General features: G+C 44.9%; 1 protein-coding gene and 1 long non-coding RNA gene across 10 annotated transcripts; one reads left to right on the top strand and one right to left on the bottom strand.

Moving 5' to 3' along the window:
- Positions 1 to 5,755: 5,755 nt before the first annotated feature.
- On the bottom strand, positions 5,756 to 9,046 carry LOC135458495 (uncharacterized). The gene is made up of 3 exons (XR_010442903.1): positions 7,781 to 9,046; positions 7,208 to 7,313; positions 5,756 to 6,803 (listed from the first exon to the last, which is right to left on the bottom strand). It is a non-coding gene; the product is annotated as an uncharacterized LOC135458495 (long non-coding RNA).
- A 389-nt stretch (positions 9,047 to 9,435) lies between these two features.
- On the top strand, positions 9,436 to 52,432 carry TLK2 (tousled like kinase 2). Of its 9 annotated transcripts, XM_064733578.1 has the most exons (24): positions 9,436 to 9,864; positions 11,216 to 11,293; positions 11,684 to 11,772; positions 13,510 to 13,575; positions 20,176 to 20,247; positions 22,634 to 22,703; positions 23,719 to 23,762; positions 24,841 to 24,936; positions 27,570 to 27,737; positions 28,298 to 28,393; positions 31,156 to 31,248; positions 32,807 to 32,917; positions 34,063 to 34,199; positions 35,574 to 35,726; positions 39,541 to 39,607; positions 41,467 to 41,564; positions 41,944 to 42,025; positions 43,691 to 43,782; positions 44,823 to 44,912; positions 45,389 to 45,558; positions 46,984 to 47,122; positions 48,192 to 48,303; positions 49,207 to 49,314; positions 49,786 to 52,432. In XM_064733578.1, the coding sequence occupies exons 3-24, from the start codon at positions 11,692 to 11,694 to the stop codon at positions 49,957 to 49,959; spliced, it is 2,319 nt and encodes a 772-aa protein (XP_064589648.1). In that variant the 5' UTR covers positions 9,436 to 9,864; positions 11,216 to 11,293; positions 11,684 to 11,691; the 3' UTR covers positions 49,960 to 52,432. The 9 variants fall into 9 exon arrangements, with proteins under 9 accessions (XP_064589648.1, XP_064589649.1, XP_064589647.1 ...); XM_064733579.1 differs by lacking the exon at positions 11,216 to 11,293 and having other exon boundaries at positions 11,687 to 11,772; XM_064733577.1 differs by lacking the exon at positions 11,216 to 11,293.
- Positions 52,433 to 59,340: the final 6,908 nt, after the last annotated feature.

The following is a 59,340-nucleotide window of genomic DNA, read 5'->3' as shown; positions in this document are numbered from 1 at the left end:
CAATGCCAGTGTGGCCTGATGAACCTCCCAAGCAGAAAAGATGATTTCATAGTTTGCACATGCGCTGCCCGAGCGATCTTGGAGCCAGGCATTGTTACACTTTGGAAAATCTGGTCCTCAGTCTTGCCAGAAGATGGTGAATTCCCTTGGAGATTCATAGAATGTTTTGACTGGAAGGGAACTTTATCATCACCTGTTGTGACACCTCACATAATCCTTTCATGTAGGGATAATGCTGTCAAGCCTGTGACTTTGATTTGGACTTGGAGCTAGTCCTTCAGAAAGGACTTTGATCCAGCTGTGGTGCTGAGGGCTCCCTTCACTGGCTCCAGTGAAGGGCAAAGAAGCTTTTGCCTCCCCAGGTACATCATTCTCAGAGCATTGTGGTTTCACAGACAGGCTATGAATTGGGAGGCAGGATGGAACAGGGGAGGTGATGTGAACAAGGGGCTGTGGGGTATTTCTGATGCTATCACTTCAAAACGGAGTAAAATCTAAATTCCACTGCAAATCAGAGCTTTCACCTTATCTTCCTGACAGCAACAGCAGTCATCCATAGTGATTTGGATTGTTATAACAATGGTCGTCAAAAAATTCTTTGACCAGGGGTATGTGAGATCAGACACAATTACCTTCTCTCCCAAATAATTCTGCTCTACCTTCTTTGAGTATGCCACCTCTATTTCTAATCTGCAGTGAGTTCTAGAGCTCTGGGATAAAACCTGATTATTTTCAATAGAAGTGTGAGCAGAGGAAACCTCCTTGAGCACACACCAGCAGCTTTTGGCACTGCATCATAACAAAAGCTGGAATAGCTTCTTGCTGTCATTGGCATTGGGATGAACTCTGGCTTGTCCCCACTGGATTCCCTACAGGAATTGCAGCCCCAAACTGAACTTTACTTATTTTCCTGATCACTGCTGAAAGATGCACAGATTTTACTGCCTAGAAGTGAGGATGGGGCTGCAGGGATCAAGTTATTACAGGATTTGGGGACCATCCTTCCATCTCTGTAAACACAGATGAAGGGAAACTGAGTCATGCAGTCTTTGTTCTGATCAGTCAGCAGGATCTGATGTCAGTCAGAGAAGTGCCACCATTTTTGGTTTATTGCCATATTGGAAAAAATAAATCCATGAGAGAGAATGCCACAATCAGGACCATTTTTGCTATTGTTACTATTTCTCTTCCTTGATGGGGGTGCCTGACATACATTCTTGTGTGTAGTGCCCCTAGACACTGACTTCAACAGAAGTTCTGATTATAACTGTGTTTCAGGGCAATTACCAGAAAATTGTTTCAGAAATTACCAGGAAAATGATGATTAGGTGGTATTTTTTTGAGGACCCTCCTGCAAAGTGAGGTGCTCTGGAGGAAAGGAGTTGTCAGCTCTGTGCTTAACCAGCAAAGCTCTGGAGTTTGTGCTTTTAGCTCTTGCTGAAGGCCATAAGTTCCTTTGTGTGGCTGCCTGGCTGAATGGGAGCTTGTGTTGCTTAAAAAGTGGGACACATTGCAGGAAATTACCTTTGTAGGCAGCCCTGAGTGCTAATCTGAACTAAATAGGATACAGCATGAGTCAGAAGAGCATGAGCCAGGCCTGGACACTTGGCTGGAACACAGGCAGGGAAGGGCAAGGGAATCTGAGCCATGTGTGCCTCTGCTTTTCCCTCCTGCCCAGGGATTGTATGGCATGGCAGTTTTCATGCCAGTGAAGGCTTTTATTCTTGGTCTTTGACCCACAGTGGGATGAGCAGGAAATGGCAGCAGTTGGAAAGCAGTGATGGCAAAGCTCACTGGCAAGTCTTACATGTCAGCACCTGCCAGCAGCTCCCAGCCTGTTGGCAGTTTCCAGGAAAGAAGAAAATCCTGGTGAGGTTTGAACCCTGCTGTTCTAAACTGTATTAAACCGAAAAAGCCTTCACTGCAAGTACAAACATAGCATGGGATCAGCATCTTGATTTTGGGGTGGAGCGTGACTGCTGTATTCAGGTTATCTTTGGTTAAGGACACTCGTAGCTCTTGTAATTTCATGTTATGTGGAAGTTAGGGAGTTCTGGGGGATTGCCACATCTTTGGAATATGAAACTTACTTTCAGTTCCTGGGAAGAGGGAAGCTGCTGTTGATAGTCCGTGGTTGCACGGGCCAGGCACACACCTCTGTGCTGTGTGTGGAACACGAGGGGATCTGCTCAGGTGTAACGAGAGAGGTGCCACCTTTCCCTGGGGTCACTGGATGTGGCTTTCCTCATTTGGAGATTAAATTGCCTGATCTCCCCTCAGACTCCTTGTTCATTCCTGGGACCAAGCTCAAGGCATGCTGCACATCCCCCTCACCTGGGGAGCAGTACCTGGGCAGGGCCACCTCACTGCACTCTGTAATTACACAGTCACATAGGTTTTTCCACATTCGTTGCCAATAGTGGATGTGAAGAGGTCAATGGAGGTTACACAGAAAATTAAATCTTGACTTTTCCACAATTGCAAGTGACTTCTTCCCTACTGAGATGAGCCTCGTTAGGAAGGTTGGAATGTATTTGCAGACATTCACAAAGAGGCTGAATATACTTAGAAAAAAGTGTGTGCACTAACTCTGGTTTTACAATAGGATGTTGTTTGGATTTTCCTCTTACACTCATCTTAGAGCAGTTTGTCTAAATAAGGCTTTCCAAAGCCCTGTAAGGTAGAATGTTATTATGTGTAACAGCTGAGGCATGGACTCAGACCAGCAAGGAATCAGAATCATTTATTCAAAGAAACAAGATGGTTTTATAGACTTCTTCAAGACACAGTATTTCCTTATACGGTAATTCTCACTAAGCAACCTATCAACCAACACCACGTCAGCAAAACGCTTTCTTAAAATCCTTCTGTGGAGTGGCCATGGCTGTTCACCCATCTGTCAGCTTCTGGCAGCTCCTCTCTGCAGGGCTCTGCCACGTGGCACCTCCTGCCCCAGGGTCAGGCAGAGACAAGCCTCTCTGTGCTGCCATGTGCTTCTTTGTGCTCCAGTGTACTCCTGCAGGTGCGTGCCATGGCCTGCAGCTCAACTCCATCCTGTCTCTGACCACAATTCCCTCTTTTTTGCTTTATACAAACAAGAATCACTAAACGAAACACTCCCAACATTAGAACATTCCAACATTGGCCCACAACCCAAACCAAACAAGCTCCATTCCTCTTGTTCTCTCAGCTTCCCCACAAGCTGATGATAAAGCCAGAACAACCAAGGCTGGTTGAATCACTCTTGCAGGTACCCATCATGGACTGGAATCTGTGAAAACACAAGCATAACTTTGTCCCCAGGTTATCAATGGAAAGGGTCCTTCCCATTTTCTACTTTCAAGATTCTTAGTAAGTCTGAGTGAGCTTGTGATTCACAAAAATGTTGTTAGACTGCAGTTAGGTCATTCTGAATGTGATTGTAAAAATTAAGAACATGTAAGGCCTTTGTGGGGAATATAGCCCATCCCCACACTCCCTCTTTTTTGTTTTAACAACTATAACATGAACATGTTTCAACCCAGTAAAACAGTGCATCTAAAAAACAACAAGCACTACTGAGCAAAAATAAGCCAGATAATACCTTTAACTGCCTAACTACTTTACCATCACCCACAGTCTGCCATCACTGGAGAGCCCTGTTGCTGTTGACCTCATTTCAGAGAGATAAGACACACTCTTTTAAGATGTGAAAAAATCTACCACTTTATTTTATATATCCCTTTATATAGTTTTATAAACCCTCCTATGTCTCTCCCCTATTGGTCAGTAATAAGCTGTTACTCCATAGTAATTGGTCAGTCTTGAACAAGGTGTCTACATCCAAGAAAGGGTTGTTTGTGAGATACTGTTTTATTCTTTTGCTGAGATGGTTGGGATTGTTGAAATGGGTGCAAGAAAACAGTCCTAATCTGTAGAATTATTTTGCAGGGAAACAAGTTGGTTTTTGCCATTACAGGTTTCTGTTTTCATGAAGAGATGTTAGCTTTCTCACAGCTATGTTAGACCAAGGTAGGATTCAGCCTGCAAGACCTTATACAGGCCTGCTGTTTGCTACCACAGAGACCCATTCCACAGTGAGGACCTGGAAAACTTTTCCTGGACAAGGTTTCTACGTTTGCCTCAAAAGGGGGTCCAGCTTTTATGAGACCAAATCAGCAAGTCAAAATGAATTGATTACATTTCTAGTGCAGAAACACTTGGGTCTGATGGTATATTTCCCTAACCAGCCACGGCCAGGGCTAGGCCAGGGCCCAAGCCTTGACTGGGAGGGTTTCCCCAAGATATGTACAAGCAAACCTTTATTAATGTAACCAAAAGAATGCATATAAGTAACATTAAATAATTATCTCACAACTAAAGGCCTTCCTAAAAACTCTGTGTATTAATGCTGTCTGGATCCAGAAATATACTACCATCACCCAGTTAACCTTTAATCTAATTAACAGTCACATTAAAACCTACAGCTTAGCGAAAATATAAAGTTAGTTTTTAACAAGAGCAAAAAAATACTTAAAAATACAGGAGCATCCATAACAAAAAGCAATTGGAACAATCCAAGGGGTCACAAGGTGGTGTGGTAAAAAAGCAGTCTTTGAGATAGGCTCCAGGATCGTGGCAACATTCTGAGAAACAAAACCAGGACAGTTTCACAGACCAGCAGCAGGAACTTTATCCCAACCTTGCAGCCACCCCTGCAGAAGGTGGCGGCCCAGTCCCCCTGGGCAACCCCTGCCTTGTGCAGGGAGCAGGGACGTGGCACTGCACCTGCCAGTGCCACCAGGCTCCTTGGGTCCCCTTCTTACTGCCCACATACAGAGAGCTGCTCCCGTCCCACCGGCTCTGCTCTGTCACCAGCGCAGCGTTTGCTGCCATCCCCTGGCTGTGCCATGTGCCCGCCAGCATGGCACAGCCCTGTCATGTGCCCGCCAGCATGGCACAGCCCTGCCGTGCCCGCCAGCATGGCACAGCCCTGTCATGTGCCCGCCAGCATGGCACAGCCCTGCCGTGTGCCCGCCACCATGTGCTTGGCGCCTTGCGCTCACCACCGCCGCTACAGCGCCGTGCCCCTGCAGCTGCCCACGCCCTGCGGCTGCTGCCGCTGCTGCCACACTCTTGCAGAGGGCACACAGAGAGGGAACAGGTACCATGAATGGCACACAGAGGGAACACGGTACCGTGAATGGCACACAGAGAGGGAACAGGTACCATGAATGGCCCACCTGGCTCCAGCTGCTCACCACAACATGGCTCCACCTGATGGCACAGGGCAGAGCAAGCACTTCTAGGATACCATCAGGGTCCCCTCCGGGATCAAATTTTCTGCATGAGTTTTCCTGCATGAGAATTCTTGGAGGTCCAAATAGTTTCTTCTCTTGCTGGACCAGAATGTGAAACACTTAGAAATTGCTCCCTAATTGTAATATGATGGGGAAAATCAAGTTGAGGTCAATAGAATCTTGATTTCTAAATTTACATTGTTTTAGTTTTGAGGCTTTATAAATTTTTAGAAGTAGTATCTTAGAAGTTGATATTAGAATTTTTAATTGAATCAGAAAATTTCCTGTACAAAATGATGAACTATTTACATATTCCAGCCACTTTGAAGAGCAAACCTTTCCCTATAAGAACAGAAATAAGCTGACCTTTTCTGACCAGAAGCACCTTCCGATAAGTTGGCTTTCCTTATTGAAAAAACAACAACAAAAAAAACCACCCAAAAAGCCAAACAAACAAACAAAAAAACCCCCACAAAACAAAAAAATCCACCAACATAAAACAAACAAAAATACTCCACCAATTCTCTGCTGAGTCCAAACCTGGGGGATCAGCTCCCAGGAGACAATATGTCATAAAAAGTAGTCCAAGTGTGATGTGTCAACACTGATAATTATATTTTTACCTGAGAGACCTTTGCTGTTCCAGTAAACACAATCTCACTGGAACATCACAGTTGGAAGTGTTGTACCAGGCTGGGCTGTGCAGTGCATCTCTGTTCAGAGCTGTGTCCTGATGAAGTGTAGGAGGAAAAAGTTCTGAGATCACTGGGAAGTTTATCCAGTAACTTCCTTCGTACTGTTATCTGACAAAGTTTTCTAAAAATCCTTTGTACCTCCCTGTACTCTGCTGACAGCAAGTGGGATCCTTAAAGGCTGCTCTGAAATTCCTGCTTACAGCCATAAATACAGTTACAACTTGTTGATTCCTTCCCTCTCTGTGCCACAAAGGGACCAGCTGCCATGTCTGGTGTGAGGTGCAATTTTGGCATCTTGGAAAAGAAATTGAAGCTGGAAGTGTTGCTCTGAGAAGCTCTTCAGAGGATGGAGGTGGAGAGGACCATAATTCAGTGTGCAGCAGAGGAGTGTCAGGAAGGATATGACTGCAGCGAGGGTGAGCTTCTGGACATGCAGGAGCAGAGCTGAGGGAGCAGAGCATTTTCACTGCAGAACACAAGGGCTGCCTTTACAGGACGTGCTGAAGGGAATGTGCCCCAGTCCCGAATTGGGGAGTGAGAAGAGAAACCCCAGTTATTTCAGAGGGGTGCAGGGCAGGAGAGGGGGAGTCACAGGAGGAGGACAGTGCAACCTGAGTTCATCTGTTCCTTATCAGATGTCACCACCTTCTGTTCTGGCCTGACCCAGCAGAGCCCAGGGCCATGGGCCCTCTGACAGGCCTGGAACTCAGTGGTGCATCAAGGGATGTCTACAAAAACATTCCTGGCTGTAGTGGATTCTTCAGGAGGCTCTCCCTGGGAATTTGGTCCTTCTGGAGGGAAGGAGAAGAGGGACATTGGTCTGTGATTTCTGTGAAAATGACAGTGAGAAAACGACCATCAGGGAATGACAGAGGTTGTGGCTGCTCCATCCCTGAAAGTGTAAAAGAACAGGTTGGATGGGGCTCAGAGCAACCTGGTCTGGTGGAAGATGTCCCTGTCTGTGGTAGAGCATGGGACAGGACCTTTGGGGACCTTTCCAACATAAACTATTCTGTGATTCTGTGACAAAAAGTGTCTTCTTCTGTGCAAAAGTTTCTTCTGGTGGCCTACATGGAAATACTGATGGCATTGTGATACCTGGCAATGCAGTCCCTAGCAATGTATGGATAAGGACGAGGAAGGGCCCCATCAAGCACTGTCAAAAAAGCACAGGAAAAATTAGCGCAAAATGATCCCCTATAACCCCTAAAACACAAAGGTGGGGGACAGTACCATAGATTGCTTGCTACTGGTGTCCAATTCTGGTGTCCACTCTGAGAAGGTGAACTGCTCCCTTTGGAGTTGGAGGTGTTTCTTAGGGCAGTGGAGTCCAGAAGAGCTAGAGGGTTCAGTAAGTCAATCCCTTTATTAGGTGTAACAGCTTCCACAACTCCTCCTCTCTCCACCCAAAATCAAACTGAAACGCACTAATGAAATTTAAACCTCCTTGAACAATGTTCACTGCAAGTGGTCCTAATTAACGTTCCCTAAATGGCTGTAATTAGCTACCAGCTGATGGAATATTTACTCCAGGATTTTTCCTTTAAAAACACAACCCAATACAGACACAAACAACTATTTATTTAATTATTTATTTTACAAATTCCTACCACTAATCATGCTGAAAATGTGACTTACAGAGCAGAAGCTGAAATTGGAGTGGCTCTTGTACTGAAAGAAAAGCAGATTAAAGCACAGGAAAAGCAGCTTGCACAAGCAGGCAGCACTCCCAGAGCCATTTGCTGCAGCATCTTAACAAAGTACAATAAATTAGCAATTTTAAAATAACACAATTTCCCCCATCACCTTGCAGGAGCAGTTTTTCCACGATGCTCTGCCGGCTCCTCTCCACGTCTCTTTTGCCAAACTAGTCGGCTCCAGTTCGGTCATAAATCGCTCGATGTCACGTAGCGAAGGGGAGAGGACAGAGCTCCCTCTGTGTTCCCAGCCCTGGCAAATCCTTTATCGAGCTCCAGGAACCTCCGCTCCCATTGCTAATCCGCGCCTGCCTCCCCTCGGACAGGCCTGGCCACTTCCTCTCCCAACAATCCTCTCCTGCTTGTTTGCTTTTAGGAAAGCTGATTCAGCCTTGGAGCGAGCGGGTGCAACACCCGCAGCGCTGTGGGTCCTGCTCCTGCTGCCTGCAATGAGCCGAACGAACTGCAGTGGAATTGCTTCATTCCAGCTGGAACAAGACCTATCTTTATTCATTTTGAGGCCTCTTTTCCCGACTGTGGTGGCAGTTTGGCCTTGGAAAGGCGAGAGTGTGTCTTGGGGGCTGCTGAGGCACCCGGCTTGTGTCTCACAGATGATATACCTGCTGGATCAGCCCTGAACCAGGGGCCCGGCCCATTCCAGGTGGTGTTCCCGGGGGGCAAGGATGGAGTGGGGATCAGCTGGGGGTGCTGAGGTGCCCTTGCACCCTTTACTCCGGGAGATGAGGGTGGTTTGGGGAGTGAGATTGCTCGTGGGTGTGTAAGATGGAGACTGGAGAGGAGGTGAAGAACTGGGGAGTGGGATGTCATACATGCACCCCCTCCCTGGGGCATCCTGGGACAGGGCGTAGGTCAACCTCTTCTACCCTGGTGGTGGCATGTCCCTAGGCCTGCCCTGCCCCACCCCCAGGCCCTGGCTGGATCTGACCCTCTCCTTGTGCCTATCATGCCCCAGCACCCTCTGCCCCCTGGCCCTTGCTGCCTCGCCATCTGTGATCACCCCCTGCCCCACCTTGCTGACCCTCAGCCCTGACCTCACCCCAAGGCTGGATCCAAGCCCTGCATTGTGCCTGCCCCCACATCCCTCCATGACCCCATAGTTCACCTTGACATTCTGTTGGCCCTCAGCCCTGTCTGACCACCTTCCATCCGTCCTGCGGCCCCCAGGCCTGCCCTGACCCTCAGGCCCTTCTGACCCCGCCTTGTGCCCAGCACCCCAGTCCCCCCGAGCCCACGGACTCTGAACCTCTGCTTCCTGCCCACATGTGTATTACTCCCCAGTGCTCCCCAGGCCTGTCCCCATCCCAAAGCTAGATCTGAACTGCCCTTGAGCCTGCTGCCCCTTCAGCCCCCCCGAATCCCGTAACCCCATGGTCCCTCCTGAGCCCTTGCTGCTCCCCCAGACCTGTGTGACACCTGCCATGCCCCCTGCCCCCTCAGCCCTGCCCTGAGCCGCAGGTCCAAATGAGGGCCAAGCCCCACCCCGGATCCCGTAGAACTCTGATCCCTGCTGCCCCCTGCCCTGTGTGACCCCCGTCCATTCCCCCTGCCCTGACCCCCCGGCCCCACTGACCCCCCCACCTGCCGCCCCCGCCCCTCCCTCCGCCCCCTCAGGCCCCACCCCATTCAAGCCACGCCCCCTCTGACCCCCCTCCCCCCTCCCGCCGCGCAAGTCTCGCGAGACGCGGCGCGGTTTCCCCAGCGCGTGTGCCCCCATCGGCCGGGCCGGGCCCAGCGCCGCGGGGCGGGAGGGACGAGGGGCCGCACCTGCCCCGGCCCCACCGCGCCCGCCGGCCCCGTGCACCCCCCGCCCCGCCCCACCTGGCCGCCGGGTCTTTCCGCGAGGCCTTTGTCCTGCCGCCGCCGGCCCGCGCGCGCTCCGGCCCGGCCAGGCCCCTCACGCGAGGCCGGGGATCCGCGGCCTACCCCCAGCCCGGAGCCTTCCCTCTCCACCCCTCGCCACCCTTCCCCTCCGCCCTTCTCAGCCTCAGTGCCCGCGGTTCAAGCCGCGGAGCCGCCCCCGGCCTCCTCTTCCCGCCCGTGCCGCCGCCGCCGCAGCAGGTTCCCTCCCTCCCTCCTCCTCCTGCTGCTGCTCCTGCCCCCGGCGGCGGCGGGATCCGCGAGGTGCCCGGGGAGCGCTGGGCCGGGCGGCGGCGGCAGGAGCGGCAGCGCCAGGTGAGACCCCCAGGGGCGGCGGGGGCAGCATGGGGACACCTCTCGCCTCGTCCCTGCCCGGCCCGAGAGTGGGTGGGGGCGGCCACGGGGAAGGCGGTGGCGGGGGCTGGTACCGCGGGCCGGGTCACGGTTACAGGGCCGCGGCCTGAGAGCCCGGGCGGCGGCAGCGCGGCCTGGGCCCCTCGCCGGGCACGGAGCAGCGCAGGCCCCGCGGCCCGGCCCGGCCCGGCCTGGCGGGCGGGGGTGAGAGCTGGGGGCGGCGGAGGGGCTTGGCCTGCGAAGCCTCGGGATGAGGGCTGAGGCGGTGCTGGAGGGGAGGAGGAAGAGGCCGAGGCGGTGCAGCAGCTGGCAGCGGGGCAAGGCTGCTTGCTTGGCGGCTGCTGCGTCTGCGTCCCGAGTGGGTAGGAGAGGGGTGTTGGAAATCCCCTCCCAGGAGGACAGGAGGGAATGCTAGCCCTGCCTGGAGGGATGCAACGGGTCCCGGAGCAGCCCCCGGCGGGAACTTGTGTCAGCCCCTTCCCCAGAGCAGCATCCCGGTGTGGGGATGCGATTCCCTGCGGATGGTCGCCCCATGATGGACGAGAACCCTGGGAGCGCTTGAACATCTTGGCGTTTGCGGCTTGTCTGTCATTTTCCTCGCTACTCAGATTTCCTGTTTTGAAAACTGGGCTGAGAGCTTTGTTGGGCTTTTAGAGCCCGTGGCAGAAATATGGTTGTTTAATAACCACTTTTAGGATCGCATTAGTTTTTGAAGGTTGGGACTGATTTGGGAGAGCAGTTGAGAATGCCCCCGGATGGATTCACTTTGCCCCTGTGATTTGGAGCCGCAGCGTTTGGAGGAAGCAGCAGGGACAAAATGGACAGTTCATAAAAGGAACAATTGTGCACTGCCTGTTCTAGAGGGCACTTGCTGCCCTTCAAGAACTTTCCTCATCGCATATGCTCTTTACACAGCAAATCTTTATCTTCTGTTTCTGGCCTTTTTATTTTTTTTCTACCTTAGTCCAGAAAATGGAACTGGAACAGACATTTCTGGAAATGAACTTGGTTGGTGCAGTTGGGAAGATGTGATTCACAGTTGTAATGAACGGTGAATTTTGTCCCATTTTTTTCTCAGTTCAGGATTTGAATTATGTATTTCCTGATTTTTAACCTGTTTACACAGTTATGCAGGGTAGATTTTTAACCCTTCAAATAAGGCCACCCATAGTGTTGGGTTGCCAGGAGGTACCCCAGGTACATCCCAGGTGTAAAAGCTGCTATTTTAGAAGTATCTGATGCTTTACCTTGTAAATTAAGAGGTTTAATTGTGTGTTATTTTCTTCTTATAATCCCATTCTGTGCTTAGAAGAAGCAAAGCTGTTATCAGTGAAATCTGGAGTTCATGGAGCTTGAGTATTTCCAGGATTGGCCAAAAATAAATTATGGGGTAAAGAATGTTGCTTTTTTTTCTTCTAGTCATGCAGCACAGATGAAAAGCTCTGAAGCTTTTAGTCATAACACTCTGGTCCCATGTTTTCATTTTAATAAAGCATCCAGTGGGAAAATGTGTCATAATTTGTTTCTTGGATTTAGAGATCTTGAAATGGCTGGTACAACAGGAGAGAGGAAACTCCAGCAGGGTTATGGTTTAAATACTATAATATGGTGGCAAAGTCATGTTGTTACTGCATGGTAATCTTACATTTCTCTTGCAAGAAAATGCTCTCTACATGGTTGTGCTGCAGAATAGGCACTTTTAAGTTTCGTCAGTGGCACGGAATACTAAATGTCTCTGTCTTTCCTTGCATTTCATAATCTGAGTGTTATTCTTCCATAGCAGCAGAAATGATGGAAGAATTGCATAGCCTGGACCCACGCAGGCAGGAGCTCCTGGAGGCCAGGTTCACCGGGGTTGGGGTTGCCAAGGTGAGTGTGAGTACCTGTGGTGACAGGTATGACTGCTTAGCCATCCTGCCTTGTGCTTGGATTGGGTTTTTTTGATTTCTACATGGATAATTTATCTTTGCAAACAAATTCTCTGTCACTTGTTGTGTTTTGAACTCTAATCTGTGAAGTATGTTAGAGAGGAATGAAAATGGGATCTCTGAGCAGATGTTTTGCTGTACAGAAAATTTTGGGCTCTAATTAAGTTCTTAGGAATTGTTCTACCTTAAGACATCTTGTGTGCCCAAAAAACTCCATGACAACATTGTAGAACTGGAAATCTCATCTGGCCCTTCCTTTCTCCAATAACACCTTTGAGAGCTGAATTTGGCTGCTGATGGGATACAGTTTCAAGTGTTGTGTGTTGGATACAACACATAACCAGACTGAAACATTGAGTCCTATTCTTTGGGGGTGCAGGAGCTAAAATTTTCTACCCCATCAGACGGAACATACAAAAAAATGTTTGCATGGCAGCTCTCCTGTGTCTGATCCACAACCTGCCAATAAAATCCCATCTTTATCCTCATGTACAGCTTCCACTTGGTCAGGCACTATCTAAAGCAAGGCACCTGAGTAACAACCTTGTGTCATTGCTTTGTGTCCTGGCATTAAGCTGCGAGTTCTCAAGGTGCTGGTAGTGTTAATGTCAGACTTTCTGAGCAATGAAATGGTGACAGAACTCATTTTAAACTAGGTCAGGGATAATGAGTTAATCTTTGAGGGAGATACTGAATTTTGAACATGAAGGTAAAGCAACACATTGTTAGATGATTTTCTAAAGTCATTTAAAATTGTTTTGAGATAAAACCTTGTAGATGCCGCATTTCTCTGAAAAACACAAAGTGATTCAAAACTTGAAAGAGTTTTGTTTGGATTTTCACTTTTCTTTCTGCTCTGCCTCTCAGACAGAGTTGAGTCTGGGAAGAGAGCAAAAGGAAGCCAAATGCTCAGCTGTAAGAAAGATTAACACTAGAAGTTAAGAGGTAACAATTTCAGTTGCTGAAGTAAGAGTGTGGGGATTTTTTATCTTTTCCCCTACTCTTAAGACTTTTAACGTATTAAGTTCTTTTTATTGCATGAAAATTGATGGCATTTACTGTACTGTGATCTTGTTTCAGTGTTACAAATTTTCATGTACTTTATCACCTGTTTCTTGCCTCCTGGCCCCCGTTTTGTCGCTTCAGACTCTTTAGCTGTACCAGTGCAGATAAACCCAAACATCTTACTAGAACAGCTAAAAGCATAGATACTGGTATAGCTTTAAAGCAGTACCAATGTACTTAGCTTTCACAAAGAATGTTAGGAACTCTTCCTTTTAAAGGAATAACCTTTGAGAGATACAGGAAAGCAAATCTTAATTATGTTTCCAATATGTTTGGAGCAGAAAGTACGTGCCCTTTTCTGTAGGGGTGAATATTGAAAACTTGTTTTTAAAGCAATCCAGGGAAAAAAGCCTCATTTGTTGGAGGCCTCACTTTGAGCAAAGCTGTTCTGTTACTGAGTTTTATTTTTACCTGTTGTTACAGGGTTTTACGTTGTACTAGCCAGTAAACTGTTAAAGTGCATTACACTTACTGCAAACAATATATTTATTTACTTGCATTCTTGCTAATTTGCAATAGATCAGCCAACCATTGATATAAATTAGCATGACTCTACTATGTTGCAGCAAATTTTGGTTGCAATATTAATTTCAGCTACTACATTCCCTCCCAGGTTGGTGCTTCAAATTCCCTCCCTACCCCCCCAAGCCTCCGTCCGTCATGCTCCGCACTGGCATTGGTAGGTCACTGTCTTCAAGGGAATATATTGGGAAAGCTGTGGTACAATTTTGTGTGATTCAGCTAAGACTTTTAGCTGGCTCCAATGAAATGTTTAACGAAAGAACCGTGTAGTAAGTGAGTGCCATCTAGTGGGACAGGGCCTGGCCCATCCTCCTGGGATGGAAGGTATCTGGTGCTGTTTATTGCATAAAAGGAAGAAGTGTCATCTCAGATGTGATTGGATGAAGGCAGCAGGCAGTTGCACTGAGCTTCCTGCCTTCCGCCCACTGGGTGTATCTTGCTGTGTATGGAGTCTTTCTTTAATGTTTAGCAGCATTTAATGTTTTTTAATATTTAGCAGCACAGAGTATATTTTGGACCTGTATAAAATGAAAGCATTCGTACATACCTTAATACAACTCCAGCTTCAAGCCCACAGTTCCTCTGTGTTGTTAAAGAGCAGCTGTAAGTGTTTGGATGTATGAATGAGAGCAAGCTGATCTAGAACAAGTTTTCAGGCTGGAAACTAGAAGAAAGCTTCTAGCCATCGGAGTAATGGGATTCTGGAAGAGCTTTCCAGTAACAGCAGTAGAGGATAGAAATCCTAAACTGTTTTGGAAACAACTGTGTGCTTGTCACCTCCTGTGGTAGCTGAAGGCACAACCCAATGACCAAGGTCATTTGCAGCTCCAAAAGCCTCAAAATTCTGTTGCAAGTCTGTGATGAAGTTTCTTACTTTAGTAGCTGAAGAATGTATCTCACTAGAAGCTTGGAGTTAATTCATTGAATCAAATTTATGAGCAAGGAATGTTTCTAGGCAACTGTTATACTCCTGTGCTTCACCCGTGTCACTAGATAGCTTCATAAAGCTGGTGATGCTTTAGATGTCTATTCTTGCCATATGGTGAAGTGCCATTCTTCACTAAATTCCCAGAGCAAGTCCCTGAATTAACACATGACACTAACATTGACTGTTCCTGCTTATTTAGCTCCTGTTTATATTTACATACTGGGAAAACCTAAGTGTATATTCCCATGAGGCATTATGCTGACTAGACATCTTCCTTAGGTCAAGAGGCCCAGGAGACAAAATGTGAGTTGTTTCTCTAGATAATATTGTTTAATTTAGTCTGTTCTCATCTTCCACTTCCCTTTCTCCTATTTGAGTGCTGCCTTTAAGATATCAGGCAGGTTAACTTGAAGGGGTTTGTGTCATTTCCACAGACTTTTCCTGGATAAGAATTTAAATCAGTAATTGTGATGGGTCAACCTTTATTTGTACACAGCCCGTCTCAGGTTTAACCAGGGTGGATCCTCACAGCAGCACATGTATCTTCTACAAGTTTGGTTTTCAAAAGGTCTGTGAACCAAGCTCTGTGTGCCACTTTTATAGTTAAACTAAAATGGCTGAAGTACTTCTAGGGAGTATAGCTGGGCTGTAGGAATCTTGTAGATCCATCTGACTGTGCCAGAATTTAAAAAGTCTTGGTCTTGGTAGCTAGTGCTCTTTTTCCTCTGCTTTGAGGTAATGATACAGAATATATGCTGCTAAAGAATTGTTCATAAAGAACAGTATTTGCTTGGATTAGTTTGGTTTTTACTTATTTTCTGTAACTTTTGAAGTCTTGATCACTTCAGTAACTCCACTGTGATGTACTCAGCAATAGTTTTAGCAGCAAGGTTACCATGTGGAGAATTTGTGTTTGAGGATCATCATATCATCCTTGGAGGGAAGTGGTGCTGCACAGTGGTGGTCCCCAACAGGTGTCATAGGCCATGAGAAGAACCAGAAAATAAGAGTTGTAAAACTTAGAATTGAGTTTTGCACCTTCTGCAGAGTGTGCCAGGACTTTATGCCAGATACTTGAAAATTGTTTGGATGCTTCTGTGTACAACATTACTTCAAATGTGTTGTCTGGCTGCTAGAGCCCAGAAATAGTTGTCAGATCTCAGTCCTATTTCTGCTCCTAAGCTGAGGGTTAAGATGAGTCGCGTGACCCTTCTGTCCAGTTTGCCATCAGTAAAGTAAAAATACCATCTTTCCAATCCTAGAGAACTCTCGAAGCATAATGGAAGCCAAGCAAATCCTGCTGCAAATCTACTTGCCCATTTGATAGAGTGGGGGTTACCTGTGAACATCTGAGAGTAGATTAACTTCTCTTGGCAAAAAGACCTCAGTGATTCGGGGATTTCATTATCAGCAGTAATACTGAGCTTTTCTAAACATCTAGTTAAGAAGTAGGTTGTAATTCTCATACTTACATGATGCTTGAAATAAGATAAGAATATGTTAATTAAACCTGACATAGTAGCACTACACCAGAGTAACTGTAGAGCCATTTGACCATTTCACTTTGGTGTAAACCTGTGTGGAGTCAGCACTAGTCTTTAGTGGAACGAAGGATTGACTCTTTGCCTTTGAAATCCATTGATCTGCTACAGAATTCAGAGGAACTTGGTTATCCTGGCTTGAGGTAATGAAGCATGTCTATCTCCATGTCTCCTTCATTTAGACAGCAAGAGAATTTTGCTGTGCATGTTGCTGTAAGCCTGTGTTGGAGACTCTGGCTAGGCAGCTGGAATTCCTAGAGCTCCTTTTCAGTACGAGGAATTGGAGAGCACAAAATGGAGACTGCCCACTTTGAGTTGTGGAGTGATGGATCATTTCTGGGAAGTTGGGGAGGCTGTGGAAATGTACAAGTCATGGGAGGCAGAAATGGTAAGGGGGGCTGAGTCTGCTTGGTGTTGTTCTAGATGATCTGGTGGGAGCTATTAGCAGGATAAGTTGTTTCTTTGGAAGTCTCAGCCATTGAAGCCTCACTGTGGGCTTTCCAGGGGCTCTGGCAAAGGGAGAAATGACTAAGCAGCTCCTGTGAGTGGCCAGATTTTATATTCTTGCCTCTTGAGTAGGAGTCTTCAAAGTGCCTGCTGCTGTTGCATCCAGTTCTCAACATGGAGGCTTTATTGTGCATAGGTAGGTCACAGACTTTGAAGCAGCAGTTGATAGGTGAATCACCAGGGAAAAAAGCTTGCCAGCTTATCTTGGAGAGAAATTTCTTGTGGAGGAGGAAGTGTGTGCTGTTCTTGTGCTTGTCATTTGGGTAAACACTATAGGTACTATTAGCTTGTTTCAGATGACCCACGTATTTTGAATTTTTGCTGAGTCCCATCACCAATTGCCCTGACAGGGCACAGTGATGAGCGGGCTGGAAGTGAGAGCAGTGAAGTGCAGTATTATCCCAAAGTGGTCTGTGCTAGAAAAATCAGATAACTTCTGGAATAAAATTCATGAGCCTTATCTGTATAAACTATTGTATGTATATTATGTGCTAATATGCACCCTACTACTTCCCTGGCAATATACTCATGTTAATGTTCTTTGTTTACTTCAGGGTTTTTTTTCAAAATTCATGTTCATTCCTTCAATTCCTTTTGTGTCATGTCCACTTAAAAATTGTATGCTAAATTAAATACTGAACATTTATCCCAAGTCAGTTGCTGAGTTAAATATAAACAGCCAGGAATGCTAAAATATAAATTTGAAGCATTTTTTATAGCTGCACTAACTGACTGTTAGCTGAAGGGACATACTCAGATATATGGTTTGTTGCATCTGTGCCTAAACTTGTTGCTATAACCAGCTGATACCTAATTTTACACATAACCCCATGTTATCTGGATAATCAGGAAAACTTGCTTTTCCTTTCTCTTGACTTATTACATGAGAAGAGGTGCAGCTGAGTACGAGGTCATGTTCCTGAAACATCCTAGGTATTGCATCTTTGTTGCTTTGAGTACAGCACATTCTGGTGAATAGTTTGGGTTTCCATAGCCAAAATACTTCAAAACAAGACTTTTTGCCAACTCTGCCAAGTTCAGCTCTTGTCTGTAAAGGTCTTATCCTTTAGACTAAGAAAAGTGTCAATGGAAGGTCCTCTTAAATGTAAGCAGGGGAAAAGCAAAGTGATGCATTAGCTCCATTGCATGGGTCAAAACATGTCTACAAAGAATTAATGATGCATTTGTTCATAAATCAATACACGTGACAGTGAAATTGCTGGATACCTGTAGACAATGACAAGCTGTTCTGTTCCATTTCCCTAATGAAGAAGTTGGTTCCTTTTCACACTTTCTGCTACTGCACTGAGTTGAATTTTACCACATCATCAGTGTAAATTCTAGAGGAAGATTTGAAATAAAGGAAAAAAAAAGCCGGGTGGGGGGTCAAGAATCTGACCAGCATCAAACTCCTCTTTTATTGATGTGAGATATGGTTTTGATTCCAGCTGGTAGAGCTAAAAATTTCCCATGCGGGGTAGTCAGTGCAGGTACTCATAGTACTGGAAGTAAGAAAAACATTGTGGATTTTGTATTAGGCATTTTTCCAGCTGCTTGCATCCCAGAACTTTACATTAAGGTGCAAACTGAGTGGATTTCTTGAACAAGATAAACTTGTGTTTCTGCAAAAAGTGTTAGTATAATTTTTAGCTGTAAGTGGCCCCATCAGTTTATTTTCCAGGTGATCCCAGAATACAGGGGCCTTGCAGAAGAGTTGTCCTTTGTATGCCACTGATATTCCACTTCAATCATAATGTTCATGGAAAGTTTAAATGTGGTGTTTTTGAAACAGCTGCTCCTGTCATTTGCTATCCATCTGCAAAATGGAGACAACAAGATTTAAGCAAATGTGGAAACAACTTTCACTTTCATCTTTATCATGTCAGAAGCCCAGTGTGAGCCCAGCAAACACTCATTTGGAGAGAAGCTCCTGTGTCTCACAAAGTTCTCACCCGGCACAGAAGGTTGATTGGTGCCTCGGATGTGGGGTTGGAGCTCCTGAGAGAACAGACAGATTTTGGAGAGCAGCATTTGTGCAGTTTATAAACAAGTTTTTTTTCATGAGTGAAAGGATTTACTTTCTGTTGCCACTTGCCATAAGATTTTACAATTTTTTTAGCAGTGAGACTTTCATGTGGATGTAGCGAAGGTTAATGTTGGCACTTCTGTTAAGTCCTGTTGGCCCAGGAGTAAATTCCTGGAATAACCAAGAGTTGTACCTATAACATTTGTGAGCCATCACATTGGGTGGTAAGGAGCTTGTTGTTTTGCTTAAAAGAAACTATTGCTGAAGAGTTGAAGTGAAGCATTTTTTCTGGTCCTGAGCTATTTGTGTGATCCCTTGAAGGGATAATAGTATGGCTTAAAGAATGTAAACCTGCAATTTTTCCTTAAAAGTTCAGCTTCCTGAGCTATTCAGGTGTTGGGGTTTCTTTTTTTTTTTTTTTTTTTTAAGCAGCTGAGCATGTTGTTTTAGGAGAACTGAATTTGATATTTAACACTCACAGTGAACACAGAAGGTAGAGTCTACTTTCAGCACATGCCTGCTTGGGAATTTAGGTTAGTAATAGCTAGATTATGTCACAATTTGATAGTGGTGTTTGGCCCTTAAACAGGGGAGAGAGAACTGATCCATTAAAAAATTATCTTGTGTGGGGTTTCTCTGTGGTCTTAAGGCTTCTCCCCCACTCCACCACTTGAGTCTTCTGCTCAAGTGTATAATGAGAAGTGGCTTTGCTTTGAGGAAAGATTGATTGGTGGGAAGTGGTTACTGCAGTTAAAAATGCTGAAATAGAATGCATCTTGGGAAAAGATGCTCACAAGTTATTAATTGAGAAGTGGCTTTATCATGTCATTCTTCCTGTTAATACATTCCATTGTTAATTGTGAATCTTGTTTTTACATCTTTGTCAAATTTGTCTTAATTTCTTAAGTTAGATCTGTAGGAGGATACTTTTGTGTCAGGATAAAACAGTGACTTTGCATGATTCACTTTTTCCTTTTAAAACCGGTTTTATTAGAGATCTTAAATAATTTTCAAACTACTTGGATATGTAAAAATGCAGATGTGTATCCAGCAGAGCCTGAAAAGATGCAGCAGACTCTTGAAGTACCTGGTTACAGTTTTGATAAATCTTTTTCTGGTCTCGTGAGTTTCTGCTTTGGCCTGGTGGGAGCAGCTGCTCTGCGGGCAGGTCACACATGGGTCCATAAAATAGCCAAGTGGGAAAGGTTATATTATGGGTACTAGTTGTACTGCTCTTAACACAAGTTTCACTTGTTCACTTTCCTAGTGTTGAAAAAAGCATAAAATGACACATTGAAATCAATGGTACTGCCAGCATCTGATAACAGTAATAGCTGGCTTGCCAGATGAGGATGCGTCTGAATGCTTAGCTCAGGGTCAAGCAGATGCTTGCCTGGAGAGCTGAGCTTGGAACTCCTGCTACTCAACAAATTTAGGTTTTCTTCCTCAAGCCTTAGGCTTCTAAAAATACCACCTTGGCTATTTTGTGGATGTGGGAAAATAGACCAGTTAGGAAATGAACTGATGCAGAAATACTCCAAAAGCTGGATCATTATCCTGAGAAAAAAAAATGTTGAACAATCCAACTGTCCTGCTGCAAATGTCTTCTGAAGCATCTTAGTGCCCCATCCCCTGTCTGGGAGTTTGACCCATGGTGCTGCTGTAACTGTAGTTAGCCCAGAGACTGAGTGGTTTTTAGGACGAGTCTGCCTTGTAGGAAGTTGTTTCTAACAGTCTTTGCTTGCTTCTCACTAGGGTCCGTTAAATAGTGAGTCTTCCAACCAGAGCTTGTGCAGCGTGGGCTCTCTGAGCGATAAAGAGTTGGAGGTAAGCAGGCACAACTGCTTGGGTAGTTGGGTTTAAGGTGAACATGATCCATCTCAAAGCATGGAAGAAATTGTGAGAATCAGTGACAGTCTTAGTTTGGAGAGTGAAAGGGACCAGGGAAGTATTTAGCCTGCCCCTGCAGGCTTTCAACTTCTCTGTGAAGCTCCTCCTCGAAGCTTCCCACCATTCCAGGAAGGTTTTACCTAATCCCAAACACAGCATTTGTAAAAGCTCCATTTGGGAAACTGTTTTCAGCTCATTGGGATACATTTTTGGATACACATAAAAAGCCAGAGAGCATTAATGGAAAAGTTTGCCATATCTATCCAAAAACGTGAGTTTGCCTAAGCCTGTACAAGGCAGAGCATTTTGTGCATTACTCTGTGGAAGTGTGGGGAGGTGAAAATTGATGCTTTGTCCATGGTTTGTCTCACTTCTTTAGGATTAACTATTTCAAAATGCTCATCAAAGCAGCAAAATGAATTGTCTTTGGATTTTTATTCTAAAATCTAAGTCTAATTTTGTTCTAAAATTCTGTGTTAGTAAACCAAAACCTCAAATGAAAGTGCATTTTCTTATGCATTTCTTATGAACTTCCCCCATAGTTACCAGGTAAGTTTTGGGTCATATTTCCCTCTATTATATGGCAGTACTAGTATGAGGGGATTTTAGGGATGCAGTATCTTAAACTCCATAAAGAGTAGTTAATAGTGGAAATCTGAGTATTCATTCTTTTAATTGTTTTTCTTTTTAATGTACTTCTGTGGAGAGATATAAATCAACCAAGCTGACGTATTCGAATCTCCCATTCCTTGCTTTTTCAGTCTGTAAGAGATAATGTTGTGTGTCATTTTTATTATGTAAGTACTTGAATGGAAAAACAACTTAAACTGATTCTCATTAATATGCTCACAGCTCCATGGAAGCTGTAATGGAGCCTGTGGTGTTACAGTCACGCCGACGCTGTTCAGGAGCTGCTCTTCACTAGACACTGAAGAGGCAATGTCTCTGACTTTTACACATAGAGGGGCTGCAGCAGCAAGTCTCTAGGTAGTTTTGGAGTTTTCAGTCCCCTCATTCTAAAAAAGTACCTTGCAGACACAATAACCAATTGTCTTAACAATCCCCTCCATCGTCTTACCAAAACAGCACTGTGTGTGAGTGCCCAGCTGGTAACGTGGGGCTGTAGATGTCCAGCACCCACTGGGAGCACACAGCCAGGTTTAGATTTGCCTTTTTCCTTTTTATCCTACTAAAGGAAGGAGATTGATTTCTGTGCTCAGTATGAGCAAGTCTTTTGGTAGAGATCTTTAAAGAGGGTACTTGAGATTTGGGTTTCCAAAGAGCATGAAACTTAGATTTACCACAGACACTCTGGCTATGGCTTTCCCTCCCCCAGAGCTGTGTTTTGCAGTGTTTTTCTCCCTGCCCCCAGGCTATAGTTCAGTGGTGGCTGCAGTGACTGGAAAACATACAGCTTGGGAATTATTTCAGCAATTTTAAAATGACATTGGTAATGAGAATGACGAGACATCTCTGTCCAGCAACCTCAGTGAGCTGCTTCCAGCAGTGCTTCCCAATGTCTTCAGCAGGTTTGGCCACAGATGTGATCCTGGTGATGTGGAAAGCCCCAGAGTCTCCTCCATTCTCATGTTTAGGCTCGTTAGCCTCATACAGACAGATAGGCATGACACTTCTGGAGCCCTCAGGCCTGTCAGCTGTGCTCTATGTTGTGCCTGTGCATAAATAAATTGATCATGCATAAATCCACTGATCAGCTGCCCATCAGGTCTCTGGGTGCTCACAGAAATGGCACATGCAACTGACCCATGACTTTAATGAGAGCTGGTGAGGAGCAAACAGAAGTCTAGGTGAATTGCTGCATCTGTAACAGCTTTGTCTTGCCTGCTGTCCTGGGATACTTCTGCAGCCATCTGCAGTGGGCTTTGAGAAGAAGCATTAGCTGCAGGCAAAGTGAATTGGCTTTAGAGACTGTGATTGGACTGCAGATTTGGATGTCAGTACTTGAAACTCTCATCATTATTCCCCTTGTACCAGTACTGTGATCACCTTGAAGGGGTTTACATAGGTTTTTATAAATGTTGAGCTTGCTCTGCTAGCCCTGTAAGGTCACTGGCTTGCAGCAGCTAAAATAGAAAAAATAAATTACCTTCTTGTTAACCACATTCTCTCCCTCTGCAGCACATCTATGAGAAGGTAGCAACTCTTTGAGAGCAGTTGTTTCTTTAGGTACCAGCAATAGAAAGAAATTAACCAGAGAAATGAAATGGCCACTGGGGATATGGAACAGGTCATTGTGTTTGGACATTTTCTTTAAATCTTGGAATAACTGCAGTAACGTTAATTTTGAAGTATTGTTTAACAGACTCCCGAGAAAAAGCAGAATGACCAGCGGAATAGGAAGAGGAAAGCAGACGCCTACGAGACCAGCCAAGGTAATCCATGCTGCCACCCTGCCATGGGATTGCTGCTTGCTTGGTAACTTGGGCACAATGTGCACAGGCAGTGTCCTAGGAAACTAATGGCTCTTCTCAAGGGTGTGTCAGGCAGCTTGTTATAAACTACTCCATGGTGGTGTGTTCTCTTCTGGGAGCCTTGTTACCCTTATTGGCAGGAAAATACTTGGTTTATTTGCACAAACTCTTGCATTTTTATGGGACAGGCTGCCCAGAGGTTTTCATATTCTGCTCCCAAGTGCTGTTTTGGTCCTGTGTCGCTACATATACAGCAGCCAGACTTCTGAATACTGTATTGCTTTCCAAGACACGTGCCTGCCTTGTTGGAGCAAGTTTTCACCATGACAAATCAGGAATAAGTTGTGCCTAAGCTGGCAGTGCTGTCCTGAGTGGAAAACCTGGTGTGTTCAATCCAAGTTCACATTTTCTAGCAAATGGGCAGAGGGGCGGATTTTGAGTTCTTTCATTCTTCAACAAGAAAGTAATGAGAATTGTGTTGACAGGACTGCTTTGATAATATGATAGTAAGAAAAAAGGACTAGGTTTTAATGAGCTGATGTTAAGCCACTGCTAATTATCTCTCAAAGTCTTACAGGAATGCTTGTGAGAGATCTAATATGCAGTAATTTAGCTGAAGGTGGAGGAGTAAAAGTACCCTTTGCTCTCTCCTTATCTTGAAGGAAATTTTGGAGAACCTATGCAACAGTCAAGACCTTCAGTGTTTTCTAAGTACTTCAGCAAGTGCAAATGCTGTTTGATTGCATCTGACATGTTTGGAATTGAGAGTTAATTGAATTGTCAACTGTAGGGCCTCCCAAAAACAGCACAAGGGCTGTCACCCTGGGGCGGGTTTTTGTTATGCGGAAGCTTTGTTGTGATAGGTGTTGCACTGAACAGGAAAAGGAGTGTCAAAATGTAGGAGGAGATTTTTAGGATGGCATGGTAACTTCTCTGAAGTACAACTCTTATTTTAGTCCTTTGCTTTCCTTTTTAGGGAAAGGCACTCCTAGAGGACATAAAATTAGTGATTATTTTGAGGTAAGAATCTTTTCATTGGCAAATCTGCCTTAATTCACATTTTGCAAAATCTGTGGATAGAAATTTGTGATGTGACATGTTACTGATCTGTCATTTGTATCATGGATTGGTGATGTCAACCTGATATGCTCAGATCTGATTAGGCAGAGGATATGAAGACATGTATTTTTAAATTAACAGTTAGTTGAACAGTTGATAGGGGATTTTTTTCATTTAAGTGTAGGTTTGAGGTTGATTTCGATTGGAACCTCTATCTCTGTTGAGGATATCTCTAGGTTTACAAACAATTTTGATAAGGATCCAGAGTTGCGAAAGAGCCCACCTGCACAAACCTGCTGATTGGAGGGGAAGTTGTTTACGGGGTTCCCTCTTAAGAAAAACATCTCATGGGAGGCTGGTGCCATAGGGGCCAAACCCCTCCCCAAAACAGTGATGCACATTCTAAAACCAGTATTCTTTTTGCACTGCGTAATATCTGAAACTTTTCTAGGTCTGCACAATCCAGAGCTGTAGCTTTTCTCTTAAGTTTGTTCTTTATTTTATGGAGTAACTTGAAGTCAGAAATTAAGTGCTTATTAGTGCTTACTTCTTTCCCAGGTAAATTTTTTTATGAGCAGTACACTGTAGGAGTTTCTGTACCAACTGGAGCAGTTCCCCAGCTCCTTACCTCTCCTGCCTCTTAACGCTGACTGGCACAGTGCTTCAGTGGAGATGAACATTACCTACCACTCCTGTGGTGCACATCAGACAGGTCTCCTCACAGGGAATGGGCTTCCTAATTCCAGAGAGTAAATAACTGATCTATGACTAAGCATTCAGGTTTATATCTTTTTGAGTTACGAAGGGAAATGCACTCAGTGAAAATACAAGTGTTTGTTTTAGGTACTTCAGTTATTTTGGAAGCTCTCTGAACTGTTAAGGTTTTCCTCTTAATTTATCTTCAGTTTATGTAAACTATTCCATGAAGCCTTTGCAGCTTCATTTTTAAGGTGAATGTGTTTCTTTTGTCTGTGTTAATTTTGGTTAAATGTAGTATCTCTGTGGAAATGCTGATGATGAAATCTGTTTGTGTGCCCAGTTTGCTGGGGGCAGTGGCCCAGGAACCAGTCCTGGTAGAAGTGTGCCGCCCGTCGCCAGATCCTCTCCGCAGCATTCCCTGTCCAACCCCTTGCCGGTGAGTGTTCTTGGGGACACACTTGGTGGCCTGGCATCGGTTAACTTGGTGGCCATGCTTCAGACAGGTAATACAAGGTTCTGTCTCTTGGTGAGTGAGTTGGCTTGTTCTCCATTTTAAATCTGAAACTGGGTTCTGAGAGCGAAGCCATGTCTAGGACCCTAGGACAGCAGCTAGTCCAGCCATAGCTGTCATGAATATCTGAGCTTAAATTGTACAGGATGAATGTTTCTAACGTGCTGCCTGAGTACAGAGGGATGTTGGTCCTTAATAAAGGTGGAACTGACCTGTTAGTTACCCTTTATTCTGTTGTAGCTCATGAACTCCATGGAGTCGGGAGTATGTTGTGTGTTTGTGCAGCACTATCAGGGCTATTCCGATTTTGATTGGACCCCTTGGGTATCTTGAACAATGTGCCCACCATAATTATTTTGGGAAGGCCTTTTACTTCTGTTCATTTGCACATGACTTGCAAGGGGCATTAGCAAAAGCTTCCAGAGACGTGTGTACGTGCCCAGCTGGTGCTGGTTTTTGGCATGTAATTCCACTTTACTTGCAGCATTTCTGTGAGGTCTGGATGTGAAGAAGTAATACGTGTTTTTAAACCATTTTAGGACAGAGCAGCTAAAAAAAATTGTTGCAACTAGCAAGGCAGTATTCAGAGGCTCTGTTGCCTGGGCTTTAGTGTTGACTGGGCCCCTCTTTAAAAAATGTTCAGCATTTATTGAGTGTCACAAAAGACTGGAGACATTGTGGGAAAGTTGAGATTCACAAAGCCAAATGCAAAGTCTTTAGTGGTTACATTATTCTGCAGAGACCTTTGCTGAATGTACTGAACTAAACCTCAACACTAAACACTGCTCAGAATTCCATGTGTTGATAGATTTCAGAAGGTTTGTAACGCTGCTTGAAGGGAGAGCTTCATGTACACTTCTAGATACTTTTTAGTGTTTCTAAAAATTAAAATAGATCTTATTAATTGAATGGACTTTCATGCTATCATTTATCAATTCACTAATACATCTCTTTAAAGAGAAGTTAATGAAAAAATAGCATCTCTGAATGTTGCAGATGTGTGAGGGATTAGGGACAATTCTTTATTCCAGCAGATTAGATAATCCACAGTGGAACAAGTGGATTCTTCCTGTGGTTTTCTTCTTCTATCTTGTATATGTTGAGTAGGTAAAAGTTGAACAGAGTGTTTCTGATGAATACTGATGTTGCAGTTAGTTTCAGCCAGGCCAGTGTGTCTCTCTCCTTACACAGGTGCTTATCTGCTGCTCTTTCCTCTTGCAGCTGAACCTGTGATGTTTGCTTATTCACAACAAACTGTTCTGGGCCTTTACAAGATCTGTCCTCTTCTTACAAACTGAATGTCAACGCTTTGATCTAATCCCCAAAAAAAGGAGGGGATGAGTGAAAATTGGAGGACACTGAGTCTTACCCATTACAGGTGTTAGTAATGATCTTGGAAGGAAGCAGAGTGTTAAAATGTCTTTCACATGATACAAACCTCCTCCAGATCTGAATTTATCTGTACTGTACTGGAAAATTTGTGCAATCAGAACTTGCAGAGGAATTGTAATGGCCTCAGGATGTAACTACTTCTCTTCAAATCTCTTGGCTGATTTGAATTGCCTCACTTCTCACTTGATTAGAATGATCTGCAGGTCTTGAGACTCCTGTGAGGCCACTCTCAGGCACAAGCATTCTTTTAGGGAAGGAAGCACACTCTTGGAATTGGTAATGTTAACCAGAAAACAGGTTGTAGTTTAGGTTTTTAAGAAAAACTGAAGTCTGACCTGACTCTTGGATTTCTCTGAGGCATTTGCCTGGCCTGGAGTTACAGCTTGGAAGGACTTGCATGATCATTACCCAGATTGCCAAGTTTTAGCAGTGATGGTGTGGCTTTGGAAGCCAGGGCATTGAGATGCTGTGATCAGTGTAGCTCAGATGATTCTTCTTGATAAACTCAGTTCCTCTACCACGGTTGGAAAACTAATCTACTACAGGACAAAGGAGCTAGCCCTTAAGAGATGTAATGGAACTTAAAGGATTTTGATAATGAATTGGTAGTTCACTTACCTTGCAGGAGATGGGCCCCAGCTGTAATGATAAAAGTGAGCATACCCTGATGTCTGGGTCCTAGACATGGTTAGGTTGCTGCCATTTAGCACTTCTGACTCAGTTTACTTTGCCAGAATAGCAACGTATCATGAAATTGGCTGTTTGAAAATGAGTCCTTAAGAAACATAAAAAATTATAATTGTGAATGCATTGACTGCAATCCCAAAGTAGATTTTTTGACCTGCAATCTATTTTGCTTCATTGACTCTGAAGCACATGTATTTGCAAAGGAGGAGGATGTGTTAACTGACAAGGAAGTCTGTCCTGTGTGTTCATTTGTTAGGGTTTTTTTCAATTGTTAACTTCATTTCCTTGTTGCTGTCTGCCATTGGATCAATGACTGCAGGAGTCCTGTGAGAGCTATCAGATCCTCACCATGCTGCCTGCTCATTCCTGAGCTGCTGCTTCGCTGACAACAGTTTTGGCAGAGTCAGAGAATCACTTCTTTTGATTTAAAAAAAAAAAAAAAAAAGTAGTTCATTGTGTGTTTTTTGACTGTGTTGCAGCGGCGAATGGAGCAGCCGCTGTATGGGGTAGACGGCAGCGCAGCCAAGGAGCCGCAGGAGGAACACTCTGCTCTGCCAACGCTGATGTCGGTGATGCTGGCGAAGCAGCGGCTAGAGAATGAGCAGCTGGCACAGAGGGGAGGTGGCCTCTGTTTTACTTTTGTCTCGGTGAGCAGCTCTGAAAAGATTTGAATCCTAAGGCATGTGTCTAGTTAAGGGATGGGGAATTTGAAGCTTTTCTGCCCAAGTCCAGCCTCATTTTTGCTGACCCCAGTCTGTCACCTTCTGGTAAGTTCATCTTCCTTGTGAAGAGTTCTAGGTCCCAGGCTTTGCTTATTTAATAAAATGGCACGAGTTTTAAGTTAACAGCTCAAAATCTTGCCTAGATCAAAATGATGTCATCCAAGGGGATAATGTGATAGATGCAGAAAAGCAAAAGATTGAAGTGTAGTCTTGTTGCGAGAAGTGTTTGGATTAGCCTTGCTTAATCTCAGCTACTGTGAGTTATATCAGGCTTTTGAAAGCTTTGTCTTCAGCAGGTTGGACCAGGCTTCTTGGAAGAAACTGACTCTGCTTTTATTGAGCTGTATCTCTAAAGCATCCTTAAACCTGAGCATGAAAGTGTGGTGCAGGCTGGACTGCAGCTCCAGTGTGGAGATGATTGTATCTGCACAGGCACTGGTGGTCATGCTGAGGGACATGTAACAATACACAACTTTCTTTTACAGGCCCAGCAAGGCAGCCCATCTTCTACCGGATCAGGGAACACTGAGCATTCCTGCACCTCCCAAAAACAGATTTCCATCCAGCACAAACAGTCACAGGTATAGCTCACTAGACAACATAGCTCTTGGATGTGAGGTTGAAGCTTGACGCAGCTTGTCTTCTGTGCTAGAGGGTGCTGCTGGTAGTGGGCATGATGTTTCCAGTGAGAAGAGCCAGTATTCCCAACTCCATCTGTAACTACTGAATGGAGTTAATTGCTCTGAGCTTTGTTCCTCATCCTGTAAAGAAGGTTTTCTGTTGCTGCTGCTGGAGTTTGTCCAATCTGCTACTGAGGCTTTTCTGTGTCAGTGCTGTGGGCAGTTTGTCAGCTGTGTGTGATTGTGCTTGGGAGAGGAACACCTCAGCTCTATCTGTTTCTGCTCTGTTGTATCCTCAATGTTCTTCCTCTCTTGGGAAGTGAAGGTGAGAAGGAAACCTGAGTGATAGTTGTGAATGTCTCTGTTCAGGCACTGAGTCATGGGTGCATCACTGTGCTTACAGTACAGATCGCCACAGTCTTGCTGGCAGCTCTTTGACCTCTGCAGAGTCCACTCATGGAATAGTTGTCCTGTCAAGTGTATTCCTGAAAGTGCTTCCCAGCAACTTCACTGATGTGGAGTTAAGAAGAGGAGTAGCTCTTCTGACTGCACTGCAACCTTTTTAGTACCTTTTAAATTACTGAGATTCTTTTAGCTGTGTTATCTTCTGTTGCTTACCAGGGTGCCCAGGTTTATCTGCAATGCACCTGGTTTATCTCTTCTCCAAGCCTGCTTTTAGTCTTTGGATTTTCATCTCAGATCTCTCTGTGTCTTCCCCTTTTAAACTATCATTTCCTCACACCAGTCTCTGTCAGAGGTTATTTTGTTGCTGGGAAGGTCCATTCTCCATTAACCCTGCAGGTGGTAGAAGTTCTCTGTTCAAGGACAGCCATCTCCCCTCTGTGGGAACTCACTTGCTCAAGTCTGGGCTCTATTTTGCTACTAGGGTCGCATTTGTTGTCTGTATTCTTAAAATGTTGGTTTGGGAAGATCCCTGTTTCCTGACAGTGCATGGAGAGGTCTGTGTGTGAGAATGATGCCACAACTCAAGAACCTGCTGGAGATTATGTCCATCTTTGCTGTTCCAAGACCCATGCTTAAAACAGTGGTCAAATAGTGGTGTCACCTGGAGGAAAAAAACAAAAAGTTTTTTTTTTCTTCTGTGCTTAACACACTCACAAGGTCCGTGCTCTTAGCAAGACATTGTCTGAACAAGCTTTCTGCCAGTGTTCAGCTTCATGATATTCCCCAGAGGTCTGGGTGGGGCATATATGTGCAGGAAAGAATCAGGGAAGATGTTTGGGGGTGTGATGAGGTCCTGTACACATTCTTGGTTTTTCCCTCCCAAGCCTGTTAGGAGTTGATAGAGTTAAAAAATAGATACACTTCGATGATTCCCAGATTGAATCACTTGGGGTAGTGCAAGAAACAAATCAGCATGATTTCCTTAGTGCTTTCAGTTAGTGCTAAGGCCTGAGTGCTCTGAGGTGGCTTGGGGTGAAGTCACATGTAAGGGTATGTATCCTGACTATCTGACATGGGACAAGTATGTCCCTGCCCTTGCCTAGGTGAAATAACAGTCAGTTACTAAAGAAACTTTCTGCTGTTTGGCCACCACAGATATCCTGCATGGTGCCTCCCATGGCAACGCCTTTCCTGCAGGCAAGGAAGCATGCACCAAGTTGAGTCAGAGTGAGGTGACCTGCCCAGGCTGCCTCTTTGTCTCTTGGGATTTTAGACCATCTTGCTTGATGTGCCATGTTGGCAGGAGCTCTGTTTGAGCTTTTCCATACTTGAGCATATGTTGGGAAGCCACAGTGAGCCAGGTTTGTCTCTTACTCCATGATGTTGGCTTCCAGGCAGGGTTGAAATTTGGAGAATATTTATATAACATCTCCACAGGTAAGCCTCTGCAATCTCTTCTCAGAAATGGAATAGGTGCCTGCCAACCACGACTGTGAAATCTGTGTGTACAATCCTGGAGAGTTTCCTCTGTGTTGACTTGACTGTTTTAGATTCTGTGTTCAGGTACATACTGACTCCTTTGCCTTCACCACCCTTTAATTGGAGTGCTGAATCTGAAATATTCAAAGCATATAGTGTGTGTCTTCTGTTCTTAGGTATAACTCTCACTTCACTGCTTCTCTGAAGGTATTTGAGATGTTTTGGATCTAAAAATTTCCAGATAGTTTTCACTGAAGAGCTATAAAGCTCCTGTCCCCAGTGGGTTTAGTTTATCAGAAACAAAAGCTTGTGCCCAATATTCTTGTTGTCAGTCTGTTACAATATTTTAAGATGAATACCTGTGTTTTCTGTCAGGACCACTTTAGAGCCTGCAGGTGTTGTCGTTGTCTGCTGGTGGCTGCGTGTGCTCATGAAAGGTCATAAAGTTGATAGTCCTCCTAAGGACTGGGATTTCGTGTGGGTTTTTTTCTTAAGCCTTTTTTCTGTGTAAGCTCTCCTACGTAGAGACCACCGAAGAGTATGCAAAACTCAGCTATAAATGTAAAATTCACAGGACACAGAGGATATTTTAGGCTGTTGAGAGTTACCAGGTTGTGCACTTCAGAGCTCTGTGCTGGCTGACTGCACCTCCTGTGCTGGAGGAGCCCACCATGCAACAACAAAATGAATAATGGAGACCATTCTTCCCCTGAATGTCAGGATGCAGGGGATCAGTTCTTCTGAGGCTCAGCAGGGGGTTACACTGGGACTTTAGTGCTGACTATTTGAAACATTATCCATTTGTCTTAAACATGGTTTATGGTGATTTTTCCCTACAGTCTGACCTCACAATGGAAAAAATATCTGCACTAGAAAACAGTAAGAACTCTGACTTGGAGAAGAAGGAGGGGAGGATAGATGACTTATTAAGAGTAAGTATTTAAAGTGGGACAACTTTTCTAAATGCTGCTATTTAATGATACTTAGAATGCTTGTGCCAGCCAGGCTGCAGAGCAGGGGCTTGTATGCCAGGTGTAGAACCAACGTTTGCAAGGTAAAACAAATCCAATGATCCCTTACCAGCAGGATAATTGTCTGGCCTGTGGACACTGTTTGGGCCTGATTGAACCTAAGCAGTACCTGGTTGTACAATGCAGAGTTGTTGTAGCTCTGGGGTTTTTGTCCTCAGCAGTGCTGTTCTCCCTTTGATCTGTTGCACACTTGTGTATTGTGCTGGTTAACATAACAGGTTTCTCTGCAGAATTCACAGAATCATGGAATCATTAAGGTTGGAAAAGACTTTGAAGATCATCACCAAGTCCAACCATCAGTGTAGTACCACCACCATGTTCTGACAAAACCATGTTCTGACAAAACCATGTCCTCAAGTGCTACATCTGCATTTTTTGAACACTTCCAGGGATGTGTTTTCCTTTTCCCTCCACCCAGTTATTCCCCTCTTCTAAGTCCTGAGGAGCTGACTCTGCCTTCTGTTTGGCAGCATGTTCACTAGCCTCTCAGTAGCCTGGGAAGCCGTGTTCTGAAATGCTCACTGAGAACAATCAGAGACATGTATAGAGATAAGAATATCCTTTGGCCAAACCAAAATAAAAAAGCTCTTAACCCATTAGTATTCTTCAGTAAAAGATAAATACCTTGAAATCAAGGATCTTGTTTTAATGGAGGAGTTCTTATTGACTTATCTTTCATCAGCTGGGAGAGGCAGCTCTTGTAAAGTGTTGGAAAGCATTAGAAAGCACATTAAAGGAAGTAGAGGGAAGACTTTGTGTATGTCTGGTCTCAGCACCTGAAAGAGCTCAGTCAAGCTCATTGGAGACATGGGGCACATGTGTGCTTGTGGGAAACAATCCATGAGGCAGGAAATAGTTGCCGTTTTTTAAAATTATTATTTTTGCTTTCACAAGACCATTAGTTGGAAGGGAAATGGTTACATTTAACTCTGTTAATGAAAGTGGTTACACATACAGTCATGCTGCATGCTGTGGTGGTGTGAACCAGCGGCTGCCACTGGGAGCAGTCTGTGTAGAAGGGGTGATGGAAAGTGACTCAAACAAGAATTTATCTGAAAATACAGAGTTTCACCATCCTTTTACTCTGCCAATATTGTGGCTAAAGTGGGAGGATAGTCCAGCAATGATTAAGCTATTTTGAGACTTTGTAGCTGTGGCAAGGTCTTAAATGCTTAACAAAAAAAAAAAGCCCAAAAACTTCTGCTTGTCTTCAATCTCTTTGTACTTTAATTCCTTACGTGTAAACCAGGATGACAGAACTTCCTTGTTCTAGAGGAATGTTAAGGTGTGAGTGAGTTAAAAACTTTAGAGTTTGTCTTGGATGTTTTGCTAAACAAAACCTGTTCTTTTATCTTGCTGGTTTGCTGACTTCAATCCCCATGGCTCTTCCTATGTGATGCTTAGTTTGGCTCTTCTGAGTGGTTTGAAGTCACAGGCTTTGTTCTCTGTTCACTTTTAGGCCAACTGTGATTTGAGACGGCAGATAGACGAGCAGCAAAAGATGCTGGAGAAGTACAAGGAGCGGTTGAATCGATGTGTAACGATGAGCAAGAAGCTTCTTATAGAAAAGGTTAGCAGAGGACATCTCTGCAGCCACAGTTCATGTCCTTGAAAATATCTCTGGCTCCTTAGCAGTAAAAACCTGCTCCTGTTGCTTCAGTGACAAAAGATAACTGGAATTCTGTCTTGAATTACTTCTTTGCAAACAGGAATGTAATCCAAAGGCTGAAGTGGTTCACAATGTTCAGATTTGGTCACTTTCCACAGTGGCAGAGTGATCTCTTGCTTAAATGAAAGAGCTCTAAAGGCAGCAGGCATTGCTTGATTTGGAAAGCCATACACTTGAAAAGCAATGTTGTGCAGCTCTGGGAATGTGGGAGCAGTGTCCCATTGTGCAGTGGAATTGCAGATATGCTCTGGGACATGGGCAGGCGATTTAGACCTTTCAAATGGCAAAGTTGGAGATTGTTGCTTTGTGTAACACTGAAAACAGCACACTGGGAACAGTGCCAGGTTCACCAACATGCAGCCTGGTTCATTATCGAAAGATTTCCAGCTTTCCTGATGGTTAAACAGTGTGAGGGTTTGTTTGTTCTTTCACCTGTTGGCCAGTTATACCTATTGTTTGTGGGTACTGGATGGGCAAAACTACTCGGGTGCTGGCTGGAACATGCCGTCTGTTTGAATTGATTTTGTCACAGAGTTGATTGTTCTTGGCTGAGCAGGGCTCCCCTCTCCAGAGTGGTGACCTAGCTAAGATTGTGTCACTTCTGGACATGTACAAGACAAGGACTGAGCTGGCTGATCACTGTATCTTAGTCTTAATAGTGATTCAAGGTACATTTTGTTTCTTCATCTCCTGAATAAGGGCCTGGCGAGAACTGGGCCTGTAGTCTGTTTTGGCTACTGATACAAAAAGACAATTTTAATCCTACTGCCAGGCTGATCTCAGCTGGTCATAGGATGGGTGAGCTGCCCAGGCAGTGATCAGGAGGGAAGAGTGAGGCTGAAATGCCATGATGGAGGTGAACAAATGCTTGCCAGACCAGTGTGAAGCACCAGCAATAATTTGGTCAGTGATACTCAGCTGGATTTCAGATAATCAGAACTGAAATAATAGAAAGTGGAAAGAATTGGTGGTTATTTAAAATGCAGCACAGCCCTTAGCTAGTCATTTATAGCTTGTATTTTTACATGGCTTTATTTTGCTTTCAGTCAAAGCAGGAGAAGATGGCATGCCGGGATAAGAGCATGCAGGATCGATTGAGGCTGGGGCACTTCACCACGGTGCGGCACGGTGCATCCTTCACCGAGCAGTGGACAGATGGCTACGCCTTCCAGAACCTCATCAAGTGAGGACAAACAGGATTGTCTTTAACTTCAGAGGCAGCAATGGAAAAAAACCCTAGCAGTTGTGTGTGATGTCTTGCATGTCAGAATGTGAGAATGGTGTGACTGATGCATGGAAGGACCAGATAGGAACTCCTGACAATGGGGAACTTTTTCACGCTGAAGTGAGAAATCCATTCCCACTGAAACTTCCAGAGACTTGAACTGGAGTGAAATGGTTTGAGTTGGCCTCTGGGCCAGCTGTTATTACCTGTCAGAAATCCTCGGTGCACCCACCTGGCTGTGTAGCGCTTGGGGTGGAGGGGTGGACCAAAATCTCGCATATATTGTGAGTCAGTCAATTTGATTTGCATCCTTGCATATATTAGTCAAAGAAGGCTAATTAGCTTGCACTATTTTTTTTTTTCCCTTAAGTAGAAAGTGTAGAAGCTTGAAAGAGAAAATCCATACAATTTAACTTGTTTTGCCTTCTGGTAACAGTGATCAAAGGGGCTGCAGAAACCTGGAAATGAAGATCAGAGACCCTTTATGCAGGATATTAATGGAAATATCCAGTCAATTCCCACCTGGCCTAGACCTTTAAGTAGGACTTGGCAAATTAATTGCATTAGAGAGTTATGTGCGATCCTTTAAAATCACACCATTTCTCTGTAGTCTGATAGGGAGGTGCAGCTCTTGTTAGGCACAGATTAAGGACTTTATAATTCTTCCTTTTTTTATGGAAATCATGGAAAAATACTTCTGGAATACTTACCTGCAGTCTCAGTCCCTTTTTAAAAGGAAGTAGGTATGCTTAGGTCATTTAGACTTGAAATTTCAAGAGTGCTTTTGTCACTATAAAATGTTTGAGATAGTCTTTTCATCTTGGAGGAGAGACAGTTCCTTAGTGAAATCAGGAAAGATGTTGGTTATATTCCAGAGAATTTAGGATAGCTTAACTGTACTTTTGAAGTGTAAGGATACTTTCTCAGACAGTGCCAGACTTCAGCAATAGTTTTAACAGGAAAATTTTGAGATTTTGAACAGAGGCTTTTAGGAAAAAGTGTGTGGAAAGTTAGTGACTTGCCATGGATCCTAGGTTTCCATAGGGTTAGCAAGTCCTTTGGATGTCCTCTGCATGAATTAAACCTTTCACTTACTGGAAGATTTCTGTGAGCCAGGAAAATAATCCTGTTTCACGCAAAAATACCTTTAAAACTCAGACTCATCATATTTGGCACATTTCCCTTTTCTGTACAAAAATATTTTGTTATAAATCTTACAAGCGCAACTGATTTGAAATTCATGGGTCCAATCTGGTAAGAACAGATGCTGAAGGACAACCAAGTGCACACCCATAGTTATCTGTCATGTTTTTTTTCCTCTCTGCTTTTCAGGCAACAGGAAAGGATAAATTCCCAGCGGGAAGAAATAGAAAGACAACGAAAAATGTTAGCAAAGAGAAAGCCACCTGCGATGGGCCAGACCCCGCCAGCGAGCACCGAGCAGAAGCAGCGCAAGAGCAAGACCAATGGAGCAGAAAATGAAACGTAGGTTCTGTGGCCTTCTTGGTGTATGGCAAAGCCACATGCTTTGATTAGAGCACAAAATATCTCCTGGGAATTGGAATCTTGCCCTTGCCTCCAGGCCTCACTCCATGAATGAATGTTGTGGAATTAGCCTGGCATTCAGCAACATCTTGCTCCAGTTTTAAGTAATTTTCATTGAAGTAATATAAGGATCATTGCTGAGTCCAGACTTTGTATGAGCTTAACTTTATTTTTTTATGAGTCCAGTAATTTTTTCAGTATTCTGTTGTGGTCAGGTTTGAAAAGTGGACCTTGACTTTAGTGTTGTATGTTCAGAATTGATATCAGTATCAGGGTATACATGGTGCTTTTTTTTAAGGAAAACAAAATTGTACACATTTGGAAGCCTCAACTTCTGTATATTTACTGTGGAGAATTCTGAGTTAAGAGTTTTGAAACAGTTTATTTGGGATGCTGAAGCAGTAAGATGCTCTTGATAGAGACAGTGCATTGAGCATTGGCCTGTTCTCAGAAACAGTTCTTCACACATAGGCAACTCAGGGAGATGGTGGAAATGCTACTCTTCTCATGTTTTGTTTTTGGTTCTTTTTCCTCTGCCTCTTTTGAAGTTACTGATGCTCTAAAAGACTTGATAGTCTTCTAGAGTAAGGCTGGGACTTGAAAGAACTTTAGAACATTATTTTTTGAGAAGCTTTTGGAAATACGTTTAGTCATAGACTTAGCCCTGCCTTCTCCTAGTTCCCTTTATAGACTTAATTTTATTGCTGTAGGCTAATACCATAACCCTCATTGACACTTTTCATTTTTCATTATTAAATCTCCTGGGCTTGACTTGACCTCAAAGTTCCATAAGCCCTTTGAATTCTTGGTCTTAATCTTTAAAAGGACATGTGGAGCAAAAGCTCCCACTGCCTTCACAGTCTCAGCAGAGATGGCACAAGAATGTGTGAATCGTGATGGTCAGGGTGCCCTCAGCTCCAGGGCTGTGACCCCAGAGTGGGATACAGGTGCCTGCAGATCAGGGGGTTGTGTTGGAAAGCACTGTGTGTTTCTGCAAATAACTAAGTTGGTTGGAGACATTTCCCTGTCATTCTAGCCAAGGGACCCTGAAAAGAACTAAATAAAACTTTAAAGTCATCCTTTTTATTGCCAGGTTTGAGCTGGGAGGAGCAAATGGAATGTCTGTACATGGATATTTTGAAATATTGCTATTCACTGTGGTAACCTTTCCCTTCCAAAGGGCAGGATGAGCTTTCCCCATTTTTGTGGCCTTCTTTTTCTCCAGCAGTCTGTTGCAGCTGTAGCATAGCTTATTCTGGAGACATGGCAGCACAGCTCCTGGTGAATCCTGGTCATGTCTGTGATGCTTCTGCTTGTGCTGTGAGCCTGCCTTGGCATAGTCCAGCTTTACCATGCACTGCTAGGAAGCCTCTTGGGCTCCCAAGGCTTTTTCTCTGTTTCTTACTGGTTTATCATTCTTCACTGATATGTTTTAGGGTGATATTTTTGTGGTTTAGAAAAGCTTCTTGTCACGTACTTGATTAAAAACTGCTTGCCAGGGTATGGATATGGTTCGTGTGGAGTGTTGTAGCTTATGTGAAAACAGTGGTGGTTTTGCAAGTTAGCTGTAGCAACTGGACTGACTGACTACTTGCTTAATCATTAGTTATCCAGTGAGTGCATTTGTTGGACCATGGTGTATCAGGAACAAAATTTTATGACCTCTGGAGGGAGGCTTTTCCCTTCGGTTTTTGGAACTCTTACAGAGGCTGATTTTTAGGCAATTCAAATATAAATGTTTCTAAAAGTTGAATGAGAAGCAGACAGCCAAGTTCCTTTTTGGTTTTTGGTTCCTCTGTGGTTTATGGTTGCTGCTGTGTCTTAAAAAGGAGAAGAAGGTCCTGTGATGCAAATTTAAACACAATCTCTTCCAAAATGAGTTTTCTAGCCTGTGAATGAGAAAACAGTTTTCATTCAGGAAGGTTATTGAGCTGGGGCTGGTTGAGATTCATTAGGGCAGCCTTCAGCTGTGCTAGAGGTAGGTGTAGGGTGTTTCTAGCATGTTTCTGTGAAACAGGGCCGGGTTTGTCTCAGACCCCGCCTTGGTTTTTGTTATGGTTGCTGTGACAAACAGCTGTTTTGGGCATTGTTAGCCTGGTGGTGCTTGTTACATCTGCCCTAATGAGTAGACTGATGGTGTTTGTTATTTGTGCACAAACATGTGCAAACCTTTTTGCTGGTTTATTCAGTTTACTCTTTATTCCTTGCACAGCAACAGCAACCAAAGAATCACAGAATCACAAAGACCTAAACTCTTGGGACGGTCTTTTAGATTATCTAATCTAAATAAAATTCATGCTGTGTGTGTGAATTAGAATCATAGAATCACAGAATAACCTGAGTTGGAGAGGACTCCCAAGGATCCTTAAGTCCAGCTCAGGGCCATCAGCAGTTTTATAGGAAATGAGACATGACCATTTTTGGTACCGGCTTTGTTTTTTATGTATCTTTAATTTGTAATAAGCAGTTCCTTCTGCTCAAGATTCTTTCATAGGGAAATTGGCTTATGAGTTTTTCATTAAATTTATCAGGTAACAACTGCTTTAGGCCTTGTTTCAAGTACCTGGACTCTGTGCCTTATCAACAGAGGGAAGTTGGGACATTTCAAGATGAGCGCTGGATGAGCTGAATGCTCTCACCTCTCAATTTACTGAGTGAGGTCTCCCTGCACAGCCATAGGACTCAGTCCCTCCTTTTTCAAGTTGAGGTTGTTGATGCTCTGGAGGCCTCCTGCACTAACCTTGTGTGAAAGTACTGTGTAGAGCATAATTGGTGTTGCAGAAATCCTCCTGAGGTATGCTTTGAACTCAATTTAGGTTTAGAAGAAGATATTTGTATGCTGTCACATGCAGGTCTTGTTTACAGAGTGAACAGATGCAATTGATAACCATGTCATAGCTTTGTGTTCACATATGATGCTTTTACCAAATTCCTTGTTGGTAGTAATGAGATGGTTAATATAGTGATAAATTTTCTAGTCTTAAAGACTTAAGTGTGTCATTGCATTTCACTAGTGATGGGCTCTGTCACTCTTTTAGTGTAAGGCTTTGCTCTGTCCTACGTAGCATGCTTGGCATGGAAAAGAGGTTGAAAACAATATGAAACTTCTTTTGACCTCCCACCTAGAGCAGAAATTTTGCACATAATTTACTATCAATAAAATAGGGATTATTTTTCTGATCCCATTGCTTCTCCTAACTACATGTGAGGTTGCAAATATGATAAAGTAAATTTCCAAAGGTTTCCCTGGAAGCCACTTGACAGAACCTGAAACAGGAGAAAGTTCTGAATCTCGGGTCATTGCTCTGTTCACTGGCTGTGTGGCCAGGTGTGCTTCTAGTCTCAGAGTGAATAGCTGGATTGAATTATCCAGCATTTATTTTAAAGAAAAATTTGAAAGTGAGTCAGTAAAGTGAACTTTACACAGAAAAATAAGATGTGGAATATTTGGGCTTCACTTTTCTATATTTAGATTATGGTTTAGCTGTCTTCTTTAAAAGTCAGTCAGTAGCCTATATAGATGTTATTAGGAACTTGAATTTGAAATTAATGGATATTGTTGAGGTTTAAGGTTTTGTTCTCCTTTAGACTGATTATTAAAAAATATAGGTTGCAGAGTTTATCTAAAAATTTTTGTGCTGGCTGTTGATCTACTCTGTGGAGTTGTTACTTCCACTGGCAATGTGCATACTTTAGATTGTTCACTTTATGATGTTTGGAAACCTAATGTGTTGAGTCTTCCTTTTTCCTGCAGGTTAACATTAGCAGAATACCATGAACAGGAGGAAATCTTCAAACTCCGGCTAGGTCATCTTAAAAAGGTAAGAACTAGTTGCAGCAAAGGCTTTTTGTGCAGTATTCTGTGAACAAGAACATTTCTCTGTAGAGGTCACTACTCGTTTGATAATCAAGAGGGTTTTGCAGTTGTAAGGATTAGCCAGAATTTTGTAATAATTTTTTGGGGGCAGTGATATTCACAGAAGATGGTCTTTGCTTCAATAAATAGCTTTCTCTGTTCTTACAGTTAGGTTGTCGTGCAGAAATTCTACTTTTTTGATACATCTTCTGTCACTGTGACCTGTCTAGTGGTGAACTCTGAATGTGTATAACATGAGGGAACAGTAAGGAATGGACCAAGGGAAGAAAATTATAAAAACACAACAAAAAAATGCAAGTCATTGACTTGTTCAGTTCTTTGCAATATTGAGTAATCAGTGTTATCACTCCAATAAAATCTCTTGGGCTGTTGCAAGCCAGTCCTGTTCAGGCAGCAGCACTGCACGTTTGTTCTCAAATACCTTGGCCTCAGTAGAAACTGTACCTGCAGGTGAGGTTATATTTAAATAAGCTGTTGGTTACCTTGAAAGTGATTGCAATGACCTATAAATAAGTTTTCTGGAACACTTCAAGAGATGAAATATTGGGAAAAAATGTAGATGTCTTCTGCCATTTCCTGGTTAGGTGTGATCTTTGCTAAGGTCAAGGAGTTTTCTTTTGGAAATGAACCAAAGAAGAAGTAAATGTCTTGCTGGAGTGCCTCTTCCTTTCTCAGGTGGTGCTCGAGCTCTGCATTTAGTTTTTTTCCTGTAACCTTGACACACAAGCTGAATGCAAGGCCTCATTAATGTGTCTGTACTCCTTGTTATTTTCTGTGGAAGGGAAAGGTTACTGCACGCCCAGAATCTGCTGACAGTCTGCCCATTATGCTTTATTGACCTGTGAACAAAGAGAAGTGACACAGGCAAGAGAATGCTGCTGGCATGGTGGCTCTACAGGTCCCATATTGCTCCAGGGGATTAACTGCAGGTCCATCTATCCTGGCATAACATTGCCACCCTAGAATGGAGGAATCCATTTGGAAATGGACCTTAATAGAAAACGAAGTAATGTGTTGGGATCGTGGCATTGTCTGAAGCTGTGCTTACACTTCTCCACTTTTGGAAGCTGGCTCATTCTTTATGTCTAAAAATAGAACTAGTTGGAAAGGAAAGGAGCAGAGTCACAAGACAGATGGGTAACAGTGTCCCCTGAGTCACATACACAAATTGTACTGCTCAGGGAGCATGTTTGAATTGAGATTTGCAGCCCTGGCCACAGTGATGTGAATTCTCATGTAATTTTTGAGGGCACCAAAACTTCCAGCTAGACAAACACTATGTCAGAACTCCCATGTGGCATTGAGGAACACTCTGACCTTTTTGAGTAGTTACCACTAGTAGAATATAATGTCATTCTCTCACACTTCCCATCCTGTCCAGATGCTGCCCCATCCCACATGTCATCTTGACATCCCTGCACTAACTGCTGAGGGTTGTCTTCTTTCTCTTGTCCCACCAGAACTGAAATTCCTTCAAAAACAGCTGCATGGCACTTCTGTGGGGAAAGAGCAAGACCAGAGCAACAAGACTTCTTAATTACAGAAACTATTATAAGCAAGGAGGTGTAAAGATATGTCTCCTCCTGTAGGTGTGAATAGAACTGCCCAGTCAGTTTCCATTCCTGTTACTCGCCACATGACTGCAAATTGACTCTGACCATCTCTCTGATCTCCCAGACACGTTTTATGCCAACAACCTCTTCAAAAGTGGAATTCCATTTGTGTTTCCATAAGTCAGGTGGAAACACTAGCTGCAGTACCTTACAGAGTGTTGTGTTTTCCTTTTGGTTTTTCCTTGTGCAGGAAGAAGCTGAGATCCAGGCAGAACTGGAACGACTAGAGAGGGTTAGAAATCTGCACATCAGGGAATTGAAAAGGATACACAATGAAGATAATTCACAGTAAGCACATAGGATTCAGGGATAAGAACTTAAAGTAATTTTTTATTTGTTCTTTTCATAACGAGAAACAATCTTTTCATAATCTCTTACGTAATCCTTTTAAAACTGATTTTATAACTCAATAGTCGCTTCATTGTGGGGTGGTACAGGTGTAGCTTTAAGTTCATGTAAGACAGGCTTCCACATTCATCAAGGTACCCTTAAATAGCCTTTCATTAGTGCAGAGTGATCAAATAGCATCAAATTTGTCAGTCATTAACACAATTATATTTCTCTGTCTGAAAGTGAAAATGTAATTTCTTAGCTGTGCAGTAGCTGTAATTTATTGTGCAGAGGAGGTCATTGTTTCTGTCTTCTTACACTGTGTCTTTCTTACCAGATTTAAAGACCATCCAACGCTAAATGATAGATATTTGTTGCTACATCTTCTGGGTAGAGGTGGCTTCAGTGAAGTATATAAGGTAACTTGGAAATGGCAATCTCGTGTAATCTGGATCTGCAGGAAGCAGACTTTTTACTCTTGTTTTCTCAGTGCTGTACAAGTTATGGAGGGAAGAAAGGAGTACAAAACTCATGGTGCATCTGGCTTGTATTAGACATCAGAGTTGAGATTTTCAGGTGCTCACCTTGTCCTCAGGGGTCAAATTTCCTTGAAATGAGTGTCAAAAAGTGTTGCACCAAGTCTTCAATTTTTGTTAGGACAGAGAAGCAAACCATTTGTTTCTTCAAATGCTGTGCACAAGTACCTGCAGTGGCTAAGCCTTACTGAGATGGCACATCAAGTCTGAACATCTCTGTAAGTAAGTGAAAATAGCTCCAATAATAAGAGCAAAGCCTGTACTTCCTGAGGCTATAAGGCTCTTGTGCCTCTTTTTCTTGTGCCTTCATTTCACCCTCTGAAATAGCAGACTGGGGGCAATGTGTGTGTGTTTGTGTAGTTTTGGGAATTCCTTAGAGCTGAGAATTCCTGGTGTCAACACTCTTTAACAGCCAAGACCTGGGGTACTTTGGTTCTTGTTATTTGACTATTACACTTAGAGCTATTCCACTTCTCAGTATACCCCATTTGTACTCAGAAGTTTGGAATTCATGTTGCATTTGGCTAGAATGGAAATAATTGTGCCAGTGCAAATATTGGAAACTTCATGTGCTTTATTGTTTTGATGCAGCACTAAAATAAGAACCTAAACTAAGGGGACTAGACTGCTCAGATGGAGGGGAAAAGTGTGAGCTGTGTCTGAGTACTTTGAACTGCTTTGCTGACTAAGCAGAAAGTTTGGGTTCCACAGATGAAAGCAAGAGGGCATGAGTGTTTCCTACCTGCCTGCTCTTAAGAGTTGTAACTGTTATTAAAACAAAGAAGTCGTAGCCCTTCCTCTTGGCCAATCTATTAAGCATTAGGAATTAAGTGACAACTTTTGAGATGAACACACATTATGCCTGTTTGCTTACCACAGCATTTTGTCCTGGCCTGGAAATCATTATATTATTGTTGCTGCTCTCAGGCAAGGTAGAAGATTTTCTGCATTGCTTCGTGAGTGCATTTTCAGAGGTCCATTCTTTAAGGACTGTTTAAATAATAAAGAAGTGGAGGGAAGGATAAAGCACAGGATCACACAGCTCTGCTGAATTCTTGAATTCTCCAGTTTTTACATATGCTGAAACATGATGTTTTAAGTTGGAGAGCTGAGCTACCAGTGTGAAACAAAGCATTGAAAAATCTTCTGTATTTTGAGGGTTCTTTTTTATTAACTCAGGTGTAGAAAATGAATTTTGGACTTGGGGGAGTAATAGCAGGGTCTTTCCCAGTATAAAAACTGTCTATGTTTTGGTAATTTAGTCTTCCTGGTCCTTTTGCAACTCTGATTGTAAAATGCCAAAATCAATGCAGTGTGAGTTAGATCCCATGGGGAAGGTCAGATCAAAGTGCAGAATATTCAGTTGTTTTCAAAGTTGCTTGAATTCATTAGGGCAACTTATCAAATGAAAATGTGGGTTTGCTTTTCCCTCACTGTTTTAATGCTGATTTCCTGGGTGGGGATGTTGGTTTGTTAGAGCTTGTCTGCTTTTGCAGTATTAGACTTCAGGCTGTGATTCCTACTGATTTTCAGCTCTTCTCTCTGCAGGCATTTGATTTAACAGAACAGAGATATGTAGCTGTGAAAATACACCAGTTAAATAAGAACTGGAGGGATGAGAAGAAAGAAAACTATCACAAGTAAGTGAGTTTGTAAAGCAGCCAGCAACGTTCCCAATTCCTCCTGCATTTGGTTATCCAGTGCCTGTGAAGAGGCTGCCAATTTTTTTCCTATCTTTGCTGCATTTCAAAAGCCACTTTCTATCCCAGTAGCTACTTGCAAAAGTTCTGGTCGATTAGAAATATTTTAAATATGTGCATATGCACGCAAAGTTTTGTATAAGCCCTGTGCCTCTGCATTTTAAAGCATCAGTGCTCTGTGAGAAAAGTGCTGAAGTGGCTTCTCTCTGAAATCTTCAAGCAGTTCCATGGGAAATAGTTTTTCCTCCCCATCTTTCAGGTACACACCTGCATTGTGCTCTCTGGAAGCCTCCCCCTTCTCTTTGTTTCCTAGAATAAGTGGTCGTAATTGTGACTTTCCACTACCTGAAGGGAGCCTGCAAGAAAGATGAAAATAAACTTATTTACAAGGGCCTGGAGTAGCAGGACAAAGGAGGAATGGCTTCAGCCTGAAAGACAGCAGGGTTAAAATAAAGTAATTTCTTCATGGGAAGAAATTCTTTACTGAAAGCTTTTTGCTGTTGGTAACTCTTGCTCCCTAATGCCATGGGTTAGATAACTCTGTATAGTAACAGCCAAGCCTTATCCAAGATAAAGCTATGTTCTTAATTCCCCAACAAGTCACTGGGACAAATTAAGCTGAATTTGAAGCCTGGAAATCAGGCTGCTAAGCATCATGGAATTCTAGAACTTGCTGATTTTTGTATTGAGCTTTCTTGAATCTCTTAAGGATTTATGAGGCTATTCTATTTTGGCACAGTACCATTAATCAAGATGAGTTATTTTGTAGCATTGCCAGGGTTGGAGCTGCACTGGGGTTTTGTGGTTCCTAAGAGCTGTTCTGTGCAGTTCCTCCTTCACTTGATTTGTCTGAAGCTGTCTGAGGAACGTGCATGGGTTTGATTGAAGCTGGATGCTGTGTGGTGTGTCTAGATTCACTATCTGGAGAAATTAGAATTAAGTTACTTGTATGACTAATGCTCAGACTTTGCTGTTTTCAGACATGCATGTAGAGAGTACAGAATTCACAAAGAACTGGATCACCCTCGAATAGTTAAACTATATGACTACTTCTCACTGGATACTGACTCGTAAGTTGTGTTGCTCTGTCCTTTCCCATCGTTTGACCAATTCACTAAAGACAAAGTATTTAAAACTTTTTCAGGAAAGTCCAGAAGGTGTCCACACCAATGTTAGACTTCACTGCTGAGATAACCAAGGTGTACTTACAGCATACACTGGTTTTCTGGAGACTTCAGCTCACAAACTAATGTGGTGTATTTTGTCAGATGTGGTGCTTTACTGGTAAATCCTGCTCTTGACCCTGGGCAAATGCCACAGCTGGTTCTGCTTTCAGCCTCTGGGTCTTCTATGGGGAATCTTGGACCTTTGTACTGTTGAGCATTGAGGCCTGTGCTCCTGGTAGCTTAGTTTTAGAAAGGGATTCATAGGCTGAAGGACTCTTAATGTAATATATTGGCCAAATGGGTGAGTTACAGACAAGCAGTAACAGTGTTCTGGTTTATATCAGGGGCCTTAATTGCAACAACTCCTGTTTTTCTTTCAGGTTTTGTACAGTGTTAGAATACTGTGAGGGGAATGATCTGGACTTCTACCTGAAACAGCACAAGCTAATGTCGGAGAAAGAGGCACGATCCATTATCATGCAGATTGTGAATGCTTTAAAATACTTAAATGAAATCAAACCTCCCATCATACACTATGACCTTAAACCAGGTATGCGGTGCTGGCATGCTTAAGGATGCTAAGGAAATGTAATGGGTTACAGATAATATGAGGCAGTTTCCTTTGTTCAAACAGCAGAAAGAAGACAGGGCTGTCTGGGAAAGCTAACTTGCAGCAAGAAAAAAAAAAATGTAAAATGCATAGAACCTTTGGAAAGCGTGTAAAGGATGTTTTCTGCCAGAATTGCAACATAAAACAGAGGAGTAACATGTAAAACAAGGAGATGTAACATTTTCAAGAATGAGACCTTGAACCACCAAGTGGCTCTGTTAGTTTTCTTAATGTCCTGCTTGTATTCCGCTTCAAGAGCTTGTTATTGCTTCATAAAGTCTCCCACAATTACTTCATGTTCCCATTCTTCTGGCTTATTCTTTCTGTAATCATCTGGCTGAGAATTTGATGGCAGAAGCTAATTTTGAAATGTTTGTTTTTTCATATTGTGTGTCAGCTCCCAAAGCTGAGGACGCACAATCAGACAGCTCAGGTTTGCCTTTGAGTTAATTCAGTTACATCTGCCAGGGTGAAGATCCTCCCCAGATGGTGTTGTACATTTTCCTTTTACTGCTGGGGCAGAGCCACAAGGGAGAAAATGGAAATGCTTCATTTTGCAATGATGCATATTGGCTACATAGCTTTTTTCCTAATCCAGTAAACTGCCCAAAGAGATGGATGAATTATCCCTAGCTGGTCTCCCTGTACTGGTGGCACCTCATCAGCATTGTGTAACTGGTTTGTGATGTGGTTTGTTGCATCAGCTTGAGGAATGTGTACAGGAGGTGGTGCTGTTGCACTGGTTGTAGTGACCCCGTTTCCTCCCCGGCTGTTCCCAAGTTGTGTGGGTTCTGCCTGCAGCTGCCTAGAGCTGTGATTGATCTGCTGCCATCACACACAGTTTTGCTACTTTATTGTAGGCTTGGAGAAAAGCAGTGATGATCTGACTTCTTGATGGGTTTATAAAAGACTCTTGCCTAAGCAGTAATTGTCCTTTTTGAGCTTAGAAAGTCACTGTAAGGAAGGAGAAAATTTCTGGCATGTTGAGAAGACACAGGGCAAGTCAAAACTTACGGGCAGAATGAGTCATAACTGTGTATGTGTACTTCTCTCCTTAATCCTCCTTTTTGACCTGCCCTTCCAACAAGATCTTTGGGAGGGGTCAAAGCCTGGGCTTGAAGTTCATTTGGCTAACAGGGCTCAGGATCTGGAGGCTCCAAGCAATATGAGATCACTTAGGTCATTCAAGACAAGCAGATCAGCTCTAGCACTTGGTAGTCCCCGAGTTGTCTCTGAAGTTCAGGATTTTGAGAGTTAAAGCATCTGGTGCAGCTCACTGTAGGTCCCTTGTCCTTGTGCAGGGCTCAATGCAATTTTATTCTTGATAAATCTGTATCCTAAGGGCTGTTTTCTTCCTCTCTCTAGGTAACATTCTTTTAGTCAATGGTACTGCATGTGGAGAGATAAAAATCACAGATTTTGGACTTTCCAAAATCATGGACGATGACAGCTACAACTCAGTTGATGGCATGGAGCTGACATCGCAGGGGGCTGGTACTTACTGGTAAGCAATTTCTGGGGCACTTGCAAGTTAAGATCAAGAGCAGTTTATAAACAGCTTTGGAAGTGTGTCAGCTCTGTGTGTGCTGCTATTAACTGGACACACTTGAGGTTTGAGACCCTGGCAACTGTTTTTGTTGTCACACAGCTCTTTTTGAGGCTGGCAGATTTTTACTGTTCAACAGGTCAGTGTTTGAAAACCAGCTCATATTCAAAAGGCTGGTGAAAAGCTGCCTATGCTGCTGAGATAGCGAGCTCTGAAGTGAGGCTTGGCTGCTCTTTCACAATCCAGAGTGGCTCCGTCTCGCATCTTAAGCAAGAACAAGGGAAATACTGTATCTATTTGAAAATTCAGGTGGATCAGGGAGATAAAGAGTATTCTTCTGAAATTAGGAGGTAATGATCCCTAGCTAGCTCTCGAAAAATACGTAAATCTCATGGTGTTGTCTATTCACTTGAAAGTCATGTTTTCAGCAATTCTTTGTCTTCTGTGCCAAGTGTCACTGTATCGCCCTTGGCTGAGAGCAGACACTTGGTGAGTGCCACCGAGTGTGACTCTTAGATGTCACCCAAGCTGCAAACTGTCACCATGGGCAACAGAAAATTTGTTCGGCCATTCTGTGTTGTACAGCTTTGTTTTGTTCCTAAAAATTAAACTAGCTGTACCCTGAGTGAAGCTGAGTGTCTTTAACTGGGGCATGGCATATGGGGTTGTGTTTCTAGAAATATGTATTTTGGCTGTGTGCTTGTCATTGTGGAATTATTGGCCAAGCCCTTTCAACAGCAAATACAAGTTGTGAAGGTAAAAGAGAATGGGGCTTGTTTTACGTGCTCTGGTGAAAAGAAACTGACTGTGCTGACTAGCTCAGAACACAAGCGTCTGGAGAGTCCTTGGGATCACTGTTCCCAGAAGGAGTAGGCATTGGTGATCTTGGCCCAGAGATGCACAGGAATGAAATGGGACCCTTGAGTCCCAAGCCAGTATCTGATCATAGAATTTTCTGTTCCAAAGGAAATCATAGATAATACTTGAAGCTGCTGCTCATAACTTCTTAACACTTCCTTCTAATCAGGTATTTACCACCAGAATGTTTTGTGGTTGGGAAAGAACCTCCAAAGATTTCAAATAAAGTTGATGTCTGGTCAGTGGGAGTCATCTTCTATCAGTGTCTATATGGCAGAAAGGTAAGAAGGTGTTTAATTTCTTAGTGGTGTTTCCCAAACTTTTTGGGAGGCAACCCAGGCTTCTGCTTCCTTCTCCACAGACTTAGAATGTGCTCCCTTGTCTGCTTGCCATCAGTTCCAGGGCAGAGTGCATGCTAATGGAAGTGGGGAGCATAGACTAGGCTGTGTTGTGCTCTACCTTTAGCATTTCCTTCAGAAAAGACATTCTGCAGAACATCTCTTTCCACTGGGCATTTTCCCACTGAGGCTGCTTTGGGCAGGACAGGTGTGTCATTTGTCATGTGAGGTTTTTGGTCTGGTCTTGTCTGTGACACTTTCCATGCCCTGAGTCTTTGTTGGTCTTGATGGCTGCAAGTGCTATGGGGGGGGGGGGAAGTAGACCCACTTTAGGAGTTTTTAGGATGACTTTTTTGGAAGGGAAAAGCGTGGATCAGGAAAAGGTCATTTGTCAGCTTTATGACAACAAGAAAGATAGGATGGAGAAGGGAAAGGAGTCGATGGGCTCTTGTTTTCAGGAGTCCCTGGTAACTAAATGTTGTGAAAGCTGGGGCTGACACACGTGCTGCTCAGTGCTGTCAGTCAGACACATGGGACCTACCCAGCAGAGATGAGTGGGTGAATCTCTGCTAGCTCAGGTGGATGGCAATGGTCTAACAGACCCACAAGGTCTGGAAGCAGGTGGAGATCCCTGCTGGGCAAGCCAGGCATGTTCCAGCTTGATCCCTTTTGTTCATTGGAGCATGGGAGCAATGTGTCCTGGTTCTCTGGTATCCGCAGCACCTTCCCAGCAGTTGTGGGCTGCTTGGCTGGAAAAATGCTGATGTCAGGTGATGATAAACAGTAGAGCTATGGGATTTTTATGCCTGTCACCAACCTTTAACGACATTTTGTTTCTTTTGGTAGCCCTTCGGTCACAACCAGTCACAACAGGACATCTTGCAGGAGAACACAATCCTGAAAGCTACTGAGGTGCAGTTCCCTCCAAAACCAGTAGTCACACCAGAAGCAAAGGTAACTAAATCTGCTTGAGGTTCAGGCAGCACAGGCAGTTCCAGCCTCCTGATTTTCATAAAGCCAGCAGGAGTTCTGTGTTTAATGCTCACCTATCACACAGTCATCAGTGGCTTTGCATGTCCCATCCTTGGAGGTGGTCAAGGCCAGGCTGGATGGAGCTCTGAGCAGCCTGGTGTAGTGAAAGGTGTCCCTGCCCATGGCAGGGAGGTTGGAATGACATGAGCTATAAGAATCCAAACCGTTCTGTGATTCCATGATTACTGCAGCTGTCAGGCTGAGCACTGAACACTGGGTGACTCTGCCCATGCTTCTCCTGGTCCAAATTGAAATTTAGTGCGGGAGCTGGGCTGTGTCTAGGGAAGGAATTTTGGCACTGAGGTTGTCACACTGGCCCCACTCCCAAAGAATCAAAAGCTTCCTGTTTCTGTCATAGAAACTAATTCTTGCTTTGGCTTTGGGGTGCTGCAGGCATTCATCAGGCGGTGTCTGGCCTATCGGAAGGAGGACAGGATAGATGTCCAGCAGCTGGCCTGTGACCCCTACTTGCTGCCTCACATCCGCAAATCTGTATCCACAAGCAGCCCAGCTGGAGCTGCAATTGCATCAACCTCTGGATCATCCAATAACAGCTCTTCAAACTGAGACAGAATAATAGGCCAAAAACTGCTTGAGAAACCGGCAAAAAGACTTTCAGAAACACCTTTGGAACAGAGGAATCCACAAGGGTCTCAAGAAACCTGTACCAGGTGCTTTTTTCTCTTGCTTTTTTCCATCCATAGAGCATGACAACATCAACTCTCATCAAGAAAGCCTTCAGCATCTAGGCCGAGCCATGTGGATAGGAGATGGCTTGAGGTTTATCCAGTTCAGTGACCACAAAAGGGTGGCTGCTCTGAGCAAGGAGGGGAAACTGAAGAAAAAATAAACAAAAAGACATGGTTCCATGTACTGTGAACTTCTGAACGTGCAGCCTTGGGGAATCCAGGACGCCGTGTGTGCTTCATATGAAGAATGTGGACTTTGGAAAAAAGACTGGGCTAGTCCAGTGTTGATATTTAAACATTGTTCTTTTTCTTTTAATAAAGTTTAGGTAACATCTCCTTGAAAAGCTCGAAGCACCAAGGTTCAGCTGGGGATGGTATATGACTCTTTGCCCTTTGGAGGGGAAAAAAGTTGATCCTGCCTGTTCATGGCACTAGAGTTAGTGTTTTACCCCTAATTAATTTCAATTTTTTTAAAATAACAATTTTTTGGAAGAAAACAGTTTTCTGGTCTTAGTGAAACCCGTATTAGCAGGTATGTGGCAGTGTCCATTCTGCAACTGGTGCAGCTTTCTGCTCCTTTGGGACAGCCTCTTAGGAATGATTCACCTTCTCAAGAGGGTGGTGAAGCCCTAGGAGGACAGGCCTGCGTCACTCTGTGATCAGAGTGGATCACAGCTCAGGCTGCCACAAGGTCTCAGCTGCTGCTTCATTGCTCTCCCAACGGTTGCACTGTTTTAATGTGTTGAAGTGCTGCTGGTTTTGCAGACCCAGCCCATCATGCTCACATTGCTTTCCACACTTGTGAGCCTGATCTTGGCTGGCAGGCAGAGAGCAAGTGGGGATTGAAGCATGGCTCAGGTGTCACAGGTCTGATCTGTGCCCACACAGCTCTCTATTGCTCTTGTTCATGTTAGAGTGTTCTGAAGCTGAAGCTTTGTCTGCTCCTCTCTGTTGGCTGACTTGGCAGCAAAGCTTCCTATCTCCCTCAACAGTTTTCAAACTTGCTGACTTGTGAAACTTGCTGCCATCACTGCATCAGATTTCAGATGGCAGGGAATGAGATAATGTTCTTGAAAGGAGCAAACACCCTAATTATTGTCTCCCTCCTGTAATCTGTGTGGAGGGGTCTTTACCTTCAGCTGGATCTGCCTGCTGTGTAGTGGGAGCCTCCCACTCTGCTTCCTTTTCCCTCCCACATAGAAGGAAAACTGAAAACACAAAAAGCGCAGCAATTGAACATGTGGCAGCCAGGTTGGAGTGCTCCTAACATGTGGCGGGAGTTCTTAGCCAGAAATATTTAAAGATGCAGTGTCAAGGAGCAGAGTTTGTCCCGGGGGGAGACGAGCCCTGCACTACTGCAATTCAGGATGCTGGTTAAAAAACAAACCACCCTGTGCACACTTCCCAACCCAGTCCCTGCACCACTGTGGGCTGGGGGATCCTTTGTGGGACAGCTCCAGGATTGTACCCACAGCTGTAGCAGGCTGTTTGGGTGGTTCTGTTACCCCACTGGCATCTCCTGGCAAGTGCTGTTCTCCCATCATGCACTCAGAACTGCCACTTGTCCGCCTTATTGTAAGCCATCATCTGCAAATACTGTGCTTAAACCTGATCAGGAACTTGTTAACTGAGAAATGGAGCAGTCTGTTGGAGTTAAGCAACAGGCCAGGGAAGTGGAGAACTGCTGCTTTGATTTTCCTTACTATTTTTGTAGTGACTCTTGGGCTTCTAATTGGATTTACTCCCTTGCAGCTGCATTTAGGGTGGTGTCTAAACTGCTGTAATGTTTTATACAAAGAACAAAAATACTGCATCTTTAAATCCTCAGCCATCCTCTCTTAGCCCTTTCCATGCCTGCTGCTCTAAGCCAGAAGTTAATTGTCCAGCAAGGAGCTTCAAAATGTTTATTAAGCCTCTGTCAGGAGAAATCAGGGTTGGTGCTTCATCCCATTTGCCGAAACTGGTGATTTGGTATCTGTCCACATCGGGGAGAATTCTAAAAGGGTTTTTTTCTATCCTGGTCCCATTGTTTCTTGGCCATCCAGTGTGTGCATCTCTGTGGGTGTGATTAGTTTTGTGTCAAAAGCATTTATTCCTGCTGTGCGACACCCATTCAGAGCCAGGGGACAGTGACGGCTTTTTGGGGCTGATAGCAGGGAAGAACCCTGGTAGAATTCTGGCTGCAACACTTCCCTTGTTAAGATGGGTTTCACTTCCAATAACAGACCCTATTGCCACACTGTTCATTTACTTAAAGTGTATGAAGAATTTGTAACTTAAACCAGGCCAGACTGTTTTGGCTCTACCCAACAGATGAGATATGGATATTAAAATAAGTTTTAAGAAACTGATTTGCTTGGCTTTTACTGTTTTTCTGCTCTTGGCATTGGCATGAGCTCTCTTGCAGTGGCTGCACAGAGATGACACAAGACAGGATGAGGAACGATGGAGGAAGGGTGTATTCCATAGCTCAGAGCAGTGAGATCTCTGCATCAGAGGGGGAATTGCTGAAAATTACCGAGTCACTTAATTACTGATATTGATCTTGTCCTGGAACATAAATTAGAAAGCTGAGGTGGATTTGTCCCTCATTTCCTGTAGAATAGCACCTGCCCTTTAGAAGCCATATAAGTCGAGGACACAAAAAAAACACCTTTTCTCTTTATGATAATCTGTGAGTCACAACCCCCCATCCACTCCCCAACCCTTGGACACCCAAATCTCCCCTCTCAGTCACCCACAATAACCACCCTGAGCAGTGATGAAACTCAGCTTCTTTAATTTCTTGGGGTTGGGCTTTGTCAGCTTTACAAAAATGCACAACAGAAAATTTAAAAGGATGGTGGCAGCTGAAGATGTTGAGTCTGTTTATATCTGGAGTGGGGAGTGCTGGGGCCCAACTCTCTCTGTTGCTCCTCCACAAGCATGTGCTGACCATCCCCAGGCATCCCCCAGGAGCCAGGGCTGCTTCCTCAGATGAACCGTCACCAGGCCCCAGGTTAACTCCTCAAACCTGACCTGACCTTCACTGTGCCTGAAGTCACACTCAGTGAGTGCAAGTGAAACCAAACACTGACTGAGCTTGGCTCCCTCTCTGGTGCTGCAATTGATTGTTTCCAGCCCCCTGTTCCAGTTCAGATGATGTGACAAATTTGGGCCAGGAGAGGCAGCAAAGATGCTTCAGTAGCATCAGCAGCAGCATCATCGTCCTGCAGTGGGTTAGGGACACACCTTGACACCCTCAGGATCAAGATTGACCAAGGGGCTGCCTCACTGGATGCTTTGCCTCCTACATTTGCATGTGGGAGTCACGCTATAAATGAGATTCCCTCTACGAAATGGGCCAGTCCCAGTTTATTTTGTGACCTGGCAAACCCACAGTGTGAGCTTTGCAACCGCTGCCACTGTCTGCCTGGGATCTGCTGCTGGAGGATGCTGTTTTATGGGTGCTACGCAAGCTTGGCTCAAGCAGCCTTAAACTAAACCTTCCTACTCACAGCTTGGAGGAGAACAGGAGACTGGAGTGTGTGGGAGCATAATTAGGCACAACCCTGACACCCAGTGAGCCTGGACCTAAGATTTGCTACCACATGCTCATGCATCTTTGCACCAAGACTGATTTTCCACAGCTGCACATGGCTCTCCCTGTGGTCTCTGCTTCTCCCTGGCCCCAGTGCTGCCCTCAGGGGCAGCTGGGTGCCCCCTGGCCATCACCCTGGGTGGGGGCAAAAGGCCAAACAAACGGAGAGCAGCTCGGCCTCCCCTCACTACATTCACATCCAGGAGCAGGCTCTTGGCCACAAGGACACTATTGTCTGTTCTGGGAGCGGGCCTGAGACACAGCCCCATTCCATGCTGTAGCTGCATGGGGGTGTGAAGGCCAGGAGAAGTTGCTGGCATGTGCTCATGCTCATGACAGAGCTCATGCTACCACCAGCTCTGTGTGCTCTTCCCTGCTCCTCTGTGCTCCCAGCCTGGATCTCCTCCTGGGATGAGTTACTGTAGTCTTTTTCTCCCTCCACCTTCAGCTGCAGCTTGTGTTTCACTCACTCTGTTGCTACTCATTTCCAAACAGATTCAGTGAAGGGGTGGCTAAAATGCTTTCAGCTGATTCAGGAAAGCCTGAAAATAGAGGTTATCCACCATCTGCCCTGCTAGTGTAGGATGAGCCTCAGCAGCCCCCAGGCCGCCCTGGCCAGGAGCTGCTTTCCCATCCTCCCTGCTTGGGCTGCAGGGATGGTGCAGAGCAGTGCCACAGTCCAAATGGAGTTAAAATATTGGGATGGAGATAAAAACACAGGAATTAAGAAAAAAATGCAGGGCTCCTGTGAGCAGCAGCAAGATGAAGACAGGGAGATCTAGCCTCATGTTCAGGCCAGATCTCCCATTCCCCCCTGGGCTGCCCTGGGAAACACCAGCAGCAAAGTTAAAAGGTGATTGGCTCTGCTTTGCATTCAGGGTAAGAAAAAAATGCAGAGCTCTGTTCAGCCCTGTCCTCTCCCGACTGAAAGCTCCGGCTGCATAAGAACCGCGAGCACGCGCTGCCCTGTCGGCAACCGCCTTGCTCTTGGCTCAGCTCCACATCAGGATCAGGACTCCAGACCTGCTTTGTTCAGCATGGGCTCATCCCAGCTCCTACTAATCCTGAAAATCCACACACTCACACCCAAACCCAGGAGACTGGCTGGGATTGATGCCAAAACCCCTCTAGGCTAAAGGAACTGGTGAGGGATGGAAGTAGAAGAGAACATGCCCGTGGCTACGAGGTAAGGCAGTGGTAGAGGCGGAAATGAAGCACTCAGGGCTAACTGGACCATGTTGCTCTTGCTGCAGAGGGCCAGGGAACAGGGTTAACATCTCTGCTCTGGGGTCTTATACCCACTTCTGGCAGGAGAAAGATGCTGTTCAGGATGTACTGTTCTCCACTACTCTCCAGCTGCTTTCCCTCCCCACTCTGCAGGCCAGTTCTGCCAATTTGCTCTTGAGTCATGCAGAGCAAGTGTTTTTCTAAAAGGAAAATTTCTTGTAAATGGCTGGAATTCTCTCTCTGCCCCTTTCCAGGAGCCCTCCAGGGGAGGCTAGGCAGCAAGGAGAGGCAACAGCTCAGAAGGCAGCACAGCTCATTAGGCAGCCCCCAGCCTTGTCTCGCCCCCGCAGCGGAAGGCCAGGATCTCAGCGCTGCTCTTCACAAGGCTGGAGCGCCCTGAAATTCCTCATGGCAGCTCCAAGTGAGCACATCTGGTTTTAATAAATTATTTGCAGCTTGAACTTGTCTGACTTTTCAGGGCTGCAGAAGACAGAGCAGCAAAGAACTCTGAGAGCTGCTGTATGGGGCACCCACAAAGGGTGCCAATCTTTTGCAGTGCTAGGAGACAGCAAATTTGGGAAGGAGGTCAGGGGGAATGAGGCTGACCAAGCACATTAAGGGAACCTGGCAAAGGTCCATTTGCTCCTTGCAAGAGCCAAAGGAACAGCTGGGCCGGAGGCAGGGAAAGGGCCCTTCATTTTGGCCAGGATCCCTGTACTCGCAGCTGAGTGTTGAGGGGGCTGATGCCAAACATTGGGAGGAGCACGGGACGCTAACAGGAGGTGCCCTACAACACTCCCTACCTGGGAGTGGAGCCTCAGCCACCAGTGCCGAGAACTGTTGTTGCAATGTTGAACCATAATGAGAAAACCAAACCCCCTGGAGCATCACTATAGGGCCCTGATGACAACCAACGTGCCCGGGTCTGTGCAGGAGCTGAGCCCCTCCATGGTGTCCCCAGGCTTCTCCCCAAAGGGAAGGGTGCAAACACTAAGCTTGGGGATAAGTCCCTTGCTGTACCCCCATGGGATTCCCCACCAAACCTCACATCCCAGCGAGAGGATATCAATCACCCTCACTGCCTGCTGTGCAAAGCCTGGAGCGTGAGAGGGAGCTGGACTGGCTGTTGCTGCCTGTCTCCAACAGAGAGAGCGACGTGGCCATTCCCTGCTGCTGCTGCTCCCGGCATAAGGGAGAAGGAGCCAGCAGACGCCAAGACGGCCTCTTCCCCAAACACTGACCTCAGTGCACAGTGCCTGCCAGGTGGGTGTTGATCTTGGCCCAACCAGCCCTATTTTGCGGCCAGAATGAGGCCAAGGCAGTGCTGAGCTTTTGTCAGAACCTGGCAGGTGCTGCTGATCCCCAAAAAAGCAAAGCCCCTGACACCAGAGTCCCCCAACAGCAGCTGCCCACATGCAAGGCTTTGCTCTCCTGGAGCCCTCATCCTCCAGAGAGCCATGGGCTGGGGGAACACCCTTGGAAGAGTGTAACAGAGCAGGACATGCTGCCTCCCTGATCATACAATAAATAGACCCTTAGAACCTGCCAGCCCTCATAGGTGGCCAGAACTTCCTTCAGAAAATTCTGAAGGCTACAGATGCTGTCCACACGTCCCCAAATTGTTTCCTCTAATGCCTCTCACATAAGCAAACAACAGACGTGCCCCATGACAGCCCCAAACTTAATTGGTCATGGGGTGCCTCACTGCCACTGAGCATGCCTGCTGCAAATCTGGGGTTTCTTCCCCACAGTTATGGTTGGGTCCCACTCCACACTGGTGACACATTTTGCAACTTGCTGAGCATCCTGACTGACCTGCTTTTTCCCAAGCGCTCCTGACCTGGTCAGACCTCCAGCCAAAGGTGGGCAAGTGGCTTGGATCTATCTGCAGAAATATTTTTCAAACCTTCTGCAGGATGACTTTCACTCGAGCCAATGCTGTTTCACCCATCCTACTGCAGTCCTGCCATTGTGACCACTCCCTACATGGGATATGGCTTTGACCAAAACCCAGAGTTTATTTTTCCAATTAAATGACAAGATACAGATGCTTCAACTTGGGAACCAGCTACTGACACTGAATATCTCAAGTTCTGGGTAATCCTGGGATAAGCCCATTGCTCCAAATCAATCTTCTGAGGCAAGGAGCTCTCCTGAGATTGTGGCCAGAGGTGCAGTTGGCCATCTCTTGCACTCAGCCATGTCCCCTTGTCCTTGCCTGGCAGCAACTCATTAGGGCCAGAGGGGTCAGACAGCCTGGAAACATCCCAAGGGAAAAACACATTTCCACCTTGTTGCGGTGTGTTGCAATGTCCTCTTTTAAACTTCCGGGTCCCTTCCCAGGTGTGCCTATACCTTCTCCCTTCCCCCTCGCCCCTTGCTGAGTGTGCCCTGTCAATCAGGCTAACATACCAGCAAGGCATCGTGTGGTTGGTCCCTCAGGCCTGGGGGACATTAGATAGGTGTCCCTAGTCCCTTGAGACCCTGCCCCTTTCACCTGGTTGGTAGCTCACCTGTCCCCTTCCCCTGCCCGGAGCTTAAAAGGTTAATGAGACCATGCGGCCTCCATTCTGTTAGCAGCAGTTGCCCCGGTTCAGACCTCTGTAACCATGGAATAAACATCTGGCAACCCTCCAGCAGAATCCTCTCCTTTCTTCTCTTCACCATCGCCAGAAGCTCTCTCTCCTGAGGTAAACGGAGTTCCTGACAAGCCTGGACTTGCACCAGTGCCCCGCTGCAATCTCCAGCAGCCAAGGTATCTCTGGGGTAAAGCACCACAGAAGCCGCCTTTGGCTCAGCAGCGAGGGTCACACTGACCCAGGCACAATCTAACTGGTTATATTGGGATTCCTATTCCAATACCACCTGACCCACTCTGTTGTGTAGTGACTCAACTGGTACAAAACCGGATTAGGAAGAGAGTAGGTAAGGAGCTGTTGGCCTGTGTTGAAGAAATTAATTAAGAAGTGCTAATTATCTGCTAATCACATGCAGCATAGGGGCCTCCAAGATACAGGATGAACCAGGCCAGGAAGCAGCAATATTCCATGGGATCCAAAACCTTTTGACTCTGCTATGTTCCTTCTTTCGAATCAGTTCAACTTCCTTGAAAGGGATGTCAGGTTTGTCCAGGATGTGTGGAGGGTCCCACTCATGGGGACTTCACAGCCCCATCATGTCCAGCCCCTGGTGTCTCAGTGGGTGGCATCCCCCTCGAGTGGTCTCCAATTTTTTGGGACAGGAGAGAGGATCTGGCTGATTCCTTCCTTTCTTCTGGACTGTCATGCTTGCTTCCTGTGGCAGCCATGGAAGCCAGCAAGGCCTTTCTCTCAGTGCTGTAGCAATTAAAAAATAATCCCTGCTTTAGAAAAACCAACAGTCCAGATGCTCATGTGCTTAATTAGCTCCCCCAGAGGGTTTGCATCCCCAAAGCCCATCCTGGCACCAGCTTGGAGGTCCTTCCTGCATCACTGGGAAACAACAGATTCCTTTATTTTCTGAATAGCCAAAATAGGGCTGGCTCACACCCATTCCTCACCCCCTCAGGGGTTTGTGCCATCTTGGGGCCAGATCCTGCTTCCTCCTCAAGGGAGCTCTGCCATCAGCTTGGTCTCCTCAAAAGCATCATCTTCCCTCAATCTGTATGGCAGAGTTTTTGTTTCAAGGCCTGAATGACTCTCCCTGCACTGCTCAAATCCCAGGAGACTTTGAGGAGGTAAGGCTTCTAACACCCTTACGGATGCTCCCACAAGAATGGGTACCATGAGCATCACCCAAATGCACCAAATGGATGTAAAAAGCCAGGAATATGCCTGCTTCCAGTGTTTTCCATGTATATTGCCTTCTTTGAGGGGCTTTTGTGGCCATGGGCAGCCCTGCTGGAGTGGAGATGTGAAAATAAAAGTTTAAAAGTTCTTCAAAAGTTTTTAAAAGCCTTTTATGTTCAGCTCTGGATGTGGAGCCTACATTGGATATTGTGGACGTTCTTTGTCTCATGCCCGAAGCAAAACACCAGAAGTTGGAGAGCTGCACCAGCACCCCACAGCTGGAGGGATTGGCCTTGTGGTGGGAGGTGTAGTGAGCCGTGTCCAACCTCAGCGTCCACAGCTGAACTGGGATCTGCCTAGCTCTGTACCACAGGGATGGATGGAGGAGGATCCAGCTGGGCTGGCTGTGCTTGGAATGAGATAACTCTGCCTGGCACCCAGAGGTGCAAGCGACGTTGTGTGGCGGGAGTACAAGGCAGCCCTTGGCTACTCTCCCCGGCCAGGTGGGGTCCCACGCTGGCGACCCGCAGCGGGACCGGCGGCACCGCGGGCATCTCCCCGACACCCTCCGCCCCGTACAGAGGCATTGCGGCCACCCGGGGTGTGGAGAGGGCTGCGTGGGTATGTGCTGCGGGAGCCAGCCATCCCCGAGCGTCTGCAGGGATGCCCTTGCCAGGCTGGGCTT

The sequence above is a fragment of the Zonotrichia leucophrys genome, chromosome 27 (assembly GCF_028769735.1).
Source record: "Zonotrichia leucophrys gambelii isolate GWCS_2022_RI chromosome 27, RI_Zleu_2.0, whole genome shotgun sequence".
Taxonomy (NCBI): Eukaryota; Metazoa; Chordata; class Aves; order Passeriformes; family Passerellidae; genus Zonotrichia; species Zonotrichia leucophrys.
The sequence above is the reverse complement of the archived record's forward strand: the minus strand, read 5'-3'. Positions and strand labels throughout refer to the sequence as shown.

Excerpts from the sequence above, each read along its gene's own strand:
- TLK2 (XM_064733576.1), top strand. Across the intron at positions 39,608-41,466 it reads GGCTAGGTCATCTTAAAAAG|GAAGAAGCTGAGATCCAGGC; the intron begins GTAAGAACTAGT and ends TTCCTTGTGCAG. Across the intron at positions 47,123-48,191 it reads CAGGGGGCTGGTACTTACTG|GTATTTACCACCAGAATGTT; the intron begins GTAAGCAATTTC and ends CCTTCTAATCAG.